Here is a 72,089-nt window from a genome sequence, read left to right on the forward strand (position 1 = left end):
TGAAATCTATAGAATCATTAGAAACTATTTTCAATGAAATGGAAAATCTAGAAGACTTTCATAAATTTATAGACATATATGACCTACCCAGATTGAACGAGGAAGATACAGTAAACTCAAACAGAATGAAGTCAATGATATTAAAGCAACAATTAAAAGTCTTCCAACAAAGAAAAGCCCAGAACCAGATGAATTCTTAGATGAGTTCTAACAGACCTTTAAAGAAAAACTAATGCTAGTCTTTTGCAAATTATTCAGTGAAATAAGAAGTGTGGGAATACTGCCAAATACATTCTATGATGCCACTAATAACCCTGATAACAAAACCAGGCAAAGACACATCAAGGGGAGAAAACTACAGATGAATATCCCTGATGAACATACATGAAAAATCCTTATTAAAATAATAGCAAACCACACTCAAAAACACATAAAGAAAATAGTACACTGTGATCAAGTGAGTTTCATCCTAGGGACGCAAGACAAATTCAACACATGCAAATCAATAAATGTAATTCGCCACATAAATAGAATTAAGGACATAATTAAATGATCATCTAAATAGATGCAGAGAAGACCTTTGACAAAAATCCAAATCTCAGTCATGTTAAAAAATACTGGAAGAACTAGAGATAGAAGGAACTTACTTCAGTATCATAAGGCTAAATATGACGAAGACAAACATGAACTAGAAAAAAAGTCCTAAAATTATTTTGGAAATATAAAAGACTCAAAGCAATCCGGAACAAGAATGACGCTGAAGGCATCGTAATACCTGATGTCAAAGTATGCTACAGAGCTATAATGGCAAAAACATCATGGTATTGTCATCAAAATAGACATGAAGACCCATGGAAAGGAATTGAAGTCACAGAAGCAGGCCTACCTAATTACAACCATCTGACACTCAACAAATGTGCCAAAATATATTTCATAAAAACATAAAATCAATTATATTTTTAGCTACCAAAAATGTGGCTGGGACTTCCTGCTAAATATTCCAGTTGCTGTATGTTCCATACCTGGATGACTTTGCCTTTTTCTCCTTCCTAGAAATACCACAACAACTTATATTTTCTTTACGTATATAACTAATACATATTTCTGAATAAATGAAAGTCTTATTTTCAATCTGAACATTTCTTGAATGCTTCTACAAATTGATTCAATATTAATTAGCAAGTGCTCCTCTGTAGCAGGCATAGTTTTGGTCACTGTCCTTTTGGAACACAGACAAATTTATATAGGTAATTTTCTTTTTCTCAAGAAGGTAAGTATGATGAGGCTTTATGAATTCAATATGGTCTCTGTCACATTATTTCTTTTTCTCATTTTCCTCTCCTCTACTCTTTGCCACCATTTATACCTTTTGAAACATTTGTAGCTCACAAACCTTTGCAACAGCTCCATCAGTGAATGGTAGTTTGCTGAGTCCTATTCTGGATCAAGGGGGACATACATTAAACACACACTCACAACGACTGGAAATGAGTACAAAGACAAGGAAATTGACTTATGTCCATTTTTTGATAGAAAAGCTATGGACATGGCTTTATTTGGAGCAGATGTGATTTAGAACAACAAGTTGAATGTAGTAAATAGAATAATGAAGCCAGGTAGAGATCTCAGAGGGGATCAATCTAGCCACAGGAATATCAGATAGAAATCTTGTGAGTTGGGAAACAAAAAAACAACAAACCAATGTGAGTTGAGTGGAGTAAAAATGCTAAAGTGTGATGAAATAAAACTGGAGATGAAGATGGAGATAATATGTAAAATGTTATCAGCCATGGTAGCAACTGGTAATTTACTCCAAGTGTAACAGAAAGCCTCTAGGGTTAAACACAATTAGCTCAGAAGTTGTCCAAATGTAAAAAAAAAAAAAAAAAAAAAAAAAAAAAAAGGAGGAGGGGGGCCTTTGGTAGAATCAGGAAAGGCTGCAGAACCAGCTGCTGCTGTATATCAGTATGTGCCAACAGATCTAAAACAATGTGATGCAGTACATCAGTGCCTCACTCTACACTGACCTTCTGAGAACAAGCAAACACTGCTACCTGCCTTCTACCTTCTACTTTCATTTCTGCCTTCCAAGCCGCATGCAAATTTCTAAAAACCCTGGTGAGAAAGATGCATGAATAGATGATACATAGATAGATAGATAGATAGATAGATAGATAGATACATAGATAGATAGATAGATAGATAGATAGATAGATAGACAGACAGATGGACATATAGGTAAGTAGGTTAGTAAATTTCCTACTGATACACAAAAGAAAGGCAAGGAAACCAAGAAGAAAAAAGATTTCATATTGGAAAACTGATCAATTTCGTTTAATGCTGTTAGGTTATCAATAAAATGAGGACAAGGTACTGTTCTTGAATTAGTTACACATCAGTGGTTACTAACCTTGACTGTGATGGATTCAGAGAGATGAGGGACACAGTGTCTGAATTAGAGTAGGTTGAATAAAGCCAGACTTGACACAGCAGAAACCATGCGTGTGACTCATGAGAAATTTTGCAACAAAGAAGAGCAGTAAAATCACAGGAATCTGCAGGGAAATTCTTTTTAAGAAAGAAAATATTGAAACAAGTGTTATAATCCATTGGAGAGATAGAGATTAATGAGAGAAGAGTGAGGGAAAACAGTGGAAAAAGTTCTGATTTAGTGGGAAGTTGAGGGCATTATCTTGTTCTCATTTTGATCCTCACATTTTCCCTTCTGCTGTAATCTTTATTTGTTTAAACAGTTTGGGACTTTGTGTAGTCTCTGTGGCTCTGTATTATCTTCATATGAAAGGATAATTTCTTCTTAGCATTAAACTCACTGAAACAAAACCTACTGTAATACTTTAAGAAATTAGTTATTAATTTTTTTGTTGATTATGATTCTCATTTGAACTATTTGGATTTGGGCTATGGCAATTTATTTATTTACTTTTTGCTCATTTAATTCTCTTACTCAATTAGGGACTTTATGAGGGATAATCATTTTCCAATATATGGAAAGAATTGAGCTATGATTGTTTTCCATTTATCTTTCTTCTGTGTATTACAATTTACATTCTTGGTGTCAGTCATAGTTACTAAAAATTAAATATCTAACAAATATCTTACTATGAATATGTTTCATAATTACAACATGTTCTAAGTTGATTAGGACAGTAATGGTTAAATTTTATGCAGGTGTTCTCTTTTAAGCCAAGGAGAACATGTGAGATTCCAAGTATGAAACCAGTTTTCAGTGTTCAATTGATTGTTCTATTAAGTGCAGGGAGTACAAATGCCTAGAATGAGTGTTTAATTATGAGTCAAAAATAATTTAGAAGTGCCTGAGTATAGAGTTTAATAATGGCATACCAATTTGCATTTAAATATTGGCAAGCTTTTTGCTTTATGAAAAAGTCTATTCAGCTATAAAATAAACATTTAAAAAAAAAAACATGCCTGGTTGATTAATAACTGGGAACACTCCCAATGCTATAAAGATAAACTGTTGACACTACCACATATGGATTTATGTGAGTAATTTTCCCAATGCAATTAACATACCAAAATATATAATTCAGAGAAAAATCTCAAATATAATATCAAAAATATTTAATAAAAATAGGAAAAATTCCCACATAAAATTATCCGCACTGCTAAAGTCTTATTATCACAATAGATTAAAAGCTAAATGCTTATTAATCAAAATGTTATTTAAATTTTTTTGTTAGACATTATTTATCTATGACATAGCAAAAAAGGAGACATTGTATTTTACCTTTCAGTTTTTCCTAGAAACACACAGAACAAAAGTGCTTTCTTTAAAACTAGCAAAGTGTATAAACTAATTTAATGCACTGATGCTTATAATTGATGTTTTCTACTCATTTCAGATCGTCTATAAATACAATACACCTGTAATTTTCTTGAGGCTATCTGTAATTCATGCCAATGAAAAATTATATTTATCTCAGCAGAAAGAAAGAATGATTTGTACAGTCTAACATGTTTCTCTGTTTTGAATGCAGATTCATATAAACAATACTTCTGATTTCATGAGTTTTACTAGGAAGATCTGACAGTGAGAATATAAATCACCACACAGTTAAAATCAAATCTCAATGATACGAGAAACAAAATCCAGTGATCTAGACTGTATGTGACCTAAAACTGTACAAAGACTGCAGCTTTCTTTTTTTTTTTTTTTTCATGAGAGCTTTAATCCCAATTTGAAAACCAGTTTTACTTATCAGTTTTACTTTGGCTTCTAAGTTCTATCACAAAACCAACACACCTTCCTAATATCCTATTGAAACAGTAAAAATTAAGGTAAGAAACATTAACTAACGCTGCATTTGGAGATAAAAAGAATAATTTCTAAATGCATCATTTTTATTTTAAAATAAGTAGTATTTTCCTGTATTTTTAAAATATGTTGTTTATCTTTGGTTGAGTCACTGAAATGCATCTTCTCAATGTCTCTATGACATGTAATTGTCAATAATCAGTACCTGCTGTGGAGGGGTGGCATCATCCCTCCGTATCTGAATGTGAGTGAGGTGATAAAGCAACTGTCTCTCAGCTCAGTATTGATTGTAAGTCTATTCTTTACACCACGAACAAATCACAATCTACCTGGCAATATCTCTATCATTTTCACTCTGGGTAGTAGAAGTACAATATTTTTATTCTGAATAAAACAGTTTTCTCTTGAATTTTGTCTGGAAGAATGGTCTTTGATCCAAGGGAAGCCACAAAATCATTTTGCTTTGATTTTCATTTTTAATTATTTTTGTTTTTCTGTTTATCACAGACTTACATAGATTCAGAGAGGAATTCAAGAGAAAGGAAGCCAGGAGGCATGTCCCTCGCCTTTATCTCCTAACTCTTGCATGTGCACACTGTGAACTTGGGGCCATCTAACCCATAAACTGTCAGATATCACTATCCCCTTCAGGTGTCCGCCTACCTTTGCCGCAGTCTGGCTGGGCACAAATAACCGGGAGGTCACTAGCCACTTGTAGATTCAAGCAGGAACAAACTTTATTCCAGAACCCACTCGAACTCAATGGGAAATTCACAGGAACTCCATGAGAACTCAAAAGTAGTGGGCACCTGAGGCAGCAGGGACCACCTTATTGCTGGACAGCAGAGGTTTATATACACAACTGAACACACAGCTTGTCCCAACCCAGCATCATCCAGTTACAGCAATCAGTCATCATCCCAATAATTATACACAGCTTAACCCAATTATCACCATCCCAATGGCTCACCGGCGTTAACCTCCCAACCACTCCTTCTGGCAAAATGCCAGGCACCATCCTGACTTGGTTGTGGCTCTCAACATACCTTGAGAGTAAAATTTCTTTCCAGTGCTATTCTTGTCAGATAATCCCTGACAGATAACAAAAGTCAGTCTATCTAATTACATGTAATTACCAACAAATGAGCAAAATTTATTTTCCAGATCAATACCATGTTGGTGCTGGCATTCAGACTATTATTAACCACATGACCTGCCACAGCCTTTCAAACCAGATTTTTAAAATTCTCTTTGTTGTCACCAACATGGCCATCTCATTGTGAAATCCTAATAATAACCAAGTGTTTCCTTTTGGTATGTGCAAAGCCTGGAATCATCACCAGAAGGTTAAAGGGTGAATGAAGTTTTATTACTTTATGCTTGAGGGGAATGCAGATAACTCCCAAACCAGTGTGTCCCAAGATTCAGAAAGCAAGGGACTTTTACTGGGGAAACTTATGCATATTCATGTTGGAAGGAATTGTCATCACAGGTAGAGGTGGACACATTCCTGATTTTACTCAGTTCAAATCATACTTTTGCAAATTCGTACATTCCATTTTCAAAATGGTGGATGGAAATTGGGCATGGTGATGCATGTCTGTAATCCCAGAGACCTGGGAGTCTGAGACAGAAGGCTCTCAAGTTTGAGGCCAGCCTTAGCAGTTTATCAGGACCCTATTTCAAAATTAAAAAAAAAAAAAAAAAAAAAACTAAAATGGCTGAGGGCTGAGGGTGTAGTGCAGTGGTCAAGTGCCCCTGGGCTCAATCTCTAATAACCTCACCCCACTTCCCCAAAAATATGGTGGCTAGGAACACCCCCCAATACAGAGAATATACCTTTATCATGAGACTAAAATGAGCAAATCTTACTATTGGTAACTTATAAAAGTGAATTAGCATGATTCAGTGCTTTTTGTGTGGTTTCTTGTGGCTTTCTCAAGAAGGTCCTATCTGAAACAAAACAAACAAAAACTCAAAGATATGACCAGTCATTTAAAGGGGGAAGCAGCTTTTAACCATCTGAAAGCAAAGCTAACATAGGTGTTTCTAAACATTTTATTTCATGCCATAATATAAAAGTATAGAAAAATCTTAGTAACCTTTCATTTCTCCTTTTGCTTTTTAATTCTACAAATACAAATGTGTGGCAATATAAAAGACTCATGTTTAAAATAGAATAGCTAATATTCATCAAGAAGATTATTTAGAAGTCTTGCTCCAGATTAGTCAGATGAAACAATAATGACAAAAACAAAACATTGATGAGGAACTCGTTTATTTCAAAGAATCAGGAAGGTACATAAATAATCATCAAAAATAGCTGTAAAGGGCTTTAACTTCAGAATAAATGTAACAAATACTCATCCATTCATTCATGTAATTACGATTAATTGCATTCAACTTAGAATGGGTCAAATTAAAACTAAATGTGAAGCTACAGATTTCTGTTCTTTGACTAACTACTTAAAAGCAAAGAAATCAGAAACTGCCATGAGTGGTTTTATTAGGGAAGCACAATTTGAGGTATGTTACAAGATAAATGGATAATAAAAAAATTCTAACTCTCAACCATACAATTGCAGAATTGCTATTAACACATTTGCAGATGTTTATACTGATGAATTTTAATTTTAATATTAAAGATTATGATTTTATTATTTTATTTTTTTAAGAGAGAGAGAGAGAGAGAGAATTTTTTAATATTTATTTTTTAGTTTTCGGCGGACACAACAACTTTATTTGTATGTGGTGCTGAGGATGGAACCCAGGCCACACTCATGCCAGGCGAGCGCGCTACCACTTGAGCCACATCCCCAGCCCACAAGATTATGATTTTAAAAGAGTAAGGTTTTTAAGGATAGAAGCCTTTGATGGTCCCTGGCATCCAAATTACCTTTGACTTATTGGTGACTTTTTCTTTATCTTTAAAAAGCTTGAATCTATTGTGAATTGTGCTGCTATGAACATTGATGTAGAAGTGTCCCTGTAGCATGCTCTTTTTAGGTCTTTAGGGAATAGACCGAGAAGGGGAATAGCTGGGTCAAATGGTGGTTCCATTCCCAGCTTTCCAAGAAATCTCCATACTGCTTTCCAAATTGGCTGCACCAATTTGCAGTCCCACCAGCAATGTACAAGTGTACCCTTTTCCCCACATCCTCGCCAGCACTTGTTGTTGTTTGACTTCATAATGGCTGACAATCTTACTGGAGTGAGATGGTATTTTAGGGTGGTTTTGATTTGCATTTCTCTGACTGCTAGAGATGGTGAGCATTTTTTCATGTACTTGTTGATTGACTGTATGTCCTCCTCAGAGAAGTGTCTGTTCAGGTCCTTGGCCCATTTGTTGATTGGGTTATTTGTTATCTTATCTAATTTTTTGAGTTCTTTGTATACTCTGGATATTAGGGCTCTATCTGAAGTGTGAGGAGTAAAGATTTGTTCCCAGGATGTAGGCTCCCTATTTACCTCTCTTATTGTTTCTTTTGCTGTGGAACCAACCTAGATGCCCTTCAATAGACGAATGGATAAAAAAATGTGGCATTTATACACAATGGAGTATTACTCTGCATTAAAAAATGACAAAATCATAGAATTTGCAGGGAAATGGATGGCATTAGAGCAGATTATGCTAAGTGAAGCTAGCCAATCCCTAAAAAACAAATGCCAAATGTCTTCTTTGATATAAGGAGAGTAACTAAGAACAGAGTAGGGACGAAGAGCATGAGAAGAAGATTAACAGTAAACAGGGATGAGAGGTGGGAGGGAAATGGAGAGAGAAGGGAAATTGCATGGAAATGGAAGGAGACCCTCAGGGTTATACAAAAGTACATACAAGAGGAAGTGAGGGGAAAGGGAAAAATAATACAAGGGGGAGAAATGAATGACAGTAGAGGGGGTGGAGAGAGAAGAGGGGAGGGGAGGGGAGGGGAGGGGAGGGGAGGGGGGATAGTAGAGGATAGGAAAGGCAGCAGAATACAACAGACACTAGTATGGCAACATGTAAATCAATGGATGTGTAACTGATGTGATTCTGCAATCTGTATACGGGGTAAAAATGGGAGTTCATAACCCACTTGAATCAAAGTGTGAAATATGATATATCAAGAACTATGTAATGTTTTGAACAACCAACAATAAAAAATTAAAAAAATAAAAAATAAATTAAAAAAAAGCTTGAATCTACTGCTTTTTTGACTCTTAAGTTTTGGGACAACTTGAAAAAGTCCCCCCACCCCCGCCTTTATGGATAAAAATGCATGTTTAATTAATCTTTTGAAAAAATGTAAAAAAAAAACTAAAGAAAAATAGTAAATTGTTAATAGTATCACCTCTTAAATCCTAAGTATTTCTAATGATAAACTACTATTTATATAATTGTATGTATATATCATACTGCTCTGAAATGTCTCTGTAGAACAGTCAATATAAATGAATAAACACATTTTTAAAGGACTAAATTCCTTGTTCCTGGGTGTGCATAAGTATTTTAAACATTATGTAATCTGAAATATACTTGTAAAAGACTCTGTTGGGTATCAGGGAAAAAAAAATCTTCAGAGAAGAATTCAGCAATTCCAGAAAGATTTTAGTGGATAGGAAGAAATAATTGAGTGCTTGACATCTAACTTTATAGGTCAAAACCTGAAAAGGCAACACCTGAAAATAAACTGATATAAATTGTGGGATTTTTGTTGGGAGTTAGATTGGTGGTTTCATAAAACAAATTGAATATGTGACCTGGATTTCAGATGGTGCAAAGAACAAAGGAAGAGTTAGTTAAGAGCTAGAAGCCAGTTTATACTATGGAATTTTGAAATAGTAGATGGATATGTTCACGGTCACCTCTGAACATAACCCCGATGGTCAGGAAGGAGGTGAAGTCAGGAAACAAATTAAGTTCCAGTTTTCTAGTTATGTGGAATGGATATTGGGGGCATTCAGGTCTTTTGGAGCTAAAGCCAAATAACAAGGTTAATCCCATGGACTGACAGACTATAATATGGCATATAAAATGTATTAACTCACAGTAATAAGTGTTAAGGAGTGTTAATTTTACTTTTATCCCATTTTCAAGACTTAATTACCACATAATAAATAGGGATGCCATATCCAAAAGATGAAGTTCAAAAGATATTTCCTATTTCAAATGAATTTATATGTCATAAATTATTTTTGAAACTTAATTCTTATATTTTGCTTATTAAATTCTTGTCAAAAAGGATACATTTGTAAAACCAAATGCATTGTCAATTAAGGGAAGTTTTATATTATTGATTGTAATTAGCCATGGACTTTTTCTTCTACAGTATGGGCATAAAAATTGAAGAAATAGACATTGTACGACCATATGCACTTAATAACTATAAAGAGAAAATACTTCAGCCAATAAACTGGTTAGATCTGGGAAAAGTCAAGTCTACAACAAGAGCAATTCTTATTGTTCATTTAATGAATAATCCAAGTGCTATAAGGACCAACAGAGTTAAGATCAATTTTGACAAAGCCTCTCTCCATCAGTCTTTTCTCCTTCTTCCCTCTCTTCTTCCTCATCTTGTTTCTCCTCCTCCTTTTTCCCTTCTTCCTCCCACTACTTATTCTTCTTCCCTCTCTGTCAGCTTTTCTAGACTAGTACAACAATTTGTCAAAAGTGGACATACTTAGCACCCCAAGCAGTGAGAGCAATATTTTTCACCGGACTAAGTGAAAACTTATATGTGTTCAAAAGAATAAAATTTAGGCTGGGGCTGTAACTCAATGGCAGAGTGCTTACCTAGCACGTGTGAGGCACTGGGTTCGATCCTTAGCACCACATAAGAATAAATAAATAAAATAAAAAATAATAAAATTTACAGAGAAAAAAAAACGACTCTAACTTTTTTTTTAAAAAGCACATTGCGTTTTAGAAAACTACTGGAAATTTTTCTAAAAGTCAAACAATATAAAGTAACCATTGTACAACATAACAAGTTAATAACTTCTTGATAAGCTTTATATTATTTAGATAGACATGTGTCCATAAAAATACTCACAGGAAAGCAGATACTTTATGACCAGACACTAAGTCTTCAATTGAAAAGCAATATGTTTTTCAAATTGTATTAACTTTTTTCAAAACTGGAAAAAAAATTACTCTTTGAATAATAATTTTTATTAACACAGAAAAATTATCTTTTATATTTCAAATACTAAGTTACCCTAATATCACATGTCCATTACACATAGTTTTAATATTTGATACGGATTCTTTTAGTTAATTTTAGCTACAATTAATTTTTTAACATTGTAATAAATGACAAATATATTTTGGTGGAAATTTCTACAACATTTTAAATAGTTTTTTAAGGTTTTCAGTATCTACCTGTTCTGCTCCAGCAATTGTTAGCACCTTTATAAGACTGTCATGGTAGACTTCATTAATATATATAACCAAATCACATCATTTATTGAAAGACCATGTAACCTGAACTCCTTGACGGAGTAAAGAAAGCTGTATCATAAATTGTGCATATGCAGACTCTGTTATAATAGCTTACCGGAATCATAGCTCTGCCATTTGCTTCTCATGGCAGGATAAAAATAAAAGTCTCATAAAAACAAAATAAAGAAGACAGTCTGTCATTCTTTCCTGAGAAAACATTTGTCAGGAACCTTTCAAAAATAATTGGGAAGAAAATGTGTTAGGTTCTGAAACCCACTGAACCATTTTAGAATGCATCTGAGCACATTTAAAAATGGGATATTTTATGTTCAACTTATATGTGAAATGATGGAGCCCTAAAATTTTCTCAAACTAGTTTTAAGTGAATTATTTTACCTAATTTTGGACTTAAATATTGATTCTTTTCAAAAAGAATCTTCAATTTGTCTCAGTGTTCAGGACTGTTAAATCTATTGCACTAAGATTTACCCTGACAAATATTGCTTGGAGCCTTATTTTATCTTGGACAATGTAGTGTACATTTTAGTTTTTAATTTCTATGCTAAATATCTTCAAATATTCCTCTGAGAATGTGATACTAACATGCATAATTTATCTATAAAAAGAACAATCGCATTTCAATTAAACAATGGCACTCATCAGTTTATCTTGTTTATATAGTTGTCATTTTTTTTTCAAGTCTGTTGCAAATCATAACAGGCCAGAGGCATGCCTTTTCATCTTTCCCTCTCTTTCAATATCTTGCATATAACTCAATTTATTTTTATTAAAGGTAAATATGTGAATAATTTTGTTTTTCACAGAGCTGTGTTTTGGAGATAAGATTGGTGACATTATTAGCCATTCATGCTATATTAAGAATATAGTAGCTTATTAAATTCTAGCTAAATTCTTTGATCTGATATATTGAAATCACTTTTTGATGTAAGGTTTTATTAACAAGGAGTTTAATTTTGTTAAATGAAAGGCCCTTCTGAGATTAAAGATTTTTCTTTGATGATTTCTAATTTTATATTTGTTTACTACCAGTCTTTGTTGATAATCTCAAGTAGAGTGGGTCTAGGAGAGACAACAGGGCTGCCAGTCCATGAGTTGTGCCTCATTAATTCTCTTTTTTTCTCAGTTTTCCTTAACTCACACAGTCAGTCTTTTGAGCTGTGAATCCTATTCTTTCTACAGAGATTATCAACTGCCTTCTGTAAATATTAAAATGCCTTTATATTCAGGGGAAGCAATAAGATACACAATAAAAGGATAAATGAGTCAGATCCTTCTCTGTGACAAGTTTTCATATCATTCTGTCTCCCCAATACTGAGTCCAGAAGATAATATTTTTAATCTAAAAGGAATTTTCCTCCCAAATCAACTTATGATTCCAGACTAACTTAATTTGTCAAAATAAAAGTGCTATTCTTAGAATTACTTAAATGACACAACAAATAGCATATAATAATCATTTATTGAGTAGTCATTGAAAGAAAAAATACAGGTTTGAAAATATAACCATGATCTGGAAATATTGTAATTAGTTGTTTAAATACAAGACTGGTAGTCAGCATTTATGATTATGTGATTCTACTCTTTAACTGAATTGCATTTTTAATGAGAATATTTCTTTGCAACTATTTTGTCTTTTGTTGGCATTATCTTGTTAAAAAACAACTATATAACATTGAGATCCATAATTATAGCAGTTTAAATAGTGTTATATATTCTTTCATGTACTAATCCAGAGGTAAAAAGTCTGGGACTGGTAAAATGATTCTGCCATTCTCACTGTGTGAATTTTACCTCTGCATCAAAAGTGGTTGATTCATGTCTCACTTTCCCACTTGAAAAGAGGACCATATAGGACATGCAAAATGTATGCATGTGAAGGGCATAGGTGGGAATACAGAGCTCACTTCTGCTTCATTGCACTGACTAGAATTGATAACTTGGCCATATCTACCTACCAAGTTTCTAGTTGAGGATGGGGAAGTTGGAATAATGCTTAGGTAAAAATTGCATAATGTATCTGAATGGTCCATGTGTTAAAGTCTTGGTCCTCAAGTAAGCCATACTGTGAGACTATGAGTTCTTTAAAATGTCAGACCTTGTAGAGGTCCTATTAGGAACATGTCCTACAGGAGATTATGGGATCCTGCTCTCTTTTTCTTTCTCTTTTGTTTTCTGACTCATGACATGAACAGTTCTGACCACATGCTCCCTTCCATTGCCATCCAGTACCCGCCATTAGAAGGCCAAAGCAATGTGTACACCTGATTTTAGACTAGAACCTTCAAAACTATGAGCCAAAATAAACCTTTTCTCTTAATAAGTAAATTATCTCTGATTTTTTTATAAAAACAGAAAGATAACTAAAACAAAGATTATTTATACTAAAAGAAGACCAATACAAGAAATGTCAGTGGAGATGTAGAAGTTTTTACAGTATTGTGCATATTATTTTGCATAAAGTTGGCCATAATAATACTTTGTATAGACATTAACTTCTTATGAGCTTTAAGTTAAGTGATAAAGGGCATGGTTAAAAATCCTTTTTTTCTTGAATATAATTGGTCATTTTTAATATTTCAGTGAAGATGGTATCTCTATAAATGTTTTAAATGTTTTCTTGAGATAAATCTTATCTAGTAATAAATGTTCTTGAGATTTTTACCCCTTGTGGAAGAGAAGTATGATTCCTGTAATTTTAAATTCTACCTACACATACATAGAGTGTTGGGGATAGAACATTGGTTTTGCATATATAAGCACTGAATTACACTTCTTGCTACGATGGTGGTGGTTGTTTAAATATCAGGAAAAGACCAGACAAGATAAGATATAATAATAAATTCTGTTATAACCAAGTCTCCTTATCCATCAATTCTTCAATGATAAACTATTAATACATCTTTAGAAGGTTGATAATTTAATCTTTAAACAAAATTTGTTGGTTACCTCTCCCGTTTCATATATAATATCAAACAAATATATCACTGTACAACAATGGAGAAAGCAAAGATTAATTATGTTGTGGTGACAGTAGGCCACTAAGTGTTAAAGACCCACAAGAAAGATTGAAGGATCAGTAAATGTTTGACAAGTTGATGAAGGTTTAGTTTTAAAAAAAATCAAACATCATCACCAGCAGCCACATTAGCAGTACTATTCACAGTTGAAATTCTATGATTTTCCTTATAAATAATGAATTTAATGTACCTTCAATGAACAGACTATATTGCAATTAGGGAACAGTAAAGAACAAAAGTCTATTCTTTCCCTACCATCTCAGGTACTTTCTTTCCTGTCCTTTTGGTATATCTGGTGGATATAGCTCCATGCTGGATAATTTCCTTATATATCAATGTTTTGTTCCTTTTCACAGAAACAACTGTTGTTCTTATTTCCCTTTTCAACAAACCTCTTCAAATTTTGAAAACATGCTAGCATGATCTATCTAAAACACAGATCTATTGATAAAAATTTGATGCTTCATTTTTTTCCTCTATCATTCCATTGCATATAGGGTAGAGTCCAAGATCCTTTATAGGAGATAAGTACTCCCCATCATCTCACAGTTGCTTCCCTTTAAGACCTTCTTTCTAGAGCTGCCCTGACTTCCCTATCTCACAACCCTGCCCTCCTGGGATACACTGTTTAAAGCATTCACTTTGCCCCCCATACCTTTCCCCTCCTCAGCTACATTATTTACACACCTACACTTGAGTCCAGGTTACTCCACCAATTTTTATCACTTTTTGATCCACAAAGACAATGAGATATTAAACACAATATTTAGCTAAACAAATGCTTGAAGTGCCGAAACAGTTTGAATCCTGGACAGTTTAATGATGGTCTCCATGACTATTTCACAGGGATGATTAAAAGGGCAAATAAATGTTAAAATGGCAGCTTTTCTTAGTGGCTACTGTGTTTTATTTAGAATTAAGGTATTTTTTATATGTTAAAAAAAAGAGTTCTTCAAATGACTCTCTGTGTGTTAGGCACTAGCAACTAATAGAAAAGTTAGTTTGGTGTACACATACAGGGAGACATACACACACTCTCTTGTTCAATTAGAAGTGAAGTGGTAAATATTTAAATTACTTAAGGATTCTAAGTGCTTTTATTCTTTTTATTAATTAATGTAGTCTTGGTATTGAGTATATGTCATGCAACTTGAAGTAGAGTAGCAGGAAGAAAGAATATGAGCCAGAAGGCTGATCTCAAGCCACTTTCTTAAATTGGGAGCGACAGTACCATGTTCTAGGAGGAGTGTTTGCTAAAGGGTGTACTGTTTGCACCAAAATAATAGTTATTCCCTAATCCTGGCATGATGAACTGTGAAATTTCTTTTTTATCTTAAGAGGATTGAATTCAAGGATGCTTTCCCACTGATCTACATCCCCAGCCCGTTTTTAATTTTTTAATCTAGAGACAGGGTCTCACTAAGTTGCTCAGTGCCTCACTAAATTGCTGAGGTTGGCTTTGAACTTGTGATCCTCCTGCCTTAGCCTCCTAAGCCACTGAAATTACAGGTGTGTGCTACCACTTTTGCCCAGCTGATCTGTGAAACTTTTAACAAGAAAATGTGTAATTTGTACCATAGACACTTGGAGGTAGGCAGGACTGTGTATGAAAGAGAAAACACACTTGGAAATTGTTCCTCTATCAGGGAACAGCAAAACAATGCAATCAAAGGAGATGATAATTTATTGTCATAGCATTTTTGCTTAAATCCACTCAGTGGAGTGGAACATAAATGTTAGGCTAAAGTAGAATAAGACAAGTAACAAAAAATACAGTAACCACTTTTGCAGCTCTGATATTCATAAATGAGAAAGAAAATCTGGTTATTGATCAAAAGTAAATGAAGGGGGAATACTGGGGAGTGATGTTGGCCAAATTATATTGTTATATTGTAGGCATGTCCAAATATGTAAGTACAAACCCATCAATATACACAGCTATGATGCACCAAGAAAAATGTAGAAAGAAAATTGATAAATAAATAAATATTCAATAAATGGACAGCTCTGTCTCTGTTTACACATTACATCTCTTGTAGCAGAACATGGACTGAAATCTGAGAGAATATACATAAAAAGGAAATATAGAGAGAATGTATTGACAATTTTGCCCTTCCTAAACTGATATATAGAAACCGATGCTCCAACTGCTGGGATGGACCTGGGGCCTGGGAGAGGTAACTGAGTCACAAAAATGGAGACCTCAGGTTGTTAAAGAGACCAGAGATCTGCCTTGTCCTTCCTTCTATGTGAAGCTACGTGTGAACCAAGATAGAGCCCCTCACTAGAAACCATACCTATTGGTCTATAAGGCTATGTAAGTTTTAGGTGCATTAACAAAAGAATTCAGAAAAATTAGGCATAAGGGTTTTATTTCTCTACATTATTTAGCATTTCGAGACCAGAAATTGTGAATATATTTTTAGAATGTTTTAATAGTGACATAGACATGTAATGATTAAGAATAAAAGAAAGGGAAATAAAATTGTGTAAAAAAAAAACTGGAAAAAATATTTAGCTATTATTACGATGATTGATCATGATGATGATGATGATGATAATGATGTGTGTGTGGTGCTGGGAATCGAACCCAATGCTTCTCACATGACAGGAAAACACTTTATCATTGAGCCACATTCCCAACTCAAAAAAGCTATTTAGAAAAAAATAGAATGCACCTTGATTTATGCTATATATGATTACCTAAAAAATAGCAATCTTCATGACATGGAACTTATTGGAAAATTTTTAAACATGGAATTTTATTGAGTACATAGAGTAAATTTCAACCTACATCTAACAGTGTTACAGGCAAAACTCTATGTTTATCACAGTGAAGTTACACAAAAATATATTATGAATATTGGAATAAAACCAATATAATTGCTAAAGTATTAATTTTTATTTGGTTTTTAGTTTTACTTGTGAAAAATTTCACTATGCTTTTCAAGGACATACCAGAAATATTGTACAAGCTAATGTGGACACCACAAATCTTCACTACTAATTTTTGTTACCTTATCAATATTCTTTTCTGGTAAAAGCATGCAGTTTGTGTGCTGTTGATATTATAAACATCCTTTAATGTAAAACTTGAAAACTCTGCATATGAAGATATTATGAGACTATGAAGAAATAAAATAATGGATTCTGCTCCCTCATCTCATTGAACATATTTATTACAAAGCAAGTTCAAATACAGTTAAATCTCTATAGTTACAGAGAATGAACATGGCAATTGCAGGGAAAGGTAATAAAACTGGTTCTTACAGTGCTGCTTCGCTGTGATTTTTTGTATCTGATAGAATGTACATCTCAATCCACAGCTACAAGCAAGTCAGGCAATTTAAAATGTATATCAATTATGAGATAAGATTCCATGCTTGACATACTTGACAAGAAGGAAATGCTGGCACGTTACACAGAAGGCTTAAAAGAAAACGAGGTAAGTTGTATTCGTGATTAAGAAGTCAAAAAGATTTCTTACCTTTATGATGAGCATACAGGAAATGGATGAGAATAAGGTCTTCAGAAATGATAACTGGGGCTACTGTCCTCATTTGAGTGTGTGTGACACACACACACACACACACACACACACACACAGATTCTTACTCTACCCCAGTGAGAAGATTTCCTTTGGAAACCCTAGAACCTCAGATCATTGACTGAAAATTCCACATCAGAATTCCAAAATGCACAAATACATTTAATTTAAAGCTAATAAATGTGTGTCTTTATGTGAGAATATATATATATATATATATATATATATATATATATATATATAGACATATATATGCACACACATATATATATTTACTAATTTTTCAACATAATAATATCCTAAACATTGAATTTTCTAAAATAAATAGGTATAAGACTCTTCCCAAACAATATTCAGGAATGAATTAAAATAAAACCTATTACAGCAATTGTAGCTTCCATAATAGCATAATTAAGTTTTTTTCCCTTTCAGTTATAATGTTGTTCATTAATATTTGAGAGGATATAAATCATTTTTTTCATGTCAAGACAGAAAATACATCACATTTCATTAAAAATAATTTAAGTTTTTAATATTTGATGTGATTATGAGAGAAACAAATGAACAAGGAGAACCAAATGCAGAATAAAAATGAGCAGGGTATATAAATAATGTGATGTGCTGTTTCAGAATATATAATTAATTATGACATTAAATTATCATAAACTTAATATTTAGTATGAAAACAAAATGCTTACCATGCTGAAGTTTCTCCATCAGTAGCCATGAAAACAACAAAGAATAAGGGCAAACACTATACCATGATCTTCCAGTAATCTACCTAAAACATAATTATATGTGGACACTTGTTATAGCATTGAACATTCAGTTCATGGAAGCTTACATGTTTTATCTATTAGTTTACATTTTTAAGTAAGGGAAACAATTCTGATGATATGATATGTGGTGAGCACGATTTTAGCACATGGGAATAAATCAGTGATAAAATCAATGTCCTATCTTTTTAGAGCTTATATTCTCATGAAGAAGGCCATATATTATACATAAATATACATGTCTATTATATTATCTTTTATAAGTATATGACATATTATAAATTATTATAACTTAATATTTACTAATCCATATTATATAATACATATAAGAATATTTATTAATTAATTAATACTTATAAAATAATTCCTTAATATTTATTAATATTATACTAATGATAATGATACTGTCAGTTCAAGGCAAGCATATGAAGCAGGGTTTATTTAAGGGGTAACACAGACTTCTCCTGCAAGGGAGAAGGAAGTGATAGCTGGTATCATGGTATCCCAAGAAGCAAGATGTTCTGCTTCTTAAATATCACTTTACAAAATTTACATAAATTGTTGTTTGAGGTCATATGAATATTAGCTAACATAATATGATGTCACATTTAAAACATGAATTAAAGAAAGAATGAAAGCATTTAACCTTTTGTGGAAAAGTAACAAAATACTTTTGTGTTTTATAATATTAACCTTTATATAGATTAGGTTCTCATTAACTTAAAAATACATTTAAATTACCCCAGTGTAAAAAGTAACATAAAACTTTATATATCTTATTGATAACAGGTCCAGTTGTAGAACATTAAATGATATAAATAAATCCCCAATGTTTTTCTTTTAAGCCTAAAATTACCATACAACTTTAGTTTGCTGAACACCAGCTTGATATAATGCTCTTTTAAAGCTTCTACCTTAAAGACTTGTATATCTAGAAGATATGAACACACTTAATATATAAGGAAGAGTAATAGCACCATAATTACATTGATGTTTTTATATTAACCAAGTTTAGCTTTTAAAGAAATGATAATACAATGCTCTAAAATAACAGTTTTTGTTTAACCAGTTGTTTAATTTCTTTAAGGTTACTTGCTCTAGAAAAAAGAAACAAAACTTAATAAAGACAATTTTATGGATAAACTAATGTTTTAAGAAATTTTTGTTCTATAATATGACTGATTGTAAAAACAAACTTACACAGACCTTCTTCATCACTTACATAAACCCTCTTATTTATTTAATCACATAAACACTTTCTTATTTTGAAACACTTGTTTCTCTTCTATTAAATGTGGTTTCCATACCTAGAACCTTCTAATTTCTCCTTCCCATCTGTTAACCTCCTTTTCTGTTCACATTTTGAAACAATTCTTGTAATTTTTTTTTTATTTTAGGCAAATTATTTCATTTTAATAAAAAGAAATACTTTATTTAATTTATAGTACTCTTAATTGGAACAGTTGAAACTTTTGGGCCTTTGTATATAGAAATCTTCTATAAACCTTTGTATATAGATAGAATCACATCTGTTTACCATTTAATGAAAACACAATGTTTAAGTATATAGAATTATATCTGTTGCTACTTTAAATTTTTAGTAACCATTTTTCAGTGATGATGAAGCAACTTTAAATCCTTTTTTTTTTCATTTACTAATTTATGAAAACATCAATAATGTTACCCAATGGAATTCAAGGAATTAAGAGTACTTGGTGGTATATTTAACATTTAGCATTTTAACCTTGTAAATGTAATCAGATGTCTAACAAAATTAGTTATAAATGAATAATCCCATGTTAAGTCTATTTTACTTATTTTACCAAAATATCAGACAAGTGTATTGAACAGTATAAGCCATTTTGTCCTAGTTAAAAAAAAGTCCTAGAACCAAGGGATATTAGACATTTTATAGACATCACATTTTATTAGTTTTTTTGACCACCTAGAGAGGCATGTAAGTTTAATCTTAAAGACATCTTTATTTTCATCTGTTTACCCAATTTAAATTGGACATTTTAAATCATGTGAATTAAAGATATCTGGATCCATTTTTTTTTTAATTTTATGAGTGCTTCTTATATATCTGCCAATTTTTACATCATGTACATGATATATGGACAAACACACATAATAGCCATACAACACATAACACAAGTGTGTATACATAACACAATAGCAAAGGCCTTGTAGATTTTTGCAGGTGAAATCTCCATTGTAATATTTTAAAATTTCATAGTTGAATAAAAAAAAATAGACTGATCAGAAAAAATATTAACCTAGGTCTGTAGGATCAAAATTATGAGCTCAAAAAAATACAGAATCTAAGAAAAAGCTACAGTCCTAGAAAAAATTGACCAGCCAGTAAAGTACCATACAATTTACTTTTTGTTTTAGTCTACTTTGAGTTCAAATAAAAGACACTTTTACTTCCCCACCCCCTCAGATCAGTCTCTAACTGAGCTTACAGGCTTCTCCATTTGCATTTCAATGTAAGTCCTGGCTGAGGTCTGGAAGGAGCTGGGAAAACTGCTATTCTGGGCAGAAACCTAATGCCTAAGGCATTTAAAATTTTTTTTTTTTTTGTTGTTGTTGTTGTTGGTAATTAGACAGGTTTGAATGTTGAAAATTATGTTATCTTATTTTCTATTAATGTTGAGAACAAAGCTACGCTTTTAAGCTCCTTACTGAGCAGGTTCATTATTTGTTCATTATTTTGACCATTACTATGGCCTCAGTGACAAACAGGTTAAATTTTGCTCCATAGGGGAGTAAACTTTTTTGGTAAATTTATCCTTTAAAATTAGGTGACACTTTGTGGATTCAGGATTTCAGGTGGTGTTTTTATTGTCTCCCTGAGTTTCTCATGAAAATAGCAGGGCTTTCCTGGGGGCCCTGAGTAATTTCAGAGATCTTGGAATAGTTATTTGGCTTTTGCTTGATCTTCCTGAGGGCTTCAAGGACCAACATTTGGAAATATGTAATCTTCTAAGCATCCTATTCATCATTTGGGTCCCAGTCAGGAATTTTGGGAATCACCTGTGCTCTAGATAAATAATTAGGTTTGTCTCTAGTTTGTGATGCTGGGGCATGAGCAAGATGTAGGTCCATCCCCAAATTCTTTAGCTATTTGCTTTGGGGTGGCCTCCTTCTTATTGGAGGCTTAAGTTTGCTAAATAATATTATCTTTCCAGGTGGGGTCAAGCACCTGGAATAAGTTTAGAAACATTCCAATATATTTATTTAGATTCTCTGAAAATTTTCCTGAATTTGTTCTTATTTGTTTTAAGTTTGAATGGGGAGGGGTCCTCTTGATTTCTCTTCCTTAGTAGGTGATTCCTTAAGACCTTCTCTCCTGGTAGACATTAAGATTAGGCCTGACAACACATGAACATGAGGCACTTTTCTTGATCATTTATAATTTCCCAGTATGTAGACTAGTGGTCAATCTACATACTGACTTGAGAGAGAGAGAAGCTCCCACCTGAGTGATGAAAATTTTTAAGTTTGGATAGAGAAAAACTCTTTATCCAATATATTAGGGACATCTCCCTAAACTTGAGCTTCATTATGGCCCAGAAAACCATCTCTCATCACCTGGCTTTACCAAAGTTATTTCTGGCTTTTTTTGACAAAGTGCTAAGGTCCCAGTTTGCCCTGGTCCAGAGACCCTGGGAAGATTCAGACTTAAGGGCCTTACTGCTTTCCTCCCAGCCACTAAAACTCCTGATTATGAAAAACCCATGAAAAAAGAGGATAATTGTATATGTCTTAACCTTTTGTGCCCAACTATTGTCCTGTAGAGGAAAGGAATCTTCTGAGGGGAACATCTATGGTTGTTAACCACATAACAAACACCATTTTCCAGAGGAATTTATGGGAGGAGTTGGTTAAAATAGAGTGCCTCCCTCTTGCAGCATTTTTTAAAAAATACTTTAAGTACATCTGAGCATAGGAACAGTAATGGGAGATTTTAAACTGGCTTGAGAAGGCTAACTATGCAAACAAAGGGAACCTGGATGTTTTCTTACTAATCATCCCGTGTCTTTCTCTCGGCCCTACAATTTTAATTGCTAGTGCTTCTGACTGGCAAAGGAAGGGAGCATCCAGGAGGGAATGGATGCAGGGTTGGGAATGTTGTGTGACCCAAATGGAGGCAAATGTAATTGGGGCTTTCCCTCAGTGCCATTCATCTACCTATCACCTTAGATACCCCTTAGTGCAGTCAGGAGGGAATTCTAAAGAAGGAACTTTAGGATTTTCTAGGATTTTCACCTGTGTGTGGCCCAGGCCAGAAATTCCATACTCCTTTATCCACCTCCATGCATCCAAGCAGATCAGAATTAAGGACACTGTGTACTCACACCAATTGCTCTCTGGGCCTGGACAGAAGAGTAGGAAGCGGCTTCAGCAGAACCCAACATGCTTGCTCTGTATTGAACAGGTGATTGAGAGCTGCACTAACTGCATTTAAATAGCCGACAGGTGCCCATCAAATGCACCTAAAACAGATGTGGTGCATAGAGAGGAACTTACCTCAGTGGAACCTCCAAATATGATACCGCTGGTTATTGGTGACAAGTTCTGCTTCCCCACATGTTGAACATTAGAAAAGCACACCAAGGCAAGCATATGAAGCAGGGTTTATTTAAAAAGGGGTAACATAGACTTCTCCCACAAGGGAGAAGGGGGCCATAGCTGGTATCCTGGTATCCCAGGAAGCCAGGTGTTCTGCCCTTTTTATATGTCCTGGGCTTCCTTTGTTCTCCTGCCCACCTCCCCTCCCCCCCTACTTATCTTTCTCCTTCCTGAGAACATGACTAGGTCTAGGAATGCTCAGTGGGATGGCCAAAAGGTAGGAAATAGGTGGGCTGAAGGGGGAAGGGATGGAGTGGACAAGGACACCCTAACAACCTTATAGCTCCCAGTAGGGAGGGGAAATTCCTGAGACAGGTTACCTTGACAACAGGTGGGAGCAGGGGAAGGCTCTTGATAAGATCCCTCAGAGAACAGTCTCCAACTTCCCAGACTCGCTCAAAATTGGCATCATAGATCTGACCTGACTGGATTTACTTATCTACACTGCCTGTCTAATTCTGGCTTCAATAATACTATATAATATAACACTACATAGTGCTTTTATATTATATTCTTTTGAGAAATATATATATATATATATATATATATATATATATATATATATACACACACACACACATATATGTGTGTATCTATCTATATATTATATATATATATATATATATATATATATATATATATATATATATATATATAATGAATTCTATAAAGAAAAGAGTGGAGAATAGAAAGATAACTATAGGTGATCCACTGAAGCATTTTCTAAAGAGATTCTATCTGAGCAATAACTTGATCTATTAGTATTATTTGAAAGGGCAGGTAAGAAATTAATTAAAAACAGGGACAGGTGATGGGGGTCCTCAAGAATGAGGACAGTGAGTATGTTACATCAAGTAAGGGTTTTCCAAGAAATGAGAATTCAAATGCAATCAATGTATATAAAAAAATTATTCATGTGACTAGAAAATTGTTCATCATTTGGTATGCGGAGGTACCCTTTATTGAATTTTGAGAGATGAAATTAGAAAAAAGAGGTTGCAGTCAGATGTTGAGTACATTTTATGATATCTTGTTTGTTTAGCATCAGACCCAATGATTGGATGAAGCTTTTAACAATTTGATGCTGGAAAGAAATTCATGTCACTTGTTAGGGAAAAATGCTGGGACATCTTTGTAAGTTTATTTTGGGGTCCTGAAAAATTGATGATTGGTATTTGGTAGAGGTCAATGAAAAATAGGAATAAATAAGATAAACCCTTAAGGGAGACTTTATAAATAAAACATGCATGACTATATAACTCACCTGATATGGAAACTAATAAGAAGGAAAATGCAAAGATAACTGATGAATTCTGTATAATGAGAATTATTAAGTAAATAACATAACATATAATTATCAATATGCTTGTGCTTTCTTAAATACCCCTAGACATATACTCCTGAATTAAGTAAATTTTGACTCTTGATCTAATGTTTGGTGTCGTAATGACATAAATATATCAGAACATCAGTTTAGAACCTTGCAAAGAGAAAATAATAAGATACAAATACTGTTAAGAATTTTTTTTTTAAATTTTTTATTGTTGGTTTTTCAAAACATTACAAATTTCTTGACATATCATATTCCACACTTTGATTCAAGTGGGTTATGAACTCCCACCTTCACCCCATACACAGATTGCAGAATCACATCAGTTACACATCCATTGATTTACATATTGCCATACTAGTGTCTGTTGTGCTCCGCTGCCTTTCCCATCCTCCCCCCTCCCCCCTTCCCACCTCTCCCCTCCCCTCTCTCTACCCCCTCCACTGTATAACCCTAAGAGTCTCCTTCCATTTCCATGCAATTTCCCTTCTCTCTCCCTTTCCCTCCCACCTCTCATCCCTGATAAATGTTAATCTTCTTCTCCTCGTCCCTACTCTGATCTTAGTTACTCTCCTTATATCAAAGAAGACATTTGGCATTTGTTTTTTAGAGATTGGCTAGCTTCACTTAGCATAATCTGCTCTAATGCCATCCATTTCCTTGCAAATTCTATGATTTTGTCATTTTTTAATGCAGAGTAATACTCCATTGTGTATAAATGCCACATTTTTTTTATCCATTCGTCTATTGAAGGGCATCTAGGTTGGTTCCACAGTCTTGCTATTGTGAATTGTGCTGCTATGAACATCGATGTAGCAGTGTCCCTGTAGCATGCTCTTTTTAGGTCTTTAGGGAATAGACCAAGAAGGGGAATATCTGGGTCAAATGGTGGCTCCATTCCCAGCTTTCCAAGAAATCTCCATACTGCTTTCCAGATTGGCTGCACCAATCTGCAGTCCCACCAGCAATGTACAAGTGTACCCTTTTCCCCACATCCTCACCAGCACTTGTTGTTGTTTGACTTCATAATGGCTGCCAATCTTACTGGAGTGAGATGGTATCTTAGGGTGGTTTTGATTTGCATTTCTCTGACAGCTAGAGATGGTGAGCATTTTTTCATGTACTTGTTGATTGACTGTATGTCCTCCTCTGAGAAGTGTCTGTTCAGGTCCTTGGCCCATTTGTTGATTGGGTTGTTTGTTCTCTTATTGTCTAATTTTTTGAGTTCTTTTTATACTCTGGATATTAGGGCTGTATCTGAAGTGTGAGGAGTAAAGATTTGTTCCCAGGGTGTAGGCTCCCTATTTACCTCTCTTATTGTTTCTTTTGCTGAGAAAAAACTTTTTAGTTTGAGTAAGTCCCATTTGTTGATTCTAGTTATTAACTTTTGTGCTATGGGTGTCCTATTGAGGAATTTGGAGCCCGACCCCACCGACTGTAGATCGTAGCCAACTTTTTCTTCTATCAGACGGCGCGTCTCTGATTTGATATCAAGCTCCTTGATCCATTTTGAATTCACTTTTGTGCATGGTGAGAGAAAGGGATTCAGTTTCATTTTGTTGCATATGGATTAACAGTTTTCCCAGCACCATTTGTTGAAGATGCTATCCTTCCTCCATTGCATGCTTTTAGCCCCTTTATCAAATATAAGATAGTTGTAGTTTTGTGGATTGGTTTCTGTGTCCTCTATTCTGTACCATTGGTCCACCCGCCTGTTTTGGTACCAGTACCATGCTGTTTTTGTTACTATTGCTCTGTAGTATAGTTTGAAGTCTGGTATCGCTATACCGCCTGATTCACACTTCCTGCTTAGCATTGTTTTTCCTATTCTGGGTCTTTTATTTTTCCATATGAATTTCATGATTACTTTCTCTATTTCTACAAGAAATGCCGTTGGGATTTTGATTGGCATTGCAATAAACCTATAGAGAACTTTTGGTAATATCGCCATTTTGATGATGTTAGTTCTGCCTATCCATGAACAGGGTATATTTTTCCATCTTCTAAGATCTTCTTCTATTTCTCTCTTTAGGGTTCTGTAGTTTTCATTGTATAAGTCTTTCACCTCTTTTATTAGGTTGATTCCCAAGTATTTTATTTTTTTTGAAGATATTGTGAATGAAGTGGTTGTCCTCATTTCCATTTCAGAGGATTTGTCACTGATATACAGGAATGCCTTTGATTTATGCGTGTTGATTTTATATCCTGCCACTTTTCTGAATTCATTAATTAGCTCTAATAGTTTCTTTGTAGAGCCTTTTGGATCTGCTAGGTATAGAATCATATCATCTGCAAATAGTGATAATTTAAGTTGTTCTTTTCCTATTTTTATGCCTTTAATTTCTTTCGTCTGTCTAATTGCTCTGGCCAGTGTTTCGAGAACTATGTTGAACAGAAGTGGAGAGAGAGGGCATCCTGTCTTGTTCCAGATTTTAGAGGGAATGACTTCAGTTTTTCTCCATTCAGAATGATGCTAGCCTGAGGCTTAGCATAGATTGCTTTTACAATATTGAGGTATGTTCCTGTTATCCCTAGTTTTTCTAGAGTTTTGAACATAAAGGGATGCTGTACTTTGTCGAATGCTTTTTTTGCATCTATCGAGATGATCATATGGTTCTTATTTTTAAGTCTATTGATGTGGTGAATAACATTTATTGATTTCCGTATATTGAACCAGCCTTGCATCCCAGGGATGAATCCTACTTGATCATGGTGCACATTTTTTTTCATATGTTTTTGTATCCGATTCGCCAGAATTTTATTGAGGATTTTTGCATCTAGGTTCATTAGAGATATTGGTCTGTAGTTTTCTTTCTTTGAAGTGTCTTTGTCTGGTTTAGGTATCAGGGTGATGTTGGCCTCATAGAATGAATTTGGGAGTTCTCACTCTTTTTCTATTTCCTAAAGTAGCTTGAAAAGTATTGGTATTAGTTCTTCTTTAAAGGTTTTGTAAAATTCTGCTGTATACCTATCCGGTCCTGGGCTTTTCTTAGTTGGTAGTCTTTTTATTGTTTCTTCTATTTCCTCAATTGATATTGGTCTGTTTAGGTTGTCTATATCCTCCTGACTCAATCTGGGCAGATCATATGACTTAAGAAATTTATCTATGCCTTCATTATCTTCTAATTCATTGGAGTATAAGGATTCAAAATAGTTTTTGATTATCTTCTGTATTTCTGAAGTGTCTATTGTGATATTGCCTTTTTCATCCTGTATGCTAGTAATTTGAGTTCTCTCTCTTCTTCTGTTCGCTAGCATCGCTAAGGGTCTGTCGATTTTGTTTATTTTTTCAAAGAACCAACTTTTAGTTTTGTCAATTTTTTCAATTGTTTCTTTTGTTTCAATTTCATTAATTTCAGCTCTGATTTTAATTATTTCTTGCCTTCTACTTCTTTTGCTGTTGTTTTGCTCTACTTTTTCAAGGATTTTGAGATGAAGTGTGAGATCATTTATTTGTTGTTTTTTTCTTTTTTTAAGGAATGAACTCCAAGCAATGAATTTTCCTCTTAGAACTGCTTTCAATGTGTCCCATAGATTCCGATATGTTGTGTCTGTGTTTTCATTTATCTCTAAGAATTTTTTAATTTCCTCCTTGATGTCTTCTATAACCCATTGATCATTCAGTAACCTATTGTTCATTCTCCAAGTGATGTATGCTTTTTCCTTCCTTCTTTTATCATTGATTTTCAGTTTTAATCCATTATGATCAGATAAGATGCATGGTATTATCTCTACTCCTTTATATTGTCTAAGAGTTTCCCTGTGACATAATATATGATCTATTTTTGAGAAGGATCCATGTGCTGCTGAGAAAAAAGTGTAATTGCTTGATGTTGGGTGGTATACTCTATATATGTCAATTAAGTCTAGGTTATTAATTGTGTTATTGAGTTCTATAGTTTCCTTATTCAACTTTTGTTTGGAAGATCTGTCCAGTGGCGAGAGAGGTGTGTTGAAGTCTCCCATGATTATGATATGGTGGTCTATTAGACTCTTGAACTTGAGAAGAGTTTGTTTGACGAACATAACTGCACCATTGTTTGGGGCATAAATATTTATGATTGTTATGTCTTGTTGGTGTATGGTTTCCTTAAGCAGTATGTAGTGTCCCTCTTTATCCCTTTTGATTAACTTTGGCTTGAAATCTATTTTATTTGATATGAGTATGGACACTCCTGCTTGTTTCCGAAGTCCATATGAGTGATATGATTTTTCCCAACCTTTCACCTTCAGCCTATGTATGTCTTTTCCTATCAAATGCATCTCCTGTAGGCAGCATATTGTTGGGTCTTGTTTTGTGATCCATTCTACTAGCCTGTGTCTCTTAATTGGTGAGTTTAAGCCATTAACATTTAGGGTTATTATTGAGATATGGGTTGTTCTTCCAGCCATATTTGTTTATTTCTGTTACTAAACATGGTTTGTTTTCCTCTTTGATTATTTCCCCCCTTTACTGTCCTACCTCCCACTGTTGGTTTTCATTGTTATTTTCCATTTCCTCTTCGTGTAAGGCTTTGGCGAGGATGTTTTGAAGAGATGGTTTTCTAGCTGCGAATTCTTTAAACTTTTGTTTATCGTGGAAGGTTTTAATTTCATCTTCCATCCTGAAGCTTAATTTCGCTGGATACACAATTCTTGGTTGGAACCCATTTTCTTTCAGTGTTTGAAATATGTTATTCCAGGATCTTCTAGCTTTCAGAGTCTGTGTTGAAAGATCAGCTGTTATCCTGATTGGCTTACCCCTAAATGTAATCTGCTTCCTTTCTCTTGTAGCTTTTAAAATTCTCTCCTTATTCTGTATGTTGGGCATCTTCAATATAATGTGTCTAGGTGTGGATCTCTTATGATTTTGCACATTCGGCGTCCTGTAGGCTTCTAGGATTTGGGATTCTGTCTCATTCTTCAAGTCTGGGAAGTTTTCTCGTATTATTTCATTGAATAGACTGCTCATTCCTTTGGTTTGGAGCTCTGTACCTTCCTGTATCCCAGTGACTCTTAAGTTTGGTCTCTTAATGTTATCCCATATTTCTTGGATGTTCTGCTCATGGTTTCTTAACAGTCTTGCTGAGCTGTCTATGTTCTTTTCCAGTTGAAATACTTTGTCTTCATTGTCTGATGTTCTATCTTCTAAGTGTTCTACTCTGCTGGTAGTATTCTCCATTGAGTTTTTAAGTTGGTTTATTGCTTCCTGCATTTCTAGGATTTCTGTTTGTTTGTTTTTTATAACCTCTGTCTTCCTGTATAGTTGATCCTTTGCTTCCTGGATTTGTTTGCGTAATTAATTGTTGAAGTGATCTTTCATTGTCTGATTTTGCTGTCTAATGTCTTCCTTGATACTCAAGATCATCTGAAGCATGTATATCCTGAATTCTTTATCTGACATTCCATCTGCTGCAGCTGTTACCTCTTCTAAAGTTGCGTAACCTGTATTGCTTGTGGTCCTTTCTTTCCTTGTCTTTTCATACTGCTTGCGTATTTTTCCTGCAGGCGCGGGCGGCGGCTCTGCTCTCTCCTTATTCCAATTGGGGTGTCGTGGCCACCACACCGGCAGGGCTTGATCCAGGCGTGGGAGAAGGATCTGCTCTGCCCCTACTCCAGTGGGGGTGACGTGTGTACCACACTGGCAGGCCACTGGGCCTGACCCGCCAGTCTGTCACAGGTCTGTTTACCTTGCAAGTGCGGGCGGCGGCTCTGCCCTGCCCCTCCTACCACGCCCATGTACCACTGGGTCGCGGGTCTGCCCACCTTGCGGGTGCGGGTGGCGGCTCCGCTCCGCCCCCTCTCCAATTGGGGTCACGCGGTCACAACGCTGGCGAGCCGCTGGGCCTGCTCCGGGCGCTGGCGGCGGCCGGGCTCCTCCCCTCTGGGTCGACGACAAATTGAGGAGACTCGGGTGTCTGTGCCTCACTCCCCCTACCAGGAGACCAACTGTTTATGTCGCCGCTGGTATTGATGAAGTTCTCTCCTCCGCCGCTTTCTGATGACATCAGATCTCTGCCATGTTGGTATCCTATGCGAATGGCAGCATTTCGTTCCCCTTGCCGGGCAACCAAAGCAACGGGTGAGTCCTAACCGGCCCTCAGCAGGACCTGGACCGAGAAGCAGTTTCCGCGGGCTCCTAGCCCCGGGCCAGGGAAGTTCCGGGAGCCGGAATTCGGCCGCTTAGTGCTTGGTGTATGCTCTGGTAGGAGCAGGGTCCAAGAAGCAGCCTCAGCAGGCTCCCCAGCCCTGGGCCAGGGTGGTTCCGGGAGCCAGAACTCGGCCGCCCCGCGCTCGGTGTTCGCACCGATAAGATCAGGTTCTAAGAAGCACCCAGGCACTGAACCCTAGCAATCTGTCTGCAAGCCGCAGGTGAATGGCAGCCTGAAATTACCTGTTCTATGGCTGAATGAGCTGCGGTCAGTCGAAAACAGGGATGGTGACGTCAGCTTTCCAACATGGTGGCTGCTGGCCTCCTCTGTGGTCTGACCGGTGTGGAGAACCGAGATGGACGGCTTCCTTCCCCCGTCTCGAACCCAGAATTCAGCCCTGAGTACGGTGCTTGCACGGCTGGCAAAAACTGCAGCGCTGTATCCCTGCGTTGCTATCTCCTCGTTTCCCAGCGCGCGCTGCAGACTCTAGCCGCGGGGCGATTTGCTGAATAAGCAGTGTTACCCTCCGTGCGACAAACCTCTCGCGTTTGAGTCCCCGTAGCCGATCCTCGTGAAATGGAAATCCTTCCTCGAGGTTCCGGAGCACCCCACTATTGCTGGAAATTCCTAACAAGATAGCCTTTAGCCGTCCTGACTTGTCATACTCCCACACAGTGAAGCAGCACATGGGGGCAATGCACTCCCCTCGCTGCCATCTTCCTCCATTAAATTCGGAAACCAAGCTTCTGATAGCCTCTCTTCTCCCTCTTTTCATTTACCATCAAGGTGACTTATAAACAGCTCTTACTTCCTTGATCTCCTCCCATTCACATTGCAGCTACTCTTTGGTGAGGGTCTTTTTCAATTATTTTGAGGAGCTTGTTTTTTTTTTTTAATGTAAGTTCAAATCCAGATAGTGAAATCTGTTTCATATTTGTAATCGGTATTCAGTTCCTGGAAGAAGCCCAAATTGATAAGTACCAGAGAAATAGCATCCCACAGCAGACACAATCTTAAGTGTCCTGTTCTAGAGCATCAGTCAGAGGTTTTCAGCAAGGCAACAGTCTTCAGTGTCGGCCAGGGCGAGGGGACAGCTTGCGGACTCCTCGGGGCGGCGGCGGCTCGGGGCCAGCGTCCGCGCAGCCCGGGCGCTTTTAAATCCCTTTCCTTCTTACCAAAATAGTACCCAAGTTCGCTGGCAGGTTGGGACTCCGCAAAAACCCTAGGTTTCTTTGCATTACTTTGAAAACCTCAGATGTAATTGGGGTCCCACCGACTGCCCTGTTAAGAATTTGAGTATGAGATCTGACATAATGAAAGAACAATGTGCAATTCCAGCCCAGAAGAAGAAAAATGCATCTGAAACAGAGATTGCAATGCAAGTTTTCTTGTGGAAAGGAAGTAGTATCAGTCCCTGTTAACTGCTAATCACTTTATACTTAGTATTCATTAAAAGTATAACACCAAAATCTTTATGAGATACTGAGGAGAGGCCAATAGATAATTCTGCATTACAAGCAATGGCTATTGCCAATTATCAGGTAGTAACACTGTTTCCACCAGGAAAGAATTGGATTTAATCACCTGGTCTAGCTGAGTAGGAGGCATCAAGTTTCCTGTGGTTTGTACACATTTACCACAATTTCTCATAACAAGAGATAATAACAGATGTGTTCTATATCAAAATATTTTGTGTGTTCATGATAAAGTATAATATATGGTTGTATTTCCCTGCGAGAAGCACCATAATTTCCCTCCAACAGTCATTGTTAAAAAGGTGGCAGAGCTGCTGGAGGTGGAGTTCCTGACAATGTGAGAGTCTTCCCCCATGACTGGGTCCCCTGCAACCTTATTTCTCAGCCTTTTTTACACTTAGCCTCAAACAATTTGTCAATTACAATTCTGGCTTTCCTGCCTCAGAACTGGGTCCTAAGGAGATTTCTGTGGTGAATATCTGCTCCACTAAACTGTGATTCCCATGTCTACCCAAATGTCTCTTTACACTCTAGTAATGGTAGCTGCCCTATGACCTCATTTCTCTTAGGAATCTAAGATTTATTTATTTATTTTTTTTACTTTTCTCATCTTTTTATTTGTAATTGGAGGAAAAACCTCTAAGCAGGACAGACAGAAAGCAGAAGTCCTGTGACACAGTTTAAAATTCAGTTTTAACTTAAATAGAGTGTATATTGTTACAAATGCATTGATTCACATCCTAAAATTGAATGATACCTGGGAATTTATTACCAGTAGAAAGAAACAAGTACTTTTAAAACATAAAGAAACTACAAAAACAAAGACCTAAAGTAATTATGCTACAAAAATCTATCATTCAAAGTATCTGGATTAGTTATCTGTCTCTAAAAGTTTTGAAAAGTGGATACATCATTAAAATTGCTCATCTTGCTGCAGAAACAGTGTTTAATCTTTACTGAAGGTAGTAAAAAAAATGAACCCAATGATACTGTGTCACATAATTTAGCTTTTGGGGGTGTGTGTAGATATTTTTTTCCACAAGTTAAATTGAGCAATTAAGGAAATTACTCTGCTAACAGCCGTTAACCTATCTTTCAAGTAAGACCACAATGCTTTACAAACACAGAAAATAAGCATACTCTTATTCCATAACCATTTAGTCTTCCTCTAAGTGAATTGGGGGTGTTATCTGGATATTATGTTCTAAATTCCAGACAGAAAAGTAATAGATAGTGATTACACTTAAAGATACATTACTAAGATTTCTTCATCCTTCTTTACTAGCATTTACCATCTGTTTCCTTTCTGCAACCTGAGTAACACTGTTTATACTAACCCAAATGAGCAATAGTTAGATATGAAAGCAATGGACTTCCTGCATCATAATTTAAGAGTTAAATAGATGAATATCATTTCTCATGTCTTTGATCAACTTGTTATTGAAACCTCAGTCCCTGTCCTCAATGCCAATCCAATAACAAGGACACAGTCTTAAGAAAAGGAAAAAAGTTTATTGCTTTGTTAGCAAAGAAAAAACATGGGGGACTCCTGTCCCAGAGGCTGTAATTCTGCCCATCAGCTCCTGCTTTTAAAGAAGTTATTCAAAGGCTACATTCCAGGTGTGTCCTGACAAGGGGTCCCAGGTGCACCCTCATGGTGTGTTGAAATTTTTGTTATTTAGAGAGATAGTCACTTCCTAGATCTTCCAATGACATCTCCTTCCTGTGAAGAATAGATAACTCAATGTAATTTTGTTCTCCTCCCCCAAGTTAGTGAAGGGTAGAGGGTGAAGAGGAAAAGAAAAACAGGTCCTTTTTGAAATAAACAGCCAAAGCTATACTCAAAAGGTAAAGTGGACTACTTACTGTTACAAACTGGACATTATTTTTCTCTAAGGAAAAAAAAATAGGAATAGTTAAAAGAATTTCACTGAAGAACTTAATCTTTAAAAGCCCCATTTAAAATGTTTTTGTCACTGTTTAATGAATAATAAATCATGGTTTTTGTTTCATGTATCAAATTCTTATTAAAAACTGATTAAAAAGAAGGCAATCTGTGTCAAAATATAAGAACCTCATTTAGTGTTTATACAATCTACTTATGTCTTCAGTAGTTTATCAGTTTTCTATTGCTGCTATAACAAATCACAACAGTATACTTCTTTCTTCAATAGTGCATCAATTTTCTATAGTTCTTATAACAAATTACAACCAACTTAATGGCTTAAAACAGCACATTTATCATCTTTCTGCTTTAGAATTATAACCTAGCAATTTCAGGAGTTTTCTTTTTTCCTTCCCCAACAAAAGCATTTCCTCCTCAAAGAGATATCTTCTTTTGTCAGAACTATTTTTTTCTTCCCGCCCAACCTATTTTTTTTTTTTTTACTTTATTATAAATTCTTAAGAAAGCCCTCTGTAATGCCCTTTCCTCTCCTCAGTTTACAAGATCACATGTTAATCTAAAAGGTAAGTACAGATGCTGCCCTGGGAACTCCTGGTTCCTTTTGCTATGATAAGAAGGCTCCAGGGAGTCTGCTGGATAGGAAACCTGTGAAATTCCTCTTTTCTTCTGATGAATTCTTCCCCCCCTTTGTGAAGCTCTCCTCTCCCAGATCCTCTCAAAGAAAGGCTATTTTCGAAATGGTAAATTTCTTCTATCTTTCTTCAAATCTGACTTTGAATAAAACCTATTTTTCTACCAATTTCATTCAGAATATTTCTGGAGCAGCAAGCATCAAGATTGTTTCATGGGTTAGTTAAGGAATGGCAGAATTTGAAATGAAAATATTGTCAGGAAATATTTGACAATATGGGGTTTGGGAAGTCATGGACCAATGATACTGTTTTTTTGTTGTTGTTGTTTGTATGTTTGTCATTTAATGCACCAGAGAATTTTAAGTACAGTTAAATGGAAATAGGACTTACCACATACTGGAAATTGAATATTTTGAGCAAATATAAATATGCTCAGAAGTGCCTCAACTTGGCTTAATATTCTGCTGCTGTCCTCTTGAAATTATTGATAATCTTGTCTATAAATGTGATTTTTGTATTTAATGTGATGAAAAATAAGCATGTGCCAGGGGTTTGAAGACTGAGCTCATGCACAGTTTTTCCTCCTGCTGACTCTGTCAACCCAAAATGTTTTAACATTTATGGTTCAACTGCTGCTGGGCCCTGTACCAAGAGCATTGACAAGGTAAAATATTTTGGAAAAGGAGGCCATAATTTTGCTGTCAATCTCCATCCTCATGTAGGTAGAATGACAGGGATGTCAGAATCAGGGTACGCAGGCTGGTACCTCTCTTGTGAGATTTGGTTAGAATTGGCTTGATTAGCAGGGTGCTAATCTTGTTCAGTGCTAAGAGCCAAGTATATGATGCATGGCATTTTTGGTCGAAAGGTGACGCCAGCTAGCCATTGAGATGATATGATTATGTTAAGATTTGCATTCATATGGATATTGGACTCCTGCTGTTCACCTAGGCCGGCTACGGGACTCCTGGAGAGTTCCCATTGGTTGGGGAAGTACAGTAGGAGGGAGTTCCGGGGGAGGAGCTCTGTCTGCGGGTCCGGGAGGAGGCCGCGTGGGGGGAAAAAATCTCTGCCCGGGCGGTACCAGACATTGGCGGCAGTTTCAAAAAATAAACTTTGTTCCTGCTTGAGTGGCTCGTGATTTTGTGCCCAGCCAGACTGCGGCAACTGGCGGCCCGCACGGGGAACGCCTGAAGCTTGGAGGTGAGTAAAATTGCTCGCCCCTGAGGGAAGGCAACAAAATGGGTGACCATTTCAAAAAACAATGTGTTCTCGTTTTGATTTATCTTGTTTTTGTTTCAAGCTGCCTATCCCTAGAATTTTCTCAGGCAAACTGGGAAAAATGGTTGGCTCAAGGTTTGAAGTTGTTCGGCCCTGAGAAAGAGAAAATTGATACAACTATTCTTTGTTCGGTTTTTGTTTCGTTCTGTTTTGGTTTTGTTTTATGCTATCTTATTGGGTTGCGTTACCTTTATAGTAGATTAGAAACTAGTAAAAAACAAACCGAAAGACTGTTAAGTAAATTGTTAGAGGTCCAGACTATGGTAGAAAACATGTTAGGTCAAGCGAAAGAGAAGGTCTCTCAAGCTAGTCAGACAGAGGAAGATTTGAAGAAATAAAGCTTAGAGGAAAAACAACCATCAGGCGGGGAATTACAACAGGAAGCTGCTACTAACCCCGTTCTATCACCAGAGGGCGTAATTCAACCAACAGCTCCATCTACAGCTGAGCGGCCCTCAACTCCCGTAGTTGATGGACGGAATCCTGAGGCAGGACCCCAAAGATTAGCATGCCCTGTACTTGAGCAGGCAGGAGGGCAACGAATTCACCGTGCTTTAGATTTCAAAACAGTGAAGAAATTAAAGGAGGCTGTAACAACGTACGGGCCGCAAGCACCCTTCACTGTGAGCATGGTCGAATCCATTACCAACTTAGACATGACGCCAGCAGATTGGGCTAACATGTGTCGATCTGTGCTAAATGGAGGACAATATTTGTTATGGAAGGTTGCCAATGAGGAATTTTGCATGGAGACAGCTAGGCGAAATGCAGCAGCCGGTTACCCTCAAAGAAATCTAGATATGTTATTAGGAAAAGGACCTTATGAGGGTCAACGGCAACAAATTGAATATGATCCTGGCGTATATGCACAAATTGCTGTAGATGCAATTAAGGCATGGAAAACTTTACAGGGGCATGGAGATTTACAAGGACAATTATCTAAGGTAATACAAGGAGCTAATGAACCTTACGCTGAATTTGTAGATAGGCTTATTCAGACAGCATCTAGAGTATTTGGAGATACAGAACAGGCAATGCCATTTATAAAACAACTGGCTTATGACCAAGCAAATCGTTGCTGCAGAGAGGTCATCAGACCATGGAAACATGAAGATTTAAACACATATATTAAATTATGTAGAGATATTAATGAACAAGGGCAAGTCTTAGCAGCAGTACAACAGGCTTTAGATGCCAGGCCAAAAACATGCTATAATTGTGATCAAACAGGACATTTTAAAAGGAGTTGCCCCATAGGAGGAGGGTTTAATAAGGCTAGGTATCAAAGGAATAGAATACTGGGTATTTGCCCACGATGCCGTAGAGGGAAACATTGGGCTAATGAATGCCGTTCTCAAACCACCATAGAGGGTATTCCGTTATCAAAAAACAGACAAGGACCAAGTGTTTACCCACGATATCGTGGAGAAAGACATCAGGCTCCATTGCCAAAAAACGGACTGGAGGGCCCAATGCTCCGGGGCCCAAAACCACAAATATATGGGGCAGTGGAGGAACCCAGCAACACCATCAAGGTAGTGCCCAGGACGCATTATCCATTAAATCCCTTATCAGACAAACTAGAGGGAGCGCAGGGTTGGACATCTGCGCCTCTGCCAGAGCAGTACTAACTCCAGAGATGGGAGTTCAAATCATTCCCACAGGAGTAAAAGGACCTCTTCCCCAAGGAACAGTAGGCTTATTATTGGGACGCAGTTCTTCAACACTAAAAGGACTTATGATAAGTCCTGGGGTAATTGATCCCGATTATGAAGGTGAAATAAAAATTATAGCTAGTTCTCCAAGAGGTATAACAGTAATTTCACCAGGAGATAGAATAGCACAGTTATTAATAATACCCAGCCTACATGATAAATTTTCCAGTCGTACTGTAGAAAGAGGTTCCAGGGGATTAGGCTCCACAGGTGTAGATTGGGCTATGCTGTCTTTAAATCTAGATTCTCGCCCAATGCTAAAACTAAATATTCAAGGACATGACTTTAATGGGCTACTTGATACAGGTGCAGATCTTAGCATCATATCTCATCAAGAACGGCCGAAACATTGGCCATTACAACAAGCCACTCAAATGCTTTGAGGCCTAGGAGTGGCAACTAATCCCCATAGAAGTGCAATGGTATTAGATTGGAAGGATCCTGAAGGATGTGAAGGAACTATACAGCCCTATGTATTGGATCATCTTCCTATAAATTTATGGGGACGAGATGTCCTAGATCAATTAGGTTTGACATTAACAAATAACATCAATCCTAATGCGCCCACTACTAGGGCTAGACAAGGCTTTAGGAAAGAAGAAAGATTAAGAGAACAAGAACAAGGTATGACAGCACCAATTCAAATAGATCAAGAAACAAATAGACATGGATTGGGTTTTCAGAAAGGGCCACTGAGACAATCAAAATTACTTGGAAATCAGAAAGACCAGTGTGGGTTCCTCAGTGGCCCCTGACTAAAGAAAAGATACAAATAGCCCATGACCTGGTCAAACAACAATTAGCGGAGGGACGTATACAACCTTCCGTATCTCCCCATAATACTCCCATTTTTGTCATTAAAAAGAAATCTGGTAAATGGAGATTATTGCAAGATTTAAGAGCCATTAATAATGAGATGGTTATTATGGGACCTGCTCAATCAGGGATTCCCCAATTGTCTGCTTTACCAAAAACCTGGTATGTTTTAGCTATAGATATTAAAGATTGTTTTTTTTTTTCAATTCCAATTCATCCCGAGGATAGTCCACATTTTGCATTTACTATCCCTGCACTAAATCATGAAGGTCCTGATCAGAGATATGAATGGAAAGTACTCCCTCAAGGGATGGCTAATAGTCCAACTATGTGTCAAATTTATGTTAACAAAGCAATCCAGCCACTTAGAAATCAAAATCCTGAACTACAAATATTTCACTATATGGATGATGTGTTATTGGCACATAAAGATAAAAACACATTGCTAGAATGTTATGCCACACTTACAAATTTATTAAAAAATTATAATCTAGAGATAGCAATAGATAAAGTACAATTAAATCTTCCAATTAATTATTTAGGGGTTTTATTATCCTCAACCATGGTCCGTCCACCCAAAATTCAAATACGAGTAGATCAACTCAAATCACTTAACGACTTTCAAAAGTTATTAGGAGACATAAATTGGATAAGGCCTTATCTAGGCATACCAACAGGAGAGTTGGGACCTTTATTTGATATTCTAAAAGGTCCATCAGATCCAAATTCACCCCGCATGTTGACGCCTGAAGCAAGAAAGGCATTAAAAATCATTGAAACATATATGGAAAATATGCATTTGGATAGAATTGATATAAGTTTGCCTTTATTATTTATTGTACTGCCAACAAATATATTCCTACAGGAGTATTCTGGCAAGAAGGTCCATTATTGTGGATACATTTATCTTATTCTCCTAACACTATTCTTACTAGGTATCCTGAGGCTGTAGGACAATTAATACTCAAAGGAATAAAAGCAGCCAAGGGAGTGTTTGGGATTTCTCCCAATAAAATTATTACTCCATATACTATAGATCAAATTGATGAGTTAGCTAATGAGTTAAATACTTGGGCAATAATCATGTGTAAATCTAATGTTTCATTTGATAATCACTTACCGTCTAATCCTTTGTTGTCTTTTTGGTCTAAACATCCTGTCGTTTTTCCAAAGATGACAAAAAAAAAAAAACCCCTATCATGAATGCTCCAAATATATTCACTGATGGGTCAAATAATGGTACAGCAGCAGTAGTTACCCCTGATCAAACTTTTACATTTTTAGTACCCAAACAATCAGCTCAAAAGGTAGAGCTTAATGCAGTATTACAAGCTTTTATGATGTTTAAAGATTCTGTATTTAATTTATTTTCTGATAGTCAGTATGTAGTTAATGCTATAGTATCCCTTGAAGATGCTGGTAGGATTTCCCCTTCTTCTACTGTTTTCTCTTTGTTTTCCACTATACAAAGTCTAATCTGGGACAGAAAAGATCCATTCTTTATAGGACATATCAGGGCACATACAGGATTGTCTGGAGCCCTTAGTTTGGGCAATGAGTTAGCAGATAAATCTACACATGACATACATATTTTCTCCACAATAGAAGAAGCTATAAATTTTCATAAAAGGTTCCATGTCAATGCTAATACTTTACAAAAGTGTTTTAAAATAACTAAAGAACAAGCCCGACATATAATAAAACAATGTCAAAATTGTGTGACATTTTTACCACAAGTTAATCTTGGAGTCAATCCTAGAGGACTGATACCTAACCTTATTTGGCAGATGGACGTCACACACTTGCCAGAATTTGGAAAATTAAAATATTTACATGTTACAGTTGATACTTCTTCCGGATTTCTGATGGGCTCCCTTCATGCCGGAGAAAAAACTAAAGATGTTATAGCTCATTGCTTACAAAATTTTGCCACTGTGGGCGTTCCAAAACAGTTAAAAACCGATAATGGTCCTGGCTATACCTCTACCTCTTTTAAACAATTTTGCTCATCATTTGGCATTACTCACATAACAGGAATTCCATACAATCCACAAGGACAAGGCATAGTTGAAAGAGCTCATCAAACTATTAAAATGTACTTACTAAAACAAAAGGAGGGAATTGGAAAGGAGTATATATCCCCCAAAGATAAACTTAAAATAACCCTTTTTACTCTAAACTTTTTAAATTTGGATTCATCAGGGCTTAGTGCTGCGGAAAGACATTTGTATCCAAAAAATGTACATAAGCCTAAGGTACTTTGGAAAGATATTCTAACAGGACAATGGAAAGGTCCTGACTCAGTGATAGTCTGGAGTCGGGGCTCTGTTTGTGTTTTTCCACAGGGAGAACAGCAGCCGATTTGGATTCCAGAGAGACTAACTAAAACAATTTCTACAGGCCAAAAGGAAAATGATTCGACTCAAATCCATAACAGCTGATATCCAGATCTCCAGCTTGGCTATTCTTACATCTGCGACAATGATTAACCAGTATGCTTTTTTCAATATCTATTTTATTATTGCTTTTTCCCACATCATAAAGTTCTATTTTATTTTTGAGCTCATACAGACCTAGGTTAATGTTTTTTCTGATCAGTTTTATTTTTTGACTGTGGAGTTTTTGAACATTGCAGTGGAGATTTCACCTAGGTAAAGCTACAAGGCCTTTACTATTGTCTTATGTGTTATATGTTACGTGTGCACACTTCTGTTTTGTGTTGTATGTCTGTATGTGCGTATGTCCATATATCACATATGAGGAGCACTCATGCACATGGATCCAAAAATTTTTTTTTTTATTATTCACATGATTTTAATAGTTTAATTTAATTTGAGGATTGTTTTAATATATGAACAAATAGAAGGTTAACAGATCTGTTTGTTACTTTCACCTTTCCTTTTCATTATATTTAATAATTCTGTTCAGGATAATGTAAATTGTTCTAAATATTGTTTTCTTAGTACCTGTTGAAATGTAACATATTTTTTTTTAGCATCATTGTCAAAATTCCTATTTTCATCCCAGTGCCGGTGAAGACAAAGATAAAACCAAACTACAACTTCTTCAAGAGTTATCACAACAAACCATGTAAACTGATACATCAATGATTTATAACTCAACAAGTAATGCTCAATCAATGAGTCGATTTATTTTGGAAGGATATGGACATATTGATAGATTCCTCTGCTTTGAACTGCTTACAGAACTTGCCTGGACTATGTATCACTTGTATGCTTTGTGATCTATTTGTTGATGCAGCGAATTATGGTAGTGCTAGCGTATCTTTGCTGATGTGTCACCAGTGATGCAATTTTTCCTAGGAGCCGTTAATTGACTTGGTGTCATGACATTTCTGTATCCTCCTCCCTTCTACTAGTGATGGTCTAATTTTGGGGGCCAACAGAGGTGAGGTAAAGAACCTCATCCCCCCACCGGCACCAAGGCCAAATTTGGGGGCCAACAGAGGTGAGGCAAAGAACCTCACCCCCCCACTGGTACATAGGCCTATCCACAAGTATGGCTATATGCTGGACCGGTAGTCAGTGACGGGTATGATCCAATTGCAGTGGTATCAACCTAAGACAGGAGGCTGACGCCTAAAAGTCAGTTTTCCGATGACGGGTAAGAACCATATGTTGAATTGGACAAACCTAACAGGCACGGTCCCTAGCCAGATTGCTTGTTACTTAAACAGAAGGGGGGAAATGCTAAGAGCCAAGTATATGATGCATGACATTTTTGGTTGAAAGGTGATGCCAGCTAGCCATTGAGATGATATGATTATGTTAAGATTTGCATTCATATGGATATTGGACTCCTGCTGTTCACCTAGGCCGGCTACGGGACTCCTGGAGAGTTCCCATTGGTTGGGGAAGTACAGTAGGAGGGAGTTCCGGGGGAGGAGCTCTGTCTGCGGGTCCGGGAGGAGACCGCGTGGGTGGAAAAAATCTCTGCCCGGGCGGTACCGGACATTGGTGGCAGTTTCAAAAAATAAACTTTGTTCCTGCTTGAGTGGCTCGTGATTTTGTGCCCAGCCAGACTGCGGCAGTTCAGTCTTGGGGGGACCAATCTTCTTGCTCATTTTTGACCCAGGTACCTAGGGCAGCCAGTAATGGAAACTGAAAGGCCTCTGGGGAGTCAGAGTCTTGCTTCCATGGCTTATACTGTGGGCTATGTGTGGGGGAACTGTTCAGAGGCTGTTACTAGGTGAACCCGGCAGTAGTCAGAACTTAAACATGAGTCCTGAGTCCTGGGCAGAACACTCAGATAACACTGAGTCTCACTTGCCTACTGAGTATCACTGTGTTAAAGGATCCCTTTTGGACAGATCTCTGTCTCAGGTTCCTCTCTTTCTCCTTTCAACCTCCTGAGTTTGGCTTGTGCTTGTTAATTCTCATCTGCTGAAGCACAAGGAGCTTCCTTGAAGATAAATGAACAGATACAAAATTTGTTTAATTAGGATGACTTTTTACATGATTTAAATGTTCTATTTGCATTTTAAACTTGCATTGCATCAAAAAAATAAATGAAATGGAAAACTTCATGCTAGTAATTTATTTATATTTGCTCAAAATATTGTTAAAATAGCTAAGGTCACAGAAAGTCAAGATAAAAGTCTTCAGAGGAAAGAAAAATATTTATGTCTTAGTACTGATACTGGTGATGAGAATCAGGACTGATTTCCATCTGCCCATAAGTAAAGATTTACACCCAAGAAACACCAAGGCAAGTGTAAAAAGCAAGTTTTATTTAAAAGATAGAACAGGGATACACTTCTCTGCAGAGAAGGGGATCCACAGTTGGTATCCAAAGAAGTGTGGTGGTGGGGGAGTGACCTGCCCCTTTTATACTTTATAGATTTTTGTTGTTTTTGTTGTTCTCATGGCCTCTCTTCTACCCATCCTAATTCTCTCCTCTTGCATCTTGGGTAGTAACCATAAATAGGGCCAAAAGGTGGAGTGATTAAGGCAGAAAGGAAGCAGTCCTGGAGGCATTAATTAACAACTCCTACAACCCCCTACTAGGGAGAAACAATTCCCTGGATGTAGGTCACTTTGGCAACAGGTTGAAGTAGGAGGGAGAAGGGCTTTGGAGATACCAGCATTGTATTTCCTTCCCACTTGAATCAGCCCCCATCTCCCCATCAGACTGATTATTGCCTACACTGACTGTGTTTTTGTCCCTAGTCTCAGTACTACTCACCCCACCCCCACTTTTGAACAAAGAACTCAAATGTTCATTTGCACCTCCAACCTGCACATTATGTAGCCAATTAGAAATTAGTAAATAAAATGAGAATTGTACAATTCATTAATCAAAAAACGAAGAGATGAAATAATATCTTCTGCAGAGGTAAAAGTTCACTCTTCTATTGACAATAGGACTAACATTAAATAAAGTATTTACTCATTTACTTATCTATCTTTAATTGGGAAATGTTTCACAAAATTAAAAATAGCTTAAAATAAAGCAATTAGTGATGCAAGTAGAACAAACAGACTCTAGATGGAATTCAGGGATTACACCTTACAAGGCACTTAGAGGAGCTAATTTGTCATTAGCTCACTCTATTTAAGTTAGATAGAAGGGAAACACTCCCAAGAGTAAGATTTGTTAATTACTAAAATTAGCCATTATCAAATGAAATAAAATGTGTTTTAATTTACATGATCTCAAAGGGAATAGATAAAGTTTCATCTGAGTTCTTTTCACACAATTCTATCACAGTGAAGTGATTATGTCCTTAGGCAATTAGTAATATTATTTACTCAGGTTCTTTTGTTAGCAAGTGAACAATTTTAAGACCACTATGATTTTTTATTCCAATTATTTTTTATTCCAATTATTGTATCATTTGTGTCACTGAATTTGTTATTAAATTATTTTAAGCAATTTTTAAAGATTCCTTGAAATAGATCAGAAGGTCATATCCTTTTATTCCCCAACAACATACCTTCATTTGAAACCAGAAAGATTCTTTCAATTGAGATTCAATCTACTATGGTGTATATGGAAATGGACTTGGGAATGTGCATTTCATACAGCATCTAGAAGCATGAAGATATCATACAAAATGTTCTTCAATATGTGTTGAGATGACTATCCCCTACTGGATGTTTGCTAGTCTGTATTTAAATATGTAGATAACAGGTCCTGTGAACTCTCCTGGGATAATAATGTCTTAATAATAACTTAATAATAAGTTTACAGTTAATGTAAATATTTTTTCCCAGACTGTGATTTTTCTTCTAATTCTCTTAGCAGCATGTTTTTAAAACTCACATTTTTGTGAATCCAATTTTATTATATTGTTTCCTATGGTCCGTGCTTGGATATCCAAGTCTACTGCTAAGCCTATTGAAGAGATTCTTCAGTTTTGTTATGATGCTTTCCATTTCTAATATTTCCTATTCTGTTCTTTCTTACAATTTCCTTCACTCTGTTGAAATTATCTCTGCATATTACCTGCCCTTTACACTAAAACATTTAATATCGTAATAATAGCTATTTTATATTTTATGTCGAATAATTCCAGTTCCTGGGTCATATCTGAGATCATGCTGATAATTGCTTAGTCTCCTTAGTGTGTTGATGTTGTTGTTCTTCTTCTTTTTGCTTATCTCAAATTTGTTGTTGTTGAAAGCTAACATCTTCCTTAGATCAGCAGGTACTGAGATAAATAGTAATTACCTATTTCTCTATTCCCTTTTCTTGGTAGACCTCTAGTGTAGGTTGAAAGATATGGAAAAAAAAAAACAACCTCCAGGGTGAGAAGGAGGACAGTGGATCCCAGGGAGAGAAGGGAAACAATGGGATCTGGACTTTCACCATTTCCCAGCAAGATGGGCTCTAAACTTTCACAATTTCCCATATCTACAACTGTTCCTCTGATGGCCCAACCAACTCATTCTGCTATAATTCAGTCTCACTGAACCCTATAAAACTCAGACCCCTATTGTAACCAGTTGGCATAGTGTCTCTTGAAAATGTGCCTCTCCAATGATTAGTAAAGCATTGCTGGTCCATTAAGGTCTGCCTCCATATCTTTTACTTTCTCTTTCATTTTGCTTTCATAGGTGATTGGAACAACCTAGACAGTTGAGCTGACTATGGGATGTCTCGTTGATATGGTTATTATCACTTTTCCTCACAACTTTGGAGGTGCAAACTCAAGGTGTCAGTACTGTCAGCTGCCTGTGGTGCTATGAGGGGACACCTCTTCCTTGTGTCTGCCAGCTTATAACAGCTCCTGGTGTCCCTGGTTTGTGAGAGAACTAGGATCTCTGCCTGTCTTCTCTTATGCTTCTCTGTGTGTCTTCCCATCCAGTTACTGAATTTATGTACCACAATTTAGGATGGACCCTGAATCCAAGATGATGTCATCTCAAAATTCTTAACCTAGTTATACCTCCAACATACCCTATTTCCAAATAAAGTCACATTCTGAGGATTTGTGGGGACATAAAATTTGGGAGAACATAATGCAGTTAACTGCATTATAAGCAGAATCTTGAATTAGGCACTATCAGCAACTGTTACTTTTTCATAAGAAAAGATTTTATATGTATTAAGACTAGTTAGTCCCAAGAAAAAATTATTTAGGCCATTGATCTTGGGGTCTATCTTATGCTATTACAAAAAAAAATTATTAAGAGAGTACTACATGGCAGACATTACATTTAATGTTGTAGACATAACAATAAACAGAGATAATTCCTATTCTCATAAAATCTGTTTCTGCTTCTTAAAAGAAAAAGTATCTCTTATCAAGTTTCTCTTACCAAATTTCATTTACCATTATTTAAAATGTAAGATGATTCAATTATCTTTGTTATTCAGGAAAAACTTTTTTCTATGAATTTTTACAATAGCTACAGAAAATACTAGTCTTCATCATATTTTGTTATTCTGTCTGTGAAAAGGAAAAAAAATCTAATGGTTCAATTACTTAATTGAAAGATGAAATGAAAGTTTTGTCTCCATCTCTCTAAAATTACATGACCTCAAAAAAAGCAATCATCTCTCTTTATAATGAATAACATGTTTCTTTTGAACTTGTCATTCCAATTATCATTATATTGACTTGGTTTCCAATCAGTACTGAGGATATTTTTTCCTTATATTCATGCAAAATATCTACCAGAAGGCAATCCATTGTTGTGAACCAGTTAAAGATTAAAAAAAGAAAAAAGAAAAAAAAAATTGAAACTGTTTTGATTTTTTCTTGGAAACTAGAAAGTAAAAGAATTTGGCTGACATGTAGAAAATTAATGAAATATTGATCTTGACTTTTTGATGGTAGATTAATTTCATCAAAATCAAATACTTTTAAAAAGTCTAATGTGCAACACATAAAGCAGGTATTATGATGTTTAGCATATTAAATTTGTTTAAAATTTGGTGAAGTTTATGCAATCCAAATATGTTACAGTATAATTGTTTTGCATGCATAATATATATTGTCTTATATAATGAAAATACAAAATAATTAATTGATAAAATAAACTGATATGTCAAATTGAGGTATGAATTAAATGATTGAATTCTAAAAATGTCTTTAGTTTCTTGATTTACGATTTTAGATTTGAAAATTCCTTATTCCATGTGCTGGATAATGTGTTTCTACTTTCTGACAATTACCTACTTTAGAATTAGTATTTAAAGCAGAAAATAACTAACTATATTATTTAAGGGAACTTCTTCTTCATTGCCATCGGGTAGAAATCCCACAAATAGCTCACACAACATAGGACTGGATTTTCCTCCCACATCCTTAGAGATGGTGACCTAATAGTGTCATTGTCAGTTTTTTTTTTTTTTAAGAGAGAGGGAGAGGGAGAGGGAGAGAGAGAATTTTAATATTTATTTTTTAGTTATTGGCAGACACAACATCTTTGTTTTGTATGTGGTGCTGAGGATCGAACCCGGGCCGCAAGCATGCCAGGCGAGCGCGCAACCACTTGAGCCACATCCCTAGCCCTCATTGTCAGTTTTATAATAACATGCCAACACATAATTCAAAGGACAAAAGGGTACCTATTTATTTTATCTGCAAAAATACTGCCAATTGTATAGCATAATATTTTAATTGTCTACATAGACCCTGCTAGCATGAGGAAGTATGGTCATATATTTGCATTGCTCTCATATTATCTATTGAACAGCTATTACAGTTTTATTTAGGAACAGCTAAAAGAGAGTAACTGGGCCACAAGTAGGGTACTGTTCAGATGATTGGGAAAATAAGTTTTGAACATGAAAATTTGAATATTAGCTTTGAAGGTATCTAATTTTATACCAAAATCCTGATCTAAAATCTTGAGACAAAATCCTCACAGAGCTATAATTTCTGCTACATTAATTACCTTGTTGTATGTAAGAAAACAGATACACAGGAGTTGTAATTCTGCATTATTTCCCATTAATAAAAGTTATTTGCCATTCTATTATTATTATTTCATAGTAGCAATCCTTTGAGATCTATCAATAGGAACACACAGATTCAGATGTGCATATGGGTAATAAAGATGAAAATTTTTTCATTGTCTATAACTCTAACATGGTTGCCCTGCTTCCAGGAGGTGGTGACTTTAGCTGTATCTAGTATTCTAAGTGCTTGAAGTGATATTTTAAAATTATAAGTGATAGCAGTATAACCTAATATGAGAAGTGTTTTCTCTTTGTCAGTACAAGCCTGGGGTAAATATTATATAAAACTGGGTATGTATGAGACTTGTTTTTTTCTCTCTGATACATGACATTAGTCATAATACCAATTCATTGAATAATGGAGACGGAAAATTTGCAAAGCAACTGGCATGATTCCTAGCCATAATCAATACTCAATAATAGTTAAGATGATAATTATTTCTATATCTATATCATGCATTCTTAATATCATTTTCAATTTTAAGGAATCATTTTAACAAAACTTGCCTGTGGTTACCAAAAGAAATACTTACTGTTATTCCCAAGGAAAATGTGAAATGGTGTAAGTAGTTCTGGAAGGACGGATATTTTTTTTTTTATCAATGTTTTGGGGGTTCTTAATGAAAACATTTATAATTGCATAGATGAGAAAATTTGACACTATTAATTTCAAAAGCAATGAATATATTTAGCATAATCATATTTTTCTATAATAAAAACCGATTTTATGGATGTGACATGGGTTCGAGAAGGCTTCAATGTATCAGTAGAGAAATTATGAAAACATTTATACACTGTATTATTTAATGTTATTGGACATATGTACCATTATATACATCACATAACATAAGGAAAACAGAAACAATTTAAAGGCTTAAAAGAGAAGATGGTTAAATAAGCTTGATAAAAATTTACATTTAATATAATTGTGAAATTAATGTTTTAAAGATGAGTGGTGTGTGGGAAGAATCAATGGTGGGCATTCTATGGGGAATAAGTGACAGGGAGATGCCAGGGGTAATTCCTAACTTACTGATTTGCAAACTAAATAGACTATGGTTGGAAATCAAAAGCTCTATTTTGTACATTGAAGGGTAGCTAAATAATTTATTTAGGAATTCAAAAATAATGTTCTGGGTACAAAGTCAATGTTATCATGTTATACATGATGCCCAAAACTATGTACATGGACAAAATAATTAGGAAGATAAACTCTAGCTCAGCATGAGAAAACAATGCTCAAAAAAATTTAAAGAATCTCAAAATGTGAAATGTTGCATGGTAAAATGCATTTTCTATTAACGTGTCTTGTCATCATTCACAAAATAAAATGCACAATGTTGACCTGGCTGTGTGTCCACAGTTATCACAGAGTCCTTCTCCTGCCCCTGCCTGGCATGAGTTTAATAGCTTGGTTCAAGAGGGTTTGGTGGATGATTGATCCATGTTGACACATTTGTTCTTTGTCTTTCATACACTGTCCCTAACCTGTGGCCATGTTCCCAGCAGCCTGTTAAGAAAGAAAGCGGTGCCTGTTAAAATTCTGAGCTCTCAAATTCTCCATGTGCATTGTACTGTCTGAAACTTCTTGCTTAGAAAGGAAGGCTCGAGCTTCCCATCTGTTGCTCTGCACACAGGCTTTGCCTGTGCTGGGAACATGGATTAAAGTTTCACTGAAATTATCTGCTGGACTTTTGCTGTTCCTGCTGCTTTGTATCCCTGATCACTAATTTCCCAGAACAAATGATCTCATCTCTCCAAAGTGAGCTTCTGTTATCAAAAGTTCCATTTCTTAATCTTCTTAATCTTTCTGAAACTTAAGAAAAATATGAAAATGACAAAACAGAAGACAGTGTTTGGGATTTAAGAAGCACTATTGAAGGCAGAGAGGAGAAACAAGGGGAGGGTCCCTGTTGACGCACATTGCCCTAAATCATTCCGTGTTCATTTTTCTTCTCACTTAAAATTCAACCTTAGTTTCTCCTGTGAGACTTAATTAAGCTACAGGCTTTCTGTGGCTACCACCTCCCATTTTTTTCATCATAACTCATTCCTCTGAGAAATTTCACAAATTCTCACAGCTTCTCCTCTCTTGCCACTTCCTTTCCACCCAATTCCCCAAGAAATTGAATATTCTTGATGACTTCTAAGATCTTTTAACATTAGTTTAAGGACAAAGAAGTGGGAAAAAAAGAAGAAAATAAATAGCATAAATGTCTTTATAATTGTCCTACAATTATGTGTTATAGATGCACAGCAATAATAAAATTTTCTAAAATAGGTAAGTAGTGTTAGAGGATTTTATCAGTTTGCTTTGTATTTCCTTTGCATCTTTCTCCTTCAGCAAAGCATCTCCTATTTTTACATAGGAAAGAAGCATATCCATTCACTGTGTCTCATTTCTCCCTGAATTGGTGATTCTTTTCCGTTTTATTTTTGTGTTTGCTTGATTTTGATCCATGGGAGTCTCCATTCCTTCTGTGTAACTTTAGACTCTTTAAACAGGAAAATAAATATTACTAGCTATATTTACTTCTTATTTTGTTTTCTACACATAAAGAATTGCATTTGTGCCAACTAATTTAAGTTTCATACAAACACTTTGCACACAGGATATTTAGGGCAGAATAAACTGCTCCCATTTGTACAGATATAATGATATAATCAGGATTCAACCCCTGGCCTCTCACATGTGTAACCAAAATCTTTTCTCTTACCTATAACCACAAAAGCAACAGCCAATAAAATTTGCTAATTAGTTTGCTTGGTGGGCTCATGTGAAGCTAACCTCAAACATCACTTCCAATATGTTCCTCACTACTCATTCCAGTGGGATATTAATAGGTATTACAAGGGGAACAGTGGCTTTGCCAAGTCAATTTGAAAAACAGGAGATGAAGAAACACTAAGCAGTTTGTTTTCAGGACTTTGAAAATCTTTTATGTGACCATGCACATTGTAACTCTAGATATTGGATAAGTTATACCATGTTGTCCAATTATGCTTGACAATGAAACACAGTTTTGGAAGAACATCTACAAGAGTTCAGACACCCTTCTTCAAAAGATCTTGATGTCAATTGTGTCTCTGTCTCTAATTAGCTCAAGAAACTACTGTTGTGAGGAAATTATTTTCTCACATCAAGAAATTTGGTTTCAGATTTGACATTTGGTTTGCTTGAGTAAGAATGAAAACTACATTTTAATGCCTCCTAATTTGTGATCACACTGTGTATCAAGAGTATGTTCTAGTACACCAAGTCAATGTACCTATAAAATCTAATATCTCAAGTAAAACAAAGTATTCCTTGCTTATGTTAAATTCAAAGAAATGCTTCTTGTTTGCAAATCCCTCCCTCACACTTGGTGATCAGGTACTGGTGTCTTCTATCCAGAGCCACATCTAGTTTACTTCCAGCTGTTAAAAGGGAGAGTGTTGACAATGAACATCAGCTCTTTAAAAACCTACCCTTGAAGTGACATGTATCAATTCTGCACATATTTTCACTGGGAAAGAAAAAAAAATCCTAGTTTGTACACCCCATTCTAGGTCCACAAAGACTGGGAAATGTACTGGGGGCGGGGAGTGCTACTATACTCGGTAAGTAGAAATGTAAAGCCAAGGGAACCATTAGTTATCTCTACTAACAGGGTGGAATAGACTGGCAAATACTGCTTCCATTTCTACATTCTTTTGAACATGCAAAGCTCCTAAAGTGGTACAGCAATACACAAAATTGATTTAATACATTTTTCAAATTCTTGCCATAAATAAAGTGACCAGTTATTATCACTACTGTAGCATTTGGGCAATAATGGATTGCTGAGAGCATATTTCCACTGAATAGGATTTTCTGACATATTTTGTTCAACAGAGCTTATAAATCTAAAGTTTTTAAAAGGAATTTGAGAAAAGCATTTGAAAATGTATGTATTTTTATACATGTATACATATACCATATATATAATTATATATATTTACATGTGTGCATGTATATCATAAATACATTTTTTCCCTTTTGTGTGTATGTGTGTGGGGGGAGATTGAACCCATGGCCTTGTGTATACGAGGCAAGCATTCTACCAACTGAACTATAGACGAGCCCATTTTTCCCATTATTGATTGTCATATTCAAGTTTCCGAAAACATTCCTCTAACATAGTTTTATCTCTTTAAAGATTGCTGAAACTCTATTCCCAGACATTGTTAGTAAAAATAAGTTGATATGTGGTATGAGAAGAGAATGAATAGAGAAGGTGCTGAGGATCCAAGCTAACACCTCGCGCATGCTAGGTGAGCGCTCTACTGCTGAGCCACAACTCAGTCTCCAAAACCTGTGATTTTTAATGGATAGAATCTTCAAGTAAAAAGATTGAAGAGGGGCTGGGGCTGTCTCAAATTTATCCCCCCCCCAAAAAAAAAATCATTTTATTGAATAAGATGCAACCTGCAGACAAACGGTCAAAATAAGAACAAATAATTATTTTATCAAACTTCCACATACTAATTTATGCTTTTTCTTCATGTAAGTTATATCACATTGTAGTTACCTATGGGGAGGGACCCCATTGAGTTTTTTTTTTTCCAATACCATTCCCAGCATCTGACACAGGGGCTATCAAATACTCATTGAAATATTACATGAATTGTGAATGAATGGATGAGTGAATACATTCCACTATGATATTTAGTTGGCAAACTGCACACTACTGAGAATCTTGAGAAAAACTACATTAATTTCCCCAGGGAGGAAAATGGTCAGCTTGGTCTCCTATTATCCCATTATTCTCTCAAGTAGCATCTATGATACTGTGATCTAATATGAAATGTGTGTAATTTTTGTTCTGTACTTCCTGGCACAGAGTTATTAAAGCCCTTGGAATTTTCTAAGTGATAGAGGTAAGAGGATAATCTTTTGTTATTTCAACCATACCTGAAATTATGATAAGGAGGAGATGGGTATTATTCGTTATGGTTTGGGAGTGAGGTGTCCCCCAAAAGCTCATGTGTGAGACAACGCAAAAAGGTTCAGAAGAGAAATGATTGAGTTATGAAAGCCTTCACCCAATCAGTGAATTAATTTCCTAATGGAATTAATTGAGGGGTAACTGAAGGCAGGTAGAGTGTAGCTAGAGGAGGTGAGTTCCTGGGGGCATGCCTTTGGGGTACATATTTTGTATCTGGGAAGTGTAATCTTTCTTTGTTTTCTGATCATCATGTGAGCCATATCCCTCCAACACACTCTTCCGCCATGTTGCTCAGCCTCACTTTGAGCCCCAAAGATTGGAGCCAGCTATCTATGGACAGAGACCTCTGAAACCATGAGCCCCTAAATAAACTTTTCCTTCTCTAAAATTGTTTTTGTCAGGTTTTCAGTCACAGTAGTAGAAAAGTTGATGAAAACACTAGCCAAGCATAGAATCAGAAAATTGAAACAGTCAGTCTTACCTCAGGGCTCCTAGGGAAAAGGGAGTGGTTAGAGATTGAGATCAATGGTTCATTATTGAATCAGTAATGTCTATGTAATGGAACTTTCATAGAAACCTTAAATTCCGGGATTTAGAGAACTCCTGGCTTAGTGAGAGCAGTGCTGGGATGGTGTACAGGGAGTAGAAGCACCAAGCCTTCCTCAACCCCGCTTCCTAACACCCCCCCCCCTCACATTTCCTCCCTTGATTGTTGCTGAGTTGTATTCGTTTTACTAAACTAGTAAATGAAAGTAAAATGTTTTGTGTTTGGTGTATGAAGTGGGACAATCTTGGGGGACTGAAATCTTAACTTATGGATCTGACAATAACTCCAGGAAAATAGAGTTAAGAATTGTATTGAACTGTAGGACATTCAGGAAGTATTTGGAGAACTGGAGAACTGCTTGGTATGGAAGAAACTCACACATTGTGTAATAATATGGAATAGTTTTTTTTTTCTTCTTCTTCTTCTTATTTTGGCATCTATAACCTAATTTCACATAACTGGATTTCAGCTCACATAGTCTTTAAGGTAAATAATGGTACAGTCATAGTTTCTTTGTTAAAGTTTTATCTACAGAACTTAACCATTTTTGGCATATCAAACCTGTTTCTTATATAAATTCTGCCTTGAGGTGGAAATTCTTAATCCTGGTTCTGGGGCTGTTGATTGAATCTGTTCTCAAGGAACAGAATTTGAATGAGCCCACTCCTAACTCCAGTTTAGATACAAATGTCTGTACTGACATGGCAAAGAGAAATAAAAAAAAGGAATAAAAAGAAATAAAAAAAGAATAAAGAAACAGTTTCAGAAATCATTTTGCATCAAGAAGAAAGAAACATACTTAATGCTTAAGGGCAGTTAGCAGAATCAGGAGCACAGTCCTAGTGTCCAATTGGCCTCAGGTATGGTTTTGATGCCATGTGACCCAAACTGTAGAACTGAGACTATTTAAATTCAAATTCTTATTGATTCAGATCAAAATTGATCATGGCAACTGAAGCTAGAACTGAGCCTGAATATAGATATCAAATGATCTTTACGCAAACTTAGAAGTGTTAAATGTCAGATAATATGCATAGATACAGATAGTTTTAGTCATTTTGCATTAGTTTTTGAAGATGTAATCTCAAATAGCATTTTTTTTTAAATCTCTGGAGTGCTGTTTTGGTTCAAAACATATTGATTTCTCCAGAAATTAATGCCTGATGGACAAAGAAAGAGTGAATACTAACAATGCTAGGATGAGGCCAATTGAAGCAAACTTACAAACTAGGAAATACATCTCAAAAGGAAAACATAAAAATATTAGCAGGTATTGTGTGAAAAGTAGAAAAGGAGGTAGAAGCTTCTCAGAGACATTCTATCCACAAAATTAGTGATCAAAATTAGTTCAGAGATAACTTTGCTATACCTGGGTTGGAGGCAATGGACACATCAACAGGGTATACATCTGATAAATTACATAAGCCAGTGCCTCAAGGTTCACTTTCCAACATTGTACCTTAGAAGAGATGGAATAGAGGAAAAATGGACAGTGACCCAAGGCAGAAAACTCTCTCATTTTGAGCAATACATTTAACATCTCAGAGTTATTGAACTTATCAAAATTTCCATTAAGTAAGGATTATTGTAATTTTGATGGGACCCTACAGTCTTTCTTTCCTCCTCTTATTTTTGAGTAGATTATTGTATAAAACCCATCACTTTATTACTAACATAGGCTCAGTTGGAACTATAGAACCATTCTCTTTGCCTGGTAAAGTTGCTGAAGCTTATGTCCAGAATTGGAAAGACTTAAACCAGTTATCCAGGCTGATGCCAGACCAAGGATCCATACGTGCTACCTGTATGCAGGTGGCTTCCCTAAGCCATTGAATTACATTGTAGTAATTCACATTGAAGCTTTCTAATTTCATTGGAACTCTGTCATGTACAATATTATTTTATTAAATAATATCATCTGCTTTGCATAGGGATGTTTTTTAATTATCAAATTAGTTCATATTTATTAACTTTTTTTGACATCATAGATGAAGGTAGTATAACCCAAGACACAAATTCATAAATATTGTCATATCTAGAGCTGTGGTATTTTCATATAAGTTTATTTCATAATTGCATTTTTTAAATGAAGTATTTATCATCCTTTTTTTTTTGTCCTTAGGTAATGGGATTTGAAAGTTACTGAGGCATCATAGTATCATTAGCTTCCAGGTGCTTGCTAGTTCATTGCCTTATTGATGAAATCACCTTAGGGCAAGGTCTCCATAACTATACCTCATTGCACACCCACAAGATATGTCTGCCTTTTCCTAAATTCCAATATATAACATATTGCTTTAAAACACATTTCCTATGTGTATCTCATTAAAGTTAAGTGGTCTTTTATAACAAGCCAATTTTACTTCATATTTTGTCTCATGTTATATCACAAGAATAACTTCAATGCTTGGCAAAGAGTGGCTTCCTATTTTTTTGCATAACATTTTGTCTTTTTTTTTTCAAGATCCTTTATGTTGAAAAGTGAAATGCTACAGATTTGTCATTGCTTCAGCAATCATGTATTGATCTATTTGTTCTCCCTCTGCTCATTTTCTGTGAATCTAAATTGCTTAAGTACTGAAAGCTCTCAAGGTAGTGACCTGAAATATTAACAGGTTACATCACCTCATTAAACAAAAGTAACTGCTCTTATTTAAAGTCTGTAGAGCTGACATTGCATTTATCTAAAATATTATTAATGTTTGCATGGAAGTGTAGTAGAAAAGATCCACTATACTGCCACACCTAGTATTCTTAAACTTTTCATGGGCTATAACAATTTCACTTATCAGTTATTGCCTTTTCCTTGAAAAGTAAAGATTAATGATGCTAAAATGATACATTTTAATACAATTAACTTACATTTCTTCCTAACTACTTTATACATTGATGATCTGGCTTTTTTTTTTTTATCAGAAATAGCACAAGTTCATTTGAAGGAGAAAGACAACCCTTAAATAACAGGGCAATTATTATTTTAATCAATAGCAGTATTATATTTTAAATTAATCTTCAAAAGTCCCTGAAGCTAAAATTTTAAAAGTCATTAATCAGTTAAGCAAAATACTACACAATCTTTCAAAGCAACCTATCTCCTGAAGGTTATTCAAACAGTCTTCAAAAAATGAAAATTTAGTATTTAGTACTTATTTTTTCACTTTCCTTTTACAGTTGTATTTTGTTTATACTAAGTAAAATCACATAAGAATAATTACTCATGTATTATTTCCAAATGTGTAACAATTGTACAAAGAGGAAAATTGCAGTATTTTTACTTTGTTCAGAACAGAATTGTAAATCCTCAAAACAGCATGACGACTTGTTTATCAACATCAAGGACAAGGTGCTAAAGCTCTTCATTTTCTAAAATCTGGGGCCTCTGAAACTTTGCAATCATTTCAGAGATAGGGAAATATGGCTTTCTTGTCACTGTGACACAAAGAAGCTGTCTTGGTCTCTCACCTAGATGCAGCTTCAGATAAGGCCTTTTCAGATAAATTACATACTTAGTTCCAAGAATATAGCACATTGAATCAGCTTCTCAGCCCTGTCTGTAATTATACTAGGATATTCCTATCAAAAGCTAAAATATTGGGCAATGGGACCAACCTAGGACACAACTCTACATCTTTTTTGCTACTTTCATATCAAATATATATATATATATATATATATATATATATATATATATATATATATCTCCTCTCATCTGATACCCAATTACCCAATGCTGTCTGAATCCTTGCTTTCCTAGAAATATCCTTTATTCAATGTAAGCCCACATCTTTTAAAAATATCTGCCTTCTAACAAGGTGTGAAGCCCATGATATCTAATAGGGTGTGCTCTATTGATAGTAAAACAAATTTATTAATAGCAAAATAAATCGATTTTGCTACAAAGGCCTGTCTTTAGTGTTCTTATCTGATGAACTTCATCAAAATTCTTAAGTGTCCCTGAATCTTGCAAAACATTTCTAAAATGGCAAATGCCACATATTTAGAAATAAAGGGAAAAATTAAATGGAATGTATTGGGTGGGTTATATACTATACATGATAAATATCAAACCACCTATTTTGAAATGATCTAGGATCATTAGATGCTAAATAATAAATTACTAAGTATAGAGTTTTTCTACCTCCCCAAACCATCTAATGCACATTTCTCCCTTTGCTGTTTCCCAGATGTGGCAAATGTTCCCAGGCTGCCTTTGAGTTATTTTTCATAGCATGGCTCATGAAACTGTTCTCTTCAGACAGAACATTTTGCTCCAAACTTTTTTCAACCATCCCTACTCAGATATACCTGAATTACCTCATTCTTCCAGAATGTTCTTAATACAAATTAATTGAACTGAGATTTTCAGTTTAGAGCATTTTAAATGCTTTAGAACATGAAAATTGGTCCATTAATTAGAAAAAAAAAAAAAGGATTTTTTTTTTTTTTTAACCAAGGGAGAAATGATGTCATTTTAGAACTATTCTGCCGCAGTCTGGCTGGGCACAAATCATGAGCCACTGAAGCAGAAACAAACTTTTATTTCTGAACTCCACCAGCATACTCCAAACACGCGCTCCCGGGAACTTCGAACTTCCCTGAACGCCACGTGGCTCCTCCAGGAACCACTAACGGGAAAATCCTGTCATTGGCACTTCACCAAACAATGGGAACTCTCTGAGAATCCCCGCGAGAACTCCAAAGTAGAAGGCCGAGGTGGACAGCAGGGGTCTAATATACACAGCTTAACATAACCCTTATCATCTCAATGGCTTGCTGGTGTCACCTCTCAACCACTCCATTCTGGCAAAAATGCCATGCGTCATTCTGACTGGGCTATGGCTCTCAGCACTATTCAATAAATAGAATGATGTCATTGTTTCAGGTAGAGTTGATACAATACAGATTTTAAATACTTTCCAGTTTTCCTTGGAAGAAGTAAATGCAGACACAGAGGCAAGAAACTACTTGCCAGCTGACATAGTTTCCCTGTGGTGTACACAGAAGTAGTTGGTAAATAGATTAGAGCAAAATGCAGTGTCCACTGAAAATTTTAAATTTGATGTTCAGGCTCAGAAATAGTTTAATATCTGCAATACACAGGGAGATGTAAAACTGTTTTCTGTTGATGAAATGAGCAGAACTAAGACTAATGGATGGCAATTTTGTTGGATTTCTGGTCAATGTAAGAAATATGTTTCTAATCATTAGAACTATGCAGAAAATAGGAAGGGTTCATTAGGTTGAGTGCCTCACTTCCTAGAACTAAGTAAGTAAATACTTAAAATCTATGCTTATAAGGATGCCTTAACGATAATTTCTACTTTTAACAAGTGATAAATGTTAACTATCAGTTCTATGATTATGTGGTATTTTCTGTTGGAATTCTAATAAACTAGTCAGTGTGAGTATTCAGATAGACATAATGTGCTTCCTTCCCTAAGCAATGCATGAACACATGTCAGGTTCATTTTAGAGTTACATAAAATAAATGACTCTGTAGCTCTCAGAACATGTGCCCCAGTGCCCCAGTGGTGAGAAAGCAAGAGAAAATTTTTATGTCAGGGATACTTTTTAAATGTAATATTGGACCCCTTAAAATATATCTTATTTTGCACAGTCATAAAAAATCATAAATCATTCTAATTATATGAGGACACTATATTGTGTGTTAGTATCCATTACAATCTAATAATATATTAATTTGTCTACATTATAATAATATGATCCAAAAATCAACATTTTGAATGCCTAGGTATTTTACACATGTAGTCTCTAATTAACCAACAAATCTGAAAGGCAAACATTATTATTCTTATCTCAGAAACTACAAAATCATGTCTCCAAAAGATTAATATGGACATTGAGCTGATAAGTGGCAGATTGAGTGCTGTCTCTATGTGTCCTATAGATACTAAACAATCAAGATATTTTGTAAGAAAAACATAGCAGTAAGATGCAAATGAAGAAATAGAGTTAATTCACTGTGGTGCCACAGACTATTGCATGTGAAGAGGTAACAGGTATTAATTTAAAAGCTAACATATATACAGTAGCTTTATATTCTGGTAGTAAATATGCTTTCTGTTTCTGCCCCTGAAATCAAAGATAGAGTCAAGAAAACAAAAGTGAGTATCATAAAATGGCTTTTATTTTTCAAAAGGAAGTTGTATAATATTGGTACTAAAGATGAAATTAATTCGGGGATTAGAAAACACCTTAAGAAGTTAAATAATTCTAACATACTTGTAGAACGTGAACGTTTAACATGAGAGGCACCCAATATAATAAGATAGGAAATAGTTCTTAAAGAGTAGTCTATTAAGTACATATAAATCATCTATAAATGGTAAAAGTTGTGGTCTGGAGGAGGTGAGTTAGGAGAAGTAGAAAGAAGAAGAGGAAATATCATTAAATAGAAATATATTACATTCCTTAAGTCAATTCAAAATAATAACAGAAAATGTGAGTATTGAGACAGGTCATAAAAAATAGGGTAAGTTGCATGGATTTGATTAGGCCATGTGTTAGTCAGGTTTTCATCTCTATAACAAGTACTTGAAATAATAAACTTATAAAGAGAAAAGGTTTCTCTTAACTCACAGTTTTAGAGGTTTCAGTCAATGAATGAATAGCCCCATTTGCTTTAGTTGAGGTAGCATGTCATGGCAAGATCATGAGTGCAACAAAACTACTCACTCACCTCATAGCCAAGAAGCAAAAGAGAGGAAAAAGAAGGAGTCCTGGTACAACTATCTCCTTCAAGGGCACACTGTCAATTAGCTAAAGATTTCCCAACAGTCTCTACCTCTTTAAGGTTCTACCATCTTCTAATAGTGCCCTCTGGGAAGCTAGCCTCCAACACATGGAACTGTAGGAGAAATGCAAACCATAACACGCCATTTCTAGCAGGATCGAGATATCAATTTGTATAGAGTAGTATAGGATAATGAGTGAAAAGCTGGCTGACATTTTAACTATTATTTTATTGAATATTAGTGCTGAAAATTTTCTATTTGGCCAAGTTTAGTTATAACCCACATCCTCATAATAATATATGAGACTTCTTATGGTTTACCCTGTATGTTGGCATTATGTATGTCAACTTGTCTTGATTAAATTACATTCCTAGAATTTTCTTCCTATGTGGTTTGGATTATCATGGTCTATTAGAGGAATCATGAGATTGTGGAGGGTTGGTGTGGAGCTCAGGCCATTTTGTAGCTCATACACATTGTTCACCACATTGGAACTGAGGCAGTGACTTGATCTGCAACTGATCCACCTTGCTCTGGGTCTTCTTTCAGCTTCTCCAATTTCTGGGCCAGGTGTGTGTTTAAGTCCATGATAAAATCATCCCATTTAACTCGTGATGAAAGCAGAAGCAGCAAGAACTAACATGAGTTCCAGCCCATTTGTGGGTTCCAGTTTTTTCTTACTCCCTCAGTTACCTTTACCTTGCTGGCTGCTATCCTTGAGGTTTACAATTTCCTTCTCCATCATGAGACATGAAGATACAACTCAGCTGTAGAACACTCTTATAAAGACTATTTAACCAAGTTTCCAGAGTGTATAATCTAGCCCTATAAATAATCGCTCTCTGTGTGTGTGTATGTGTGTGTGTGTGTGTTTCTCAGACTCCTTTGCAGCTATAATTCAACACATGCTCAAGATTTTTTCCACAGATACACTCATGGAGCTGTGTATGCTATAGGGAAACAGCTACAAAAAAAAAAGACTGGATCTTTTAGGAAGGTATGAATGATAAAGAAATTCAGTTTCCCCTTATCGAGCCAATAAAATTTATAGCATATCCTCCCTGTTGTCAGAAGAACTGAACAAAAGCAGGGCTGTTGTGCAGAAATGTATTTCCTCAGGAGGTTATGTTTCTAGTTATGTAATAACAAAGATTGATACATTAGCAATGATAATTTCAGAACAGCTTAATATCATTCAGTGAAGTGTAATCTGCCCAATTTGTTTTATTAGATTGTTATTTCCAGCAAATAAGAATCCTCAAGGATGATGTATAAGAAGAGGTTTTTCATTATCCTATATGAGGAGACATAGAATCTCTTCCAGATGGTGTAGGTGAGTATCATGGTCATATGATATAGTGTTTCTGACTCAATCATTTGCAAGATGAATTTGAAGGGGCAGTCATGAAAGAAAAGAAAGGAACAGATTTACAGGGAAATGTAGAAAGAGGCAAAAATGAGAAAAACTGCTATAGTCTCCAAGAGACAGAGAGTAAAACATTGTCCTTATTTCTCTATTCTGGTTTCCATATAACAAGGTTAAATTAGTTATTTGTCTGTAGTTATTCATAATGTAATTGTGTAGCATGTTCTTATTATACTCTTGGCTGTTAAATTCTATTTTTTGCATGATAGTGCTAGTGACCTACAACTCTACAATCTAAAGAACCTGTACTAAACTATATCATCTATTATACTTGCCTCACTCACTAATAGCTGAATCCTCTATTACATTTTCATAATGTTTCTGCACTTTACCATTTAAATCTAATATAAACCAATGTGTATAAAGAACACTTTTGCTGTGTCTTATAATGAGGAGAGACTCTTTCTGAGTGTTCCTATGGATTTTAATTCCAGTTCATAGAATTTTTGCTCTAAACAGAAATGTTTGTTTTTTAATGTTTTACACTCTGTATTTTTGTTAAGCAAAAACATGAAGTGCTATTAGGAATAATATCTTACAAATTTTAAAAGTCTTTGCTTGTTAAAAGAGGAGGCAAAGTAGAAAAGGAACTAGAACTCAAGCATCAAAGATACATTGATTGAGAAAATTATGGTATATGTAGCAATACATTGTACACAGTGATGAAAATGAAAAAAAAAATACCACTATATGCAATGGCATAGATGAATCTTAACAATATAATGTTGACATTATAAATGCATCCATTTATACCATGCTAAAAATAAGTGAAATTAACTGCATTGTTTAGGAGAAACTCAAAGCAGTGGCAAAACTTTGAAAAAATGAAGTAAATTTTCATTATAAAACAAGCATAGCAGAAAAGAATGGCTAAGGATCAAAGGTGAGACAGAGTGTCTGGGTGCTGAAAAATCTCTTTTTCTAATCTGATGGTCACTGGATGTTTACAGGGACATTTACTTTAGCAGTGTTTATCATATATTTATATATAAATGCAATTATTTGTATGTTTTAAATGTTGATTAAAAAGTTAAAGAAGAAAATTCTAATTCCTTGATTCCAAAGATCACAGGACTATTAAATTCTGTTGAAAGAGTTGTGAAGTAGTTATATCAACAAAAATTTCAACAAAAATCTTTATTTGTTCTTATTTTCTAAAACTTCCAATATCTTCTTATTCCATCTCCTTTGCCCTCTATCCTGCTACACAGATTTTCTGAGTGTTCACCATTCTCTGCCCTCGGTTGATTCCCTTTGGGCACCTCCTTTGTGTGGCTCCTCTAGTTAGCTCTTCTTCCTTGGCAGATACCCAATTCTAATTTCTTTTTATTATTTTTATTATTTTAAATTTGTTTTAATTAGTTATACATGATAGTAGGATGGATTTATGCAGTTTGATATATCATACATAGATGGGATATAATTTCTCATTTTTCCAAGTGTACATGTTGTAGAATCATATTGGTCATGCTGTTGCAGATATATATATATATATATATATATATATATATATATATATATATATATGTAGTAAGAATGTCTTTTTCATTCTTCTATCTTTCCTATCCCCATTGACACACATATCAAAATCTCTGGGATACTAAGAAGGCAGCACTAAGAAAAAAGTTTATTGCATTGAGCACATTTATTAAAAGAACAAAAAGTCAACAAATAAATGACCTAACACTACATCTCAAAGCCCTAGAAAAAGAAGAACAAACCAACACCAAAAGCAGTAGAAAACAGGAAATAATTAAAATCAGAGCTGAAATCAATGAAATTGAAAGAAAAGAAACAATTGAAAAAATTGACAAAACAAAAACTTGGTTCTTTGAAAATAAATAAAATAGATAAACCTCACTTCTCATTTCTACTCCACAGGGATCCCTTAGCCAAAAGACTGGTTTCCCAAAACAAAGTTAGGCTTCTTCAGCACAACATGCACATACTCCAACATCTGTGGGATTGAACTGAGTTTCCTTCTTGATATTATTCCCTTACTCTGTGGCTAGAATCAGTACATGGGACTCTAAGAACTGAAAATCTCAACATTAAAGGTAAAGGACATTTCACATTTCCAAATTCAGAAGATAGATGTGTGGAATCATGTCTCATGTAGTGCCAAAGTTGTGTCTGATAACTGTTTATTTTTTTTTTCAAAAATATATCATGAGGTAATTTTCTGTTTCTCTGGAAATTGTATCTTTCTTCTCTTTCTTTCTCCATCTCTTAATTATTCTAGTTAATTTTATTATATTTACCTTTATAGTAACAAATTAACTGAAAGTCTAACTGAAATCATGAGATAGGATCCGTAGTCTCCATCCTTTCAGGATGAATCATGTTTACAGTTTAAGTAACTTAATTAACATCAGAGCCAATAAGTGGTAGACTAGAGTTTCAAACTCAAGTCTGTTTTTTCCCACAGCCTGCACTTTATATTACTATACAGAATGCCCCCGAGGTATTAGACTAGTGCATTAGAAGTCAAGAATCTACATTTATCTTCATCTGCATTACTGGCATATAAAAAGCTTTTTTGGTTACTGCTGCATTTTAGTGCATATGGTGTTAAAGTCTTAGTTGTTAATTGTAGAATAAAGAAAGAATATAGTACGTCAATATAGGTTACTAAATTGGTGTTTAAAGTATCCAGTAAACTGAAAAGAAGAACCACTTATGTACATGCCACTTGTGCTACCTAAGTAAATACTGTGGTTAATTGGAACCCAAGTGTCTCCCTGATCTCTGTTCATTTCTTCCCATCCACAGCCAATCTACTGGGCTGTGTCAGTGGTTACATCTTCTATAACCACTTTGATCCTCTCAATCACCATGTTCACCTCCCTAGTCCAGGTGATGTTCATTTCCAGTCTGAATTCCTAAAACAGCCCATTAGACTCCCCTTCACTTTTCTTTTCTTCATGAACTCACTTTCTACAATTTAGCCAGCTGGATCTTCCTACAATGTAGAAATTTTATGTCCCTCCCCTGCCTACCGCTTGTGAAAAGATACCCGTTTGTTCAAGGAAAACAGTTTGAATACACCCATGTCCTCTAAGACTTTTCATTGCCTGGCCATGATTTCTCTCTCCCACTTCACATTTATATTGGCTGCTTCTTCCACTCCCAAAGATATTGTGCTACATCTCATTTTCTGAAATCAATCGTGAACAATCTGGGCTCCTGGCCTTGGTGCATGCTGTTTTCCTGACAGGAGCACTTCATGTCTTCTCCTGGAGTCTAATGCTTTGTAATACAATGGCTATTAATTATCAGTCTCTGTCAGGGGCCTGGCCTGTTTTAATTCACATCTTATCCCCATTGCTACCAACATGCCTGTAACAAAATAGAGACTGAGTGGATGTCGGAATTAAAACAGGAAACATTTAATATATGTTCCACAAACAGAATTCTAATCCATCCCTCAAGTCAGGAAAGTAATAAGTGGCTTTATAACACAGGAAATGATTTATTTAAAACTATGAATGTATACTTTCATTTCTTTATGGATTAAAATCAGAATTGTTATTAAATTTTACTTTGAATGTTTCTATGCTTAAAGAAATTCAAGACTTCTTATTTTAACAATCCAAGTCACAATAATTTTGAAAAATATGATGTGACAAAGAAAAGTCTATAAAAATTCAAAATGGTAACTCACTTTTACAAAAGACTTTATATGTAAATCATTCATTACTACTGAAGGAACAGTCAACAAAAGAAAGGCTTTTATAAATTTCCATTTTCATAAAACTACAAAAAGCATGACTAACCCCTAGAGCTAGGTCATGTGGCAAAATAGAAAAATGCTTTAAATAATATTAATAAAGAGAATAACTATGAAGCTCCTTTACCTGAATGTAGTTAAGGCAGAAGAATGACACGCTATTTAGTTTTTAGTGGAATTGTACACAGCCTAACCAAATGGGAAAACTTCTGTATTTAAAACCATCATTAGATAGTAAGTTCCTCTGTGAGTAGATTCCATTCTTTAATCATCTCTGAGATCATTACAGTTTCTGAGAGACTGTATGGTTATAGTCACAGTCAGAGAGCCTCCACAATACAGGGACTAGTTACCCATCCTAGAATTCAGGAGACGTATATATCACCTGCCTTTCTTTGCATCTGCATCTTATTAGTCACTAAGTTGTATTGATCCTGCCTCCAACATGTCTTTATTCTGGGCACATCGGTCCAAAGTAGTTACAATCTTTTTTAGTCAAGGTATGTACAACAGCCTGGGAAGTGGTTCTTCTTTATCTAAGTAGTACCCCCTTATCCATAATCTACAGTAAAAAGTCAGTATTATTTTAGAAACATGAATACTACTACATCAATGGCTATTTTCCTAAAGTCTTAGATGTGTTTATTAATTTACTTATTTATTATTAATTTTTTGGCACTGCATGAAGAACACCATCTTTCTTAACTTGGCTGATATAAGCCAAGGTTGACATTTACTATGACATAGACTTCATGTTATCCAGATTTCTTATTAGGTAATTTTGCAAATATTCACATTTGACCTAAGCATAAGATGAGGGATTCTTTTATCATTTGAAAGATAAATTTTATTGTGTATATAATGTGATATTGGTTAATTAGTGGAAAAAGCATTAGTATTTAATGTTTGAAGAACATATCAAGTGGTTATAAGATAAGAACACTAATCAATCTGGCATTAATTTAATGGAATATGTATTTCAATAAGTGTGGCTTAATTTCAGTAACTCATCCCTCACTAATTTAATTAAACAGAGAGACATGATATGTCTATAAGCACCTGAGTTAAATTCTTCTCCTTGTTGTCATGAATTCATTGACTTTGAGCTTTTTTTTCTCCTAACAGATTACTCTGCTCTTCTTTTGGCTAATAGCATTTTCTTATTCATTCGATTATTAATCACATAATAGATATGAAAGTCCTTTCATCAGTACAACTAAATTCTCACCGGGAGCCTAAATATGACTTTGCCCATAGAGTATTTACATTTTCTCACTTGAATGCTGCATACTGTGTTTACTTGGTAATTTACTAAAACTAAAGATTGTCCCAAATGCCATATTCTGTGGGTAATTATTTAATAGCTCACAGCATTTACCATCTCTTCTATCTCCAACTGGGCAGTGAGCCCTTTCTCAGAAGATTTGGCAGGTATTGTTTATAAGTTTTAATTCCAACATCTCTTTATTATTTCTATTAGGATATCATTAGAATTATAATAAGCAGAAGGAATTGTGGATTTGGGGACCAAGTTACAAAAGTAAGCAATCTCTCATAAGAAATAATTGGCTTCATTAAAATATTTTAATGGCTTAATTTTTTACAAGAGAAAAAACCATTATCATTTCTTTGGGAGTTCCAGCAACTACCCATGTGGAAGTTCCTTTATATCCAATCCATAAGAGGTATGTACAGTGGCCACGTAAGACAGCAGAAGCTGCATTACTTCTCCCCACCAACAATTTATCCTGCACCATTCATACAGGCCTGAAGGTGGATACCAACTCATAATTCCCCCAATTCAGGTACAATTTCCCCTGAGAAACAACACTCCCATTCATTTTGTCTATGCTGTTTCTAGGGAAATATTGCCATGGGCATCTGAAATCATTTCAGAAAGAATTTCATCACACCAATAATCCCAGAAGTTAATTATTTACTCATAATTCATTATTCTATTTTGAAAATCAACTGATTAGAATAGAAAATGTGATCTTGCCAGATGTGAAGTACATATTCTTTAAATTTAGTGAAAAATAAAATTTTAGATATGTAGAAGTTAGCAATGCTGATAGTGGCTTTTTTTAGGATTTGCTAGACAGAATTTTTATGCTCCAAAACTTTTCTCTGCTTCTCTAATCCTGAGGGCTATAATATGGTCCTTAAAAGTACATAATTAGTCTGTAAGTATTGACCCATGATAATATATGAATGACATTAGAGGAAAAAATATTAAATTCTATCACAAATCATGGACATTTGACAATGTATTTTATGATGTGGATATAAAAATAACATTCTTCCAACTAAAAAGAGGTATTAGCAAATGAAATGGCTCATTAGTTAGGAAAATTTTGATGGAGGAATTTCCAGATATCCATTACTGCATTAAAACTGCACCCAAACTTAGTGAATTAAAACAATCATGATTTGATTATATTGCACAATTTTGTACAACAAAATTCAGACAAAGCTGGTGGATCCATGTGGTATTGAAGACGTTAGTGGTGCCATTCAATTGGCAGAAGGTCTGAAGCAGCTTCACTAAAACGTCTGGTGTCCTGGCACAAATAGCTATAGGCTATTTTCATTAGGGTTTCATTAGAAGTTTTGTGCAATAAAACAAAATAAACATCATATTGACTCAGGTGTCTTACCTGGAATCAGAAATGCGCCCACAGTAGTGTTCCCTCAAAATATTAGAAATACATGGTCTATTATGACTGTCTTCTGCCACACCCCATTGGTTGAAGCAGTCACAAACCCACCCATCTTTAAAGGGGGAGTAAACAGGTGTCTGCTCTATGAGAAAGAGGTCCAACAATTTTTGATAACGTTTTCAAAATTAACAGGGTTATGGTGAAGAAACAACCCACATAGGACCATTTGGTGAATTAGTCTGAGTGAGGGATTCCTAGTCAGTAAAGAAAAACATACAGGCACACTTTTGTAATGTAGACTTACATTCTAGTTGCTAGGAATATCTGATTGACAAATTGCTCACTCAGCTAGGTAGGCATAAAACTTATATTTAACAGAAATAATTATGAATATTAACAAAATAAAAGATAAATTCCAAAACTGGATAATTGATCTGGAATTCTAAAAATTAATAAGTAAATGATTCAAATAATTGAATATTTTATTAGCATACATCAAAAAGGCAGATTAAAATGTTTTTATAAAACTGCTTGTTTTGAAATTTTACAGTTACATATCTCAAATGTATGTGCTTTATAAAATGTAACTTAAACTCTGGCACCAAAGGTACCATAATCATGCTAAATGTGTGTGTATTATTGCAAGGGCTTTTGTAATCATTTGCTATTTTTCTAAAGCAAACATGTTTTTATTTATGATAATGCATGTCTTTAGCAGGCAATTTTATAAAGCATGATTTTATAGAGATAGAGATTTTTTTTTTAATAAACTTGAGAGTAAGTTTGAAGAACAGTGAAGGACAAGCACAGATCCCAAAATTGTTAGGAGGAAGAATACTCTGTGGACATATCAATTTATCCACAAGTTAATTAAATAGTTTCCTTTCAGTGATACCCACAGCTAATAATATTCACAGCAGTAATATAATTTGGAATCTCACAACTTTTTTTTATCTTTCAACATTTTAAAATCTTTAAAGTGACAAACTAATACCAGCATAAAATGGTTAAGAAAAAAATCATGTTGGGGTTTTGAATATATACTTATACATTTATATATATATAATTTAAATTTTGAAGTTTGAAATGATATATTTCAATATTGATATTTAATTACACTAATATATGCAGTTTATACAACCTGGGATTTCTTCCGTCTGGTTGTTTCCTATATCCCAGTAACAAAAATATATTTAGCATATAATAGGGCTCAATATACATTTATTGAATTAAAACCATTCTTCCTCAGGTTGTGAACATTGTAACAACTTCAGGTCATGAACATTGTCTGATTTGCTTATCCTGTAAGAATCTCCTTATTTTAATCAACATATATTTGTGCATGTGTCCAAAATATATAACTTTTCTTTTTCCTGGTCACTAATTTCTTTATACATGCTGTTATTTTTTCTTTTGTTGATATCCAATAATGGGAAATAATGATTAATTATCTTTCTGCTATTTTTATTGCAGCCATCCTATTCAAGATTATGTTTTAGAAATTTTCCCAAATTATTTAAATTTACCAGTTCATTCTAATTTATTAATATAAAACAATGTACTTTTGTGAATTAGCAATAATCAATTGGATTTGCAAGACTTTTCCTTCATAGTATGCTTATCCAGAGAAGAAGACACAAGCTAAAAGGCCCATACATAAACTCCATCTAATTAGTTAGGTCTTCACTGAAGAGGTATGAAGCAGTCAACACGGCTCTAATTCTTAGGGTCATTGGAAACAGACAGTACAACTCTGAAGACATTTCCAGGCAAAACGGTGAAAGACCAGACACACAGATTTGAATGCAGAAAGTGTGAGAACTGGGAGCAGGACATAGGCTGGAGCCTGCGAAAAATTTAAGGAAGAAAATCCAGGATCTCACATTGTTGAAAACAGAATAATAAACTGAAACTTCAAATTTAAAATCTTATCACAATACTATACTCTTTTGGTAAAGGTGTTATAGTGTCTACAAACAGCAAAGCAGATACACACACACACATATAATATATAAAGTTTTATTTCTAAACATCATTAGTAAAAATTTAATCACGTCCATATGCCACTCTCCTCTGTCAGCAAGCAAATTCCCAAATCTCTTTTTGCTGATCTCCAGTCATATTCTTTCTTTCTTTTCTTTTTTCCCTTTCATTTCTTTTCCTTCCCTTCCCCTCCCTTTCCTCTCCCCTCCCTCTTTGTTTCTTTCTTTCTCTTTATTTCTCTTTCTTTTTTCTCTCAGTACTAGGGATGAACACAGGGGCACTCTATGACTAAACTACATCCCTATATCTTTTTCTCTTTTGATACCAGTTCTCACTGAATTGCCAAAGCTGGCCTCAAATTGGTTATCCTTCTTCCTCAGCCTCCCATGGGCCTGAGCTTCAGTCTAATCATTCTAATTGTCCTTTAGAGCCCTATTATGCTTCAATTTCTGCTACTAATTTCTCCTGAACTCATTCCACTGAACTATTCCCAACATTCCTTGCTAAAAGACTACCTGATCCTAAATCTGTTTACATAATTTCCAATCATTCCCCACGTAATCTTCACAAAGAAGATTTTTAAATATGGAGAGGTAAGAGATGGTAAACCAGAATTCCCTCTCTCCTGCTACTAGTCATAGACAATGGACACTGTTGGAAAAAACAACCTTTTCTTGTTGATGTCATCTCTCCACTGTTCCACAGGCCACCTCCCCTCAGTCTCACACATTTCATGAGAACAGTTCCCTTACTTAGTCTCTCCATCTGAATTTCCAACAACCTTCTGTCCTTCATGGGGCTAACATGGAAGAAAACCTTACCAACTTGCCAGTTGTTTCACTCCCACTCCCAATATACCTCGTTTACACAGCCACACACCTGCCGCTGTACTAAATTCCCTATTTTGTTTTCTCACCTACAATTGAACACCCTTTTCTGATTGTTTGCTTCTTCTTACCTGAATTCAACATACTCTTTGCTGCAATAGCTGCTTAAAATGTTTTCCCTCCTACTCAACTTTGATCAAAGTCCTAATTAGACATTAAAACAGTTCAGATGTCTGCTTCTCTATGAATTCTTGTTTGGCACATTTCATTTGTCTAAATTTAGTAATTTCCTCCTCTATAGTTACATAGAATTTGGTTCAACTTTATACTAATATATTTGGATACTCTCCCATGTTGGCAAGTGAACTTGAGAGGCCACCTGCTGCTTATTTATCTTCCAATGTCCCGGTAAATAGTAGTAAATCAAGATGCTTTATGAAAGCTTGATTATGGATTCAGTATACTGATTTTTGTTCCTGTTTATGATACTTACACTGCCACAAACACAAGTAGTAATATTAGATGATATTGTTTTCAAAGCATGGAGGAGATGTGGCTTGATCATAATCTTATACTAATTTTAATATTCATGTTCCTGCTAGGCATGAATTTCCTTCAAAGATAAGTAACACATGGGAATCCAACTCCATAGTCCCTTGTTTGTTAATATCCTTGTTAAGGGATATTAAAATCATTTCTTTTATGTAAAAGTCCCCCTTCCTAGCTGTCAGGAATATTGAAAAAAAATTCTACCAGTTTTATAATTACTGTATTTTAGTCTTTATTTACTTTTTCCCTTTCCATGGGGAGTAATCAGTGCCAATGTTTCAAACTGATCTTGTGTGAGTATCACAAACCTGCATTCCCATAGCTCTCCTCCTGGGTTCTAGTCCCTATCATCTGAAGCAAAATAATTTTCCAAATACCTCAACAGTAATACTTAAAAGCTTGACAATCAATGATTTTCATAATTTTAATTTGTCTACATTTTCCCCACCTATTCCTTTTCCTTATTTTCTAATATTTTGAATTTCCAATGGGTGATTATATATAATACAAATAAAAGAACACCATATTTAAAAACACAATGTGCTAAAACTTTCAGAATTCTTAGCACCGGCATTTGATGCTGCACAGGAAATGGGTATAATAAAACGGGAACTAATGGACCGATGGGTATTACCACATTTTCTATCTGCAGAGATATGCAAAGGTGGCTCAAAGAGGGACCTTAGAATTGTACCACTTCTATCACATTAAATCTATGGCTATATATAAGCACCTCATTCTCTTCATCTTTAGTTTCTGAAATACAAAATAACATGCTGTGGGTGAAATGTGCTATCTTTTTCTAAACAAGTACTGAGTATGTTAGACCTCTTAATTTATTTGACAAGAAACTATTTCTCTGCCTACACACTGAAATCTTATTGACACATCTCTTCCTTACCCATTGGCAAGTCAGGGAAATTAAACTGCCAGGTTTCTTTTCATTTCTGTTTGGTGTCATTAAAACTTCCTCCAAGGATACCCCACAAGTTTTCTGCCCAGGTAGGAGTCAAGGCCTCTGTAATCAGTATTCTGTTTTATTTTTGCAGAGATCATCTACTTATAGAGACTCATTAAAGCATGATGACTCAGATATGTTCTAGGGTATATTTTAAGTTAATTATGTGCTGAACTCTTACCTTTGCTGCTTTAGGCATAAATTAAGAGAGTCCAAAATAGGTTCTTCTTTATTTTTCAAAAATGTGTTTCT

Source organism: Marmota flaviventris, chromosome 12 (genome assembly GCF_047511675.1).
Source record: "Marmota flaviventris isolate mMarFla1 chromosome 12, mMarFla1.hap1, whole genome shotgun sequence".
Classification (NCBI taxonomy): domain Eukaryota; kingdom Metazoa; phylum Chordata; class Mammalia; order Rodentia; family Sciuridae; genus Marmota; species Marmota flaviventris.